The sequence below is a fragment of the Danio rerio genome, chromosome 7 (genome assembly GCF_052040795.2).
Source record: "Danio rerio strain M-AB ecotype USA chromosome 7, GRCz13ab, whole genome shotgun sequence".
Taxonomy (NCBI): Eukaryota; Metazoa; Chordata; class Actinopteri; order Cypriniformes; family Danionidae; genus Danio; species Danio rerio.
The window spans coordinates 55,351,562-55,423,650 of record NC_141027.1 but is presented as its reverse complement, the minus strand read 5'-3'; the positions used below and the strand labels follow the sequence as shown (position 1 = coordinate 55,423,650).

General features: G+C 44.6%; 1 protein-coding gene and 1 long non-coding RNA gene across 3 annotated transcripts; both read right to left on the bottom strand.

Moving 5' to 3' along the window:
• Positions 1-25,007: 25,007 nt before the first annotated feature.
• On the bottom strand, positions 25,008-32,182 carry snai3 (snail family zinc finger 3). Of its 2 annotated transcripts, XM_087259763.1 has the most exons (4): positions 31,943-32,182; positions 31,518-31,579; positions 28,067-28,657; positions 25,008-25,592 (listed from the first exon to the last, which is right to left on the bottom strand). In XM_087259763.1, exons 3-4 carry the CDS (start codon positions 28,653-28,655, stop codon positions 25,411-25,413), a joined length of 771 nt encoding a protein of 256 aa, XP_087115889.1. In that variant the 5' UTR covers positions 28,656-28,657; positions 31,518-31,579; positions 31,943-32,182; the 3' UTR covers positions 25,008-25,410.
• A 16,829-nt stretch (positions 32,183-49,011) lies between these two features.
• LOC147843200 (uncharacterized) lies at positions 49,012-53,389 on the bottom strand. Its single transcript, XR_015496673.1, has 3 exons — positions 53,167-53,389; positions 52,905-53,074; positions 49,012-52,815 (listed from the first exon to the last, which is right to left on the bottom strand). It is a non-coding gene; the product is annotated as an uncharacterized LOC147843200 (long non-coding RNA).
• Between the last annotated feature and the right edge of the window lie 18,700 nt (positions 53,390-72,089).

Here is a 72,089-nt window from a genome sequence, read left to right as displayed (position 1 = left end):
ATGATGCTGATTTGGATTAGTCAATTAACTTAGGTTGCATGATTTTTGATGGTGGGAGAAAACCGAAGAACCCGGGGGAAACCCACGTGAACACAGGGAGAATGTGTAAACTCCGCACAGAAACGTCGGCTGGCTTGGTAAGGACTAGAACCACCCATATAGGAAAGGAGGAGAAGTAGGGGCGGAAGGGGGGATTCTTCAAAACGAAAATGGCTGTTAAATGGATCTTGGGGTACTTATTGTGGCTTAGGAATCGTCTGATTGGTGAATCATAATTTAAATAATGTGGGGCTGGCTGCAAGCAATCATAATGATCCTCTCGAAAGTAGTTTATAAATAAACTTCACTTAATAAAGAGACTAAGCTGAAAAGAAAATGAATGAATGCATTGGTATACAGTAGTTCACGGTGGCTCAGGGGTTAGCATTCTCACCTCACGGCAAGAAGGTAAGTGATTGTAGTCCCGGCTAAGCCAGTTGATGTTTCTGTGTGGAGTTTGCATGTTCTCCCAGTGTTTGCGGGGGTTTCCTCCAAGTGCTCCAGCTTACCCCAAAATCCAAAGCCATGCACTTAGGTGAATTGGATGAACTAAAAATTGCCCATGTATGAGTGTGTGTGTAAATGAGAGATTGTATGGGTGTTTCCCAGCACAGTGCTAGTTTGCGTCAGGGAGGGCATCTGCTGTGTAGTTGACATATGCCAGAGTAGTTGGTGATTTATAAAATAAATCAGGAACTAAGTCAAAGAAAAAATAATCATTCATTTTCTTTTTGCTTATGTGATAGGGTGCAGGAGGTAAGTGAAGGTGATTGACATCTGCATGTGCGTGTGCGTGTGTGCTGGCAATGGCTTCCAGGTAAGGTGCAGTTAGCGGTTTGCTAATTGTTTAGTGGCTGGGGTTATTGGTGACCTTGTGTTGCATTCCAGCCTGCCTGGTGTATGTGTGTTTCCATCAGTGTTTGGACTGATTGGACGACTGACTGCCCCACTGTCAGTTTGTGTGGTTGAAGACTTTTTATATCTATCGGCGAATTTGGTATAAGAGCACCTCATTCATGGTTGGTAAGTGTTTGCATGTGATTGTAAGAGTGTTATCCAATGCAATTATTTGTAACCGTGTGTGGGTGTGTTTGTTTGTTATAGGATTCTCCTTCTCGTTCGGATCGTAAATGTGCCCACATTTGTCGCTGCTGTTGAAGAACATTCATGCTACAATCCAGAAGCATTTAATGCTATCTTCTGGGTGATGCTACTGTCTGAGTATTGACGGAGCTCTGTCAAGACCTCTTTTTATTGTATTTTAAAGAAAATAGAAGGTTCAGTTGCGTTGACAGACCTGGGGCCGTCAACGTTGAACAAACTGTCATTAATGCGATGAAATTGTGTCCGTGTTCAATTGCACCAAAGTGTATTCTGTGAATCTTCCTTTCCTGTGACCTGTCTAGTTCATTAATCCATTTCAAGAGGCCCTCATTATTACTGTGTTTTGAGTTCTGAGTGACTGATTTGTGTCTGTGTTTTGTGTAAAATTAACCTGTTTGAGAGAAGCCATTTTCCCATTAGTGGCTCTTGGTATTTTCTTTCTGTTTCTTGCAGGAGCTGGGGGCCCACGGGTGAAGGAACCTTTTTGGTGGTGGTGCTGCTGTGCCAGTGTGTGCTGTGGGACACTTCTGATGCACCAGGGTGTGAGGCTGGAGTGTGCTGTGGTGTAAAAGTGTATGGTGTATTTCACGGGTGATAACTCCTGTGGGTAGCCCCAGTCCTGTGAGTAAATAGCTCTATTTGAGATCATTGATTTGGAGAGGATAATATTGAGTATTTTCTGTGTGCAGGTTGAATGATAATCACTTTCAGTGCCTTTTGTGAGTAAGCCCTCCAGAGCGGACTGGTCATCAGGACCTATTTTAGTGTTGGCCTTTTTAAAGAATTGTGAATAAAGTTTTTGTATTTTTGTATTTACTCATGTCTACTGTTTGCTCCTTAAACTAAAAAAAGAGACGAATCTGTGTGACCCTTTTAATATTTGTCCTGGGTTTGAATCCCAGGTGGCGTAGTCGGTATAAAATTTTAAATTGAGATAAGGCGTTGGGTTTGGTGGTTCAAAGGGAGCTAACCCTTTAGCAACCTTAACCATCATATTGGCTGTTTCTCAATATGCGTTCTTCAGCGGTCTTGCGTCCTCGTGTTCTCGTGCATCGTCATCATCAGCTTCCTAAGTTCAGTTCCAATACTCAAGACCGCAAGTACGGAGGATTTGTGAAACTTCCCGGATGTGTTCTTGATATCGAGGACGCACTGATGCAGACTTGAGCACCGAACTCGCTCTGGAAGTCCCAGAAGTCATTACGACTGGAGATGGGAAGCGCAGCATTTTACTTAGATTTATTATTAAAGTTCAAAGATATAATTAATTTACCTCAGGACTTTCCCTAAATGAAACGGTGAAAGTGAACATTAACATGAACATCTTAATAAAGGAATAAACACATTAAGGGTGTTTGTTTGCTGAAATTTGTATTAAAATTTGTTTTATTTATATTGTGCAGGGTATATTTATAATGCTTTTATGCAAAGTATATATTTTGAAGAGGGGAAAAACAATAAATCGTTGTATGAATGCTGTAATGTTTAAATAATTTCCATTTAAAACGCGTGAAGGTCACGTGACCATCAGGAAGAACGCAGCATCTCATTTCTCAAAGGACATGTTCTCTGCCCTCGCGGTCTCCTGAGTTTGTTCTTCCAAGGACACCTGGCAAGACCGGTCTCCACAAGAACGCAAGTCCATTCTCTGCGTTCTTGGAATTGAGAAACAGCCTTAGTCTCAGCACCCCAACTGTAGCTTCGTTGCGCGCTCCGCTACACTTAGTATCTTTATTAATCTGGGGTCACCGCAGCAGAATAAACCGCCAACTTATCCAGCACATGTTTTATGCAGCAGATGCCCTTCCAGCTGCAACCCATCTCTGGGAAACACCCATACACTCTCATTAACATACATACACTATGGACAATTTAGCTTACCCAATTTCCCTATAGCGCATGATCTTTGGACTGGGAAAAACCGGAGCACCCAGAGGAAACCCATGCGAACACTGGGAGAACATGCAAACTCCACACAAATGCTGACACAACTGAGGCTCGAACCAGTGACCTTCTTGTTAGAAGGTAAAAGTGCTACCCACTGCGCCATCGTAACGCCAGAAAAAAATTATCAGTTTTTAATTTAATTCTTTAAAAAATTTTTTTTTTAAATCTGTTACTTTTTATTAAGATTTTTTTGTATATGTTGTTAATTATAGTTCTATGAAAATGTACATTTTTATGTTATACAATAGTAATTATACTTACTTAGAAAATCTAAACAGCATAAATTGATATCATTTGTTCGTACAAAAAAAATCTGAATCAACAAAGAAAATTACAATTGTTGCTGTCACAATTACCAGCAACCGTATTTCATAAGATCGCTGGATTCACTAACAATAACTTATGGACTACAAATCCGCCATTTCTGGACTACATATTCATACATGCACTCCGGTCACACTCACACATGCTTCCTCATCTAGACTGATTACTCGCACCACCTGAGGATTGTCAGAGACTGATTGCACACACTATTTAAGCAGCACACTCACTCACTCCCAGGGCAGAGTCTTGTTTATCTGTAGATGACATTACAACGCATTATTCCTTGTCTTGTTTACCCGTGTTTTGACCTAGCCTTGTATTCTTTCCCTGCCTGCCGCCTGCCTTTTGACCTCTCCCCTTTTACTGATTACGATTCTGGACTGCCTATATATACCTGTTTGAACCTGTGTTGACCATTGCTAGCCTGACGTTGAATAAACCTGCTTTTTGATCCAAACTCCAGTTGTATGTATCTAATGAAAACATACTAAACTGCTAGCCAATAGTTGACAATGCCACTTTGTACAGAGACACAATGGACCTATGTTCACACCTGTAGTTCACCAGTGTGGTTTTGGCTTTGAAGTATTTGCACATGCCTAGACCAAGCACAAAATTCACTCTTAGAAATAAAGGTACAGGAGCTGTCACCTTTAAAAAAAATACATATTTGTACCCAAATAGTCCACAATGGTACCTAAAAGGTGCATATTAGTACCCCAATGGACCAAAAAAAGGTCCTTTGAGGTACCATTTTGGACCCTTCATGTACAAACATGTGCCTTTTAAAAGGTACTGCCCCAGTGACAGCTCCTGTAGGTTTTTCTAAAAGTGTAAACATGCATAATGTCACAAATGTATAATTTTCAGAAACTTGTTTATTGAAAAACATTTTCAAAAATTAAATTTTTTAGGTCCTCAAAACTGTTGTTGCACAAAAGAATGTTTAAAACACATAAAAAGTGTTTTGTGTAAGTTGAAGTAGGCAAGCAGCGCCCAGAGATTCTCAACTGTTGAGATTCACTTTCTTGCAGTTTAGATCTCATTAAGTCTAGATCATAATGATCAAGTTCAGAGCTCAAATGCTGGTGATCACTTGTGTAAACAGTGCAAATAATGGTAAAGTATATACTGTTCAAAGAGTAAATACATTACTTGTGCCAAGGTTTAGTTATCTGAGCAATGATGTGCAACTCTGGAGGACCAGGAGTGCCAGCTAGAAATAAAACATAGAATCATACCATCAATTTAATATCTAAAGCATAAAAGTGCATATAATAAATCACTTTATTATAAATCAACAAATCAATTTAAATGAATAACTAATGGACAAATTAAAAGACATATTTAAAAAAAAATTAAATTGTGTTTTTTAAATGTCATTTAATAAAGCAATAAAACAACGGCTTTAATTTTTTTTATGTATAAATAAATAGACAATTTTATGACTGTTTATTTAATGAATGTTTTAAGCAGTTGTTAAATTGATCAATTCATTTATTTTTAACCAGCACTCCTGGTCCTCCATAGATTTATTGTGTGCAAATAAAAGATTACCCAAGTTCAAAGCCTGAAGCAGGATGACTGGCAGCTTACTGTACACTCTCAGAAATAAATGTACGCGAGTTGTTACTGAGGTGGTACCTTTTCAAAAGGTACACATTTGTACTTAAATGGTACACATTGGTACCTCAAAAGTATATATTAGTACCTAAAATTTTAAAGAGGAACACTTTTGTACTTTTTAGGTACTAATATGTACCCTTGAGATATTAAAATGGACCTTTTAGGTACAAATGTGTACCCACCAAAGTAACAGCTCGCGTACCTTTATTTCTAAGAGTGTAGTTTACTTTAAAACCTGATCTTCGAAATACATACTTAGAGCAGTGGGTAATTGCTATGCAAGTTAGTTTGTAAATAACAAAGATACAGTCAGCAAAAGTGACACACCAATAAAGAAAGCTTCTGTAGGCACACTGTTTGCGTATTAGAGCTGTTTGAACCTTTTTTATGTAATTTATTTTTTTTAATTTTGATTTTAACACAATTCTAATGATTTCAAAGATTAAACGTATTTACTTTCCTACAAAAATAAAGCACAACACTTTTACTCATTCATGGCACATGATCAAAAGTAATTAAAGCATCATTTGCATAAAAGAGTTTGTGAAACTTTTTCTATCTGAGAAGATGAGGCATGCATTTTTCAGATTTACAACTTATCCACTTGAATCTTTAAAAAACTAACTTCAAGCATTAAAGTCAGTCAGGTTTTTGATCGACTTGTGGTTTTATAAAATCCCTCAAAAAATGTTAATATATTAAGTTATAGGTTGTAGATTAATGTATTACACTTGTAGACATGTAACATGGCTCTTTAAAAACAAAGCTTTGGTTTGGCCATAGGCTACACTGCCTAAATGACTGAAATAATCACTGCAATAAAAAAGAAAATATCAATAAAAACCATGAGTCATTTTAAACATCTCAAACTAAAGTGTAAAAAAATTACCAAATGAGGCCTTGTTAGTCTAATACTCTTCTTAAAAGTGAAACTTTTTGCAATATTTTTGATATTTTAAACAGTCTCGGGTATTGGTGTCAGTTTGATAATTTAAGTGTCATTAAAGAGCCCTATTATGAGTTTTTGAAAATGGCCATGTAGCACAGCCCTAAGTGAAGTGAAATATCCAGCAAAGGCATAAATCTGAAAGTGCACAGTGTTTAAAACTATAGATTCATCTATAAAAGAGTCGACTCATAGTGGTTCGGATGAATCGTCTCGATAACGAGACTTTAGCCTTTTCCGCATGACGTGGGTACGAAATATAAGCCCAGCCCAATTGTTGAGACTTTGTAAGAGCTCAACAGGAACTTTATCAGTACACAGATCATGGATTAGTTTCTTCCCCCATTTCACAAGTGCAAGTAAATGGCTGCCTCCTTGTTTTCTCTACCTTGCAAATTATATTTAAATGTGTTTTGCTACTTATAACCGTGTGTACTGTATCTGGTTAACTCTATATATTCTCATATTGTGTCTAATGCCACGTTGAAAAGTGACGCGTTCTGCTTTGTTTATGGATTTAAATGCGTTTGTGAGCAAATGATTTACTGCCGTTTGTAGTTGCTATGGCCGCCGTCAGCTGATCCTACACACGTGCAGCATTCAAGTTTTAGAATAGTTTATCTTTTGCCGCTGTGTGGATTAATACTGAATGTTTGTCATGGTTAAGAATAGAGCAATATGCTGGTGTTTAACTGCACTGCTTTAATGCACTCCTGCACACACAAAAAATCCAGGAGACTGGGAGGGTTCGATTCCTAACGCACGACGACAACAACAACAACACCCCCCCTTCCCCCCGCTCTTCAAAAATTTGTCCTGTACATGCCCTTTGGAGAGTCTCTGCACGGGCCTGGTCAAAAATATGTCGGGAAAAACAGGAGTGTTGCCAGATATGCTCACACATACACTGTGCACTCTGGACACTTCAATATTGTTAATAATTGTTGAGCGCTAAACGCTGTCAACCAATCTCAGCAGGCTGTCATTGGTCCAATCAGTGCAGTTTAGCTTCGAACTGAGAAGGGGTTTGGGAACAAATGAAAAGCTGAACGATTCATATGGGAGAAGCTGGGATAATTAGGTAAAAATAAATGCTTATTATAAGACAATGAAAGTGTTTTTTGATCTTGCATGCATATGAGTATGTTGTTGGAGACCCATAAAACCAAAATATGACCCTTTTTAATGTATAATAAGGGCTCTTTAAAGATGTTCTGTACATCAGAACCCGAGTTGAAGCTGCAGCACACAGCAAACCATTATATGGGTAAATTAACCTGATGACTATACAATTTAATATGCCCCGATTATCTTATAACCTATTCATAAAACACAAAACAAACTCTACAATTTATAAATAAATATATTATAAAGACTTCTTATTAATTGGTACAGTATTGCATGGTTTAGATGATATTTAATATTTTATAATTTGTATAAATATTTCCAATCAGTAATTAAAGAGTAGCTTTCATTGCATGCTTGTCCTGTGTATTTAATTGCATAAAGTTCTAACCAACATGTGTCAACATTTGTGTGCATGCATTTACATCAGTTTGTTTTTTTTCTAGGTCTTGTGCAAATATGGTAGGGTTGTCTGTAGACCATTGTAATGCAATATAAACAAAAACATTGTCCCAACGCATTTGGATAATTTTTCAGCTACGGGCACTTATATGTCTTTTGATCATATTTCCAAAAATATATATAATTTTGTTCAAATTCCTCTTTCTTTGTCAAACTAACAATAAAACCTACTTTTAAAAAAATACTACCTTTCTATTATATATTTTTTCATTTCATTCAACGTCCTTTTAGGTGTCAAAAACACTGTTTTCGCCTTGTCACACACCCAGAGTTTTAAACTTTCACAATGAAAATAACATTTAAAAATATTATTTATGTGGTATTTATTAATGTATTCTAATTAAGCACTAGTGTAATAATTTAAATATTTTATAGTTATTAATGTGAGACTTATCAATATTATTTTTTATACAAAATATAGCTGTCATTTCCACCACAACACTGTAATGTCGCTTTAAAAGGTTTGTGTGAAATATTATTTAGGTGGTTTCTATGAAAATAAATAGTGCCATCTGAGAACATGTTCAAGATGGAGGGAATTAAAATTTTTATCAACAACACTTGAAGAAAATTCAAAATAAATATTGCTTGATAAGGAAATACATTTATTCTACGTCATTTCCAAACATGTCAAAGATGTTTTTAAAAACCAAACAAAACTAAGGTAAATAAGAGTGTTTTGTGTACATGAAAGGCTAGTGTCAATTCAAAGCTAATTTTTCATTTTTTAAACAATAAACTGTTTAAAAATTTCATTTCCATCACCACACACATTTAAAATATATATATATTTAAAAAGTTCTCATCACACATTAAAAGTGTATTTACAATGTATAAATTCATGCTCTATTTAATATTCAAATTCCGTTGATTTATTTTCTAATAAACTCTTAACCAAATAAATATTCAATTTTGGAGTGTGACAGGTGTACAATCTCTCTTATTTCGTTAAACTTATTTCATTGACAAATGTATAATTATTATATATATTGTGGAAAGGATGGTTAGACTAGTAGATACAAAAATGATCTTAGACAATTGTTTGACTGCCATAATTTATTTCATTTTGAAATAAGCTGTATATTGAACAATGGCCCATTTCCTGTATAACATTTTTAATTTCTTTAGCTTCAGAGAATACAAAAAGAGCCACATATTGATAAATAATGACATGATAGCTGTTTTAACATTATGTTATCATTATATTCCCTCTTGTTACATCTATGAAGTAGTTTGATAACAAGCAGGAAATGTTCACGTGCCAATGAATGACACATTGAAATGGTCCATGAAATGTACAGGTCTTCAGAGCTTTTAAAGACGTTAACAATTGCCTGAAAACTAATCCTGCACTTGTTCAGACAATGTTTATAACCAAGCACAGACAAGCGGTGTGGTGGGATAACATAAATAAATGCTTACTTCTTCCAGAAATTTATGAGATATTAAAGTAGACAATATGGGATGATATTTTTGATTAAAATGTGCCTTGTTACTTTCCTACATTTCACCTTTGAGGCAGAGAAGCAGCCTTTGACTTCAGTCACTGAATATAGCAACTTCCTTTGTAGAGAGCTAAAGCGGGATCTTGAGTTATTCTTTGCTTCAGCCAGGGGGCGCCCAACTCTAATAAATGAAGGTTCTTTATTGGTGTGGATGGAACCTGAAGAAATCCACAAACGTTTTTAAGGTGGCTAATAAAAGGTTAGTTATAAAAATTCGTCATCATACCAAAAAATAAATAAATAAAATAATCTTCAACAAACAAAAAATAAATAAATAAATAATCCTAAATGTATTGCTCTTATAGTGTAGATTTGAGTAAACATTTACCAAACCTCATTGTGTAGCCAGCAAATGCAGTAATGAAATTCAGACAAGAATAAAACACATGCATTTACATGATCGAAGTTTCCAACCACAATACAGTAAATGTCTCAGCTGTACCCACACTGGTCAGCTTGAATGAAGTTAAAAACAAATAAATAAATAGATTTTTTATCCATGGCGACACGATGGTTCAGTGGTTAGCACTGTCGCCTCACAGCAAGAAGTTCGCGGCTGGGTCAGTTCTGTGTGGTGTTTGCATGTTCTCCCGGTGTTGGCGTGGATTTCTTCTGCGTTTCCCCCACATTCCAAAGACATGCTCTTTAGGTGAATTGAATAAACTAAATTGTCCGTGGTGAATGAGTGTTTGGACGTTTCCCAGTACTACTAGGTTGTAGCTGGAAGGACATCCGCTGTGTAAAACATATGCTGGATAAGTTGGCAGTTCATTGATTGTGCTGTGGTGACCCCCTGATTAATAAAAGGGGAACTAAGCCAAAGGAAAAATATTTTTTATCCACTTGAAAAGGAATCAGCAATTACAGGCATCACTTCATGATCAAACAGAAATAATAAACTATTTACACACACACACATACACGGTTTACACATAGGTTTGCCACCTATGTAGAAGCTTTAAAATAGTGAAGGGCGAGAAGGCTAAACAATTGTATGATTTGTTGCTAGAATATGGTTTTATTAATCCCCTTACAGAGTTTCTGTTTAATGTCTGCACGGTATGTTGTTCTTTTTTTTAACGAACAAAAAGAAAGTTTTATACACTTTTTTTGTTTGTTTTTTGTTTGTTTATTTGTATGTTTGCTTGATTTTGTCAAAATGTATGGCTTTATATTTGATTCACTGTATTTCTGACATGTCTCAGTCAGTTTGTGCAAGATTGTGTTTGGATTGAGTTTGTTCTAAATTGTTAAGTTTTTGAAAGGCAAATAAAAAAAAATGTTTTGCTAAAAAAAAAAAACAAAGTTGTGTGTTATCTTGAAACATGTTTTTGAAAATAATACTACTACAGAGACATTTTTGATCTCTCTAGAGCTGAATTTGAACCATTACAATGGCTTCCAAACATCAAGATTCTTTGGATTCATTTTCAATGCATACCTGCCAACACTCCCGTTTTTCCCAGGAGTCCATATCGTATTCCAGACCCATCTATCATTTTGGTATTTCTCCCAGAAAACTTCCGTAATTTTAACAGCTTTTTGATACAGTTTATGAAAGCCCCGGATCACCAACCTTGGCATAATATCCGATCGCAGCGGCTATCCGAAATATAGTACATAGTACAGACCAAACAGCCCCTAAACTCCTCAAACTGCACAGAGACAACCTCACCACTCCAAAAACATCATTCAACACCACTCAGCCTTGATAATGAGGCTGAAATATAAGAAAGAGCGCTATCCTGCTGAAGAATTGGTTCTCTCCTGTGGTTTTGTAATGTAATGGGCAGCACAATTGTCTCACAGCAAGAAGGTCACTGGTTTGAGTCCTGGCTGGGCCAGTTAGCCTTTCTGTGTGGAGTTTGCAAGTGGTCCTCGTGTATGCGTGGATTTTCTCTAAGATTTTCCCCCACAGTCCAAAGACATGCGATTTAGGTGAATTGACTAAATTGGCAGTAGTGTATGTGTGGGGATGAGAGTGTATGGATGTTTCCCTGTATTGGATTGCAGCTGGAAGGGCATACGCTGTGTATATATGCTTGATAAGTTTGCGGTTCATTCCGCTGTGGCGGCCCCTGATTAATAAAGGGACTAAACCTAAAAGAAAATGAATAAATGAATGAATGAATGAATGAATGAATGAATGAATGAATGAATGAATGAATGAATGAATGAATGAATGAAGAAAACTGGTAACCTGCATCCATTGACTTGCATAGCATTTGTTTTTCCTACCAAGGACTTCAATGGTTACAGATTTCCAACTTTCTTCAAAATATCTTCTTTTTTTGTTGAACAGATAAACAACTTATAAAGGTTTAAAATTATGTATGGGTAAGTAAATGTTGAGTTAATTTTTATTTTGGGTAAACTATCCCTTGAAAAGCCTACATGACAATTCTTACATCTACTTCATTTAAGAAAATAACAGATGCACCCTTTTATCTTTTAATGTAAACAGCTGGGACATTTTTGAGAAATGAAGGTAAAATACTGAGTTATTTAACCCGAAGACGTTCAAAATGGACAGCCTGTCGGGTCACTGTCCCACTGTCTGAACATGTGGAGATAGGAGACGAATGAGAAACACATGACCAGGGGTTCATTCACAACTGAGAGCAGCTTAATTACCAGATTTGAATAGACTCCTGACAATCCCCTCTCACGGGGGGCTTCTTTTTCTTGCAGAATGGGGGACCCCAGCTTACTGTAGACCCAAGAATCCGCTGTACAATTGCCGGTTGCCAGGGCAATTCCAGGCTTTAGAGGTGCTGGAGTTTGGAAGGCAGTAGGACTGTCTGCAACAACATTGGGACTCCAGGGTGACGGCAGGCTGTTAGGAAGCACGCTGGCTCACTCAACCTGCAGTCAAGAACAGCACCTGCCAAAAGCCTGCCAGACCTCGACTCTCTGACAACTGCAGGTGGAGAGCGGCACCGACGTATTATAAATCACTGTGACTGACGTTTTTAGTAGCATTTTTGCTAGAAGAGCCACATTGTTTACAGAGCAGATTTTTATTGCTCGCTGCTGAAACGGTTTGAATCTGCGTATGGCTGCAGGGTTCAGGAGCAGGTGCTGAAATGCTCATTAAAGATAGGTCTTCTGGCTTCTCTGTGAGTCTGCTGCACCCTTTAAGTGTTTCCAACAAGCTTTTTGTTGTAAACTGTGAGGGGTGACCTGCTTTGACCCTGTGTGCTCCAATAAGAGCAGGACATGTTTTCTCAATATGGCTGTTCATAGAAAGTTTCTTCTAAATCTGCATACAAGCCTTTGTGCTCAAGCATCTCCTTCAGACCCAAGAAGACCTATTTATGTCTTAAAGGTATGGTTCACCAAAAAAAAAAAAAAAAATGTGTTTACTCACCAACGTGTGGTTTCAAACCTTTATAAGTTTCTTTATTTTGTTGCTTTAGACTAAAAAAGATATTTTTAAAAAAATTTCTGTAATAACTGAAAAGGAAAATTAAACACTATGGATGCAAATGGTTACAGGTTTAAAGCTTTCTTCAATACATCTTCCACACTTTCTGACAAAAGTCTTGTCGCCTATACATTTTAGGAGCAGCAAAAAATAACTTTATAGTTGATCATTTGGTATCAGAAGTGGCTTATATGAAAGGCAAAGGCGTCTAGATTAAACTTATTATAGCAAAATAAAATATGATCATGTGTTAATTTTTAATTATTTAATTAGGACAGTAAGGTCTGACTTTGCTTAAACAAAAGTCTTGTCACTTAACAGAAATAATGTCCAGTATAGAATATAAAGTCATGTTGCAGTGGAAAAAGAATTATGTGTATGACTCTCTTGAGCATGGAGGACTGCATCTGTACATCTCTGCAATTACTTAAATAACTTATTAATAAAGTCATCTGGATTGGCAAAGAAAGCGTTCATGCAGGACTCCCAGATAGTTCATCAAGATTCTTTGGATTCATCTTTAATGCCTCCTCCTTCATCTTACCTTAGACATGCTTAATAATGTTCATACCTGGTGACTGGGCTGGCCAGACCTGGAGCTATTCGACCTTCTTTGCTTTCAGGAACTTTGATGTGGAAGCTGAAGTATGAGAAGGAGCGCTATCTTGCTGAAGAATTTGCCCTCTCCTAAGGTTTGTAATGTAATGGGCAGCACAAATGTCTTGATACCTCAGAATGTTGATGTTGCCATCCACTCTGCAGATCTCTCGCATGCTCCCATACTAAACATAACCTCAAACCATGATTTTTCCTTAACCAAACTTGACAGATTTCTGTGAGAATCTTGGGTCCATGTGAGTTCCAATAGGTATTCTGCAGTATTTGTGATGATTAGGATGCAGTTTAACATATGAGTCATCAAACAAATCTTCTGTAATTTTTCTAAATAATCAACTAGAAGTCAAATAATTATTTGTTACTTTAACAACTGGGATTGATGACAAGACTTTTGTTAGGTAGTGTATAGTGTTAAACAGAAGAGAGAATGTCAACCAGGTCTGGAACTTTCACTTCAAATGTAATAACATGTTTTTTGTATGCTTTGTTCCCTGTCCCTTTAAATCTGCAAATGGTCATTCTGTGCTTCAAAGACAACATAAATATTAACGTTCATTTAATTTTCCATCAGTCTATGTTTAAAAAAAAAGTTTACAATAGAGATGCAGGTACAATAGTTTAGCTAATAGTTTTTTAACAATATACATTGTAAATATTAATGGTTTTAATTAATTATATAATTAACTTAGAAAGATATGGTTTAAAACGGTGATGCGGTGGCGCAGTAGGTAGTGCTATCACCTCACAGCAAGAAGGTTGCTGGTTCGAGTCTCGGCTGGGTCAGTTGACGTTTCTGTGTGGAGTTTGCATGTTCTCCCTGCGTTTGTGTAGGTTTCCTCCTCCGGGTGCATCGGTTTCCCCTAGAGTCCAAACATATACAGTACAGGTGAATTGGGTAAACTAAATTGTTCATAGTGTATGTGTGAATAAGTGTGTATGGATGTTTTCCAGAGATGGGTTGCGGCTGGAAGGGCATCCACTGCGTAAAACATATGCTGGATAAGTTGGTGGTTTATTCCACTGTGGCGACCCCAGATTAATAAAGGAACTAAGCAAAAAGAAAATGAATGAATGATTCATAACCAGGCGACCAATTTTCCTCACAATCCAAAGACATCCATACACATTCGTTCACATACATACACTATGGACAATTTAGCTTAACCAATTCACCTGTACCGCATGTGTTTGGACTGTGGGGGAAACCGGAGCACCCGGAGGAAACCCACGTCAACAGGGGGAGATCATGCAAACTCTATACAGAAATGCCAACTGATCTGGCTGAGGCTCGAACCAGTGACTTTCTTGCTGTGAGGCGATCGTGCTACCCACTGTGCCACCGAGAAGCCACAATTAGCTAGCAAATTGAGAAAACATCTTTATCAGTTTGATAAAACATGTACACACAAATTCTTGCAACACATGCAAATACAGAAAGGTGCTGCAAATATCGCAGACCACAATGGAAATGTGTCAGGGGACCCCAAAAAGTGATGGACCTGTCTGCTTCCTGTTTATAGTCAGTGATGTTGTTGGAGATCAGAGAAGTGAGTTAATTCATTAGAATATTAGTGCAAAAAATTTATAGACAACAAGGATTCTTTTGTTACGACATGACTTTTTTATGTACATACTGGAATTTATTTGGCAAGTAATAATTCCTAACATTTATGTAGAGCTTTACTGACCACTCAAAGCTCTTTACACATTTATTGAGGAAATCTCCTCATCCACCACCAATGTGCAGCATCCACCTGGATGACGTGATGGACCGCACACCACACACCGCCTGATTGGTGGAGAGGAGATAGACTAATGAAGCCAATTATGATATGGGAATGGTTAAAGGCCATGACACAAACCACAGGTTGAGCACCCCCTGCTGGTCTCACTAACACAACTTCAGGCAGCAACCTAGCTTTCCCATGTGGTCTCCCATCCAGGTACTGACCAGGCTCTGCCCTGCTCAGCTTCAGTGGACGACCATGTGAGAATTGCAGAGATATTATGTTTTATATTATATATTATATTTATGCACATTTCTTCTTATCAGATAAACAAATATTTGTGGATATAAGTTTTTATGCACATTTTTAAAATATATGTCTTTCATCAATAATTTTTTTTATGTAGTTTTATAAAATGCACATAAATATAGGTGGATGGAAACATGGCTATTCAGACTAGAGCTAATTTATGGCCAAGCTGAAGTGTCTGGAGAAAGTGCTCAATGTGCAGCAATGATGCAGTGCTTTGGAGCGGTGCCACAACTTGACCTCTAAGGTTAAAGGGCACAAAGCGGAGCTCAAATGCAGTGATCAACCTGTGGTCGAAAACAAGCCCAGATTGAGGGTGGAAAATAGGGTGGGACTGCTGGCTGGCAGGAGCAGGCCTCTAAATGTTACCGTGCTGCACCTGTTCTGGGGAACTTTTTTCCACAACAAGTGGACGGATATAACCAACTGTGGCCCCTCCTTGCCAGAGCAGAAGAGCAGAGCGGTGGTGCTGGGCTAACAAGTGCAACACATTACTGTCATGCACTGTGTGTCAACGGGTTGTAGGAGCTTGATATTTATATACACCCAACACTCAGTGTGGAAAATATTTTGTAAATCTCAGCGGCTGTAAGGCTGTTCTGAGATCCCCTGTAAAAATATCTGACTCAAGCTAGATAGTATCCGCTTAATAGGCTAAATATAGGCCAACTTCTTCTTAAAGGTGGCTAAAAGTAGCAGTTGGAATTGTAATAGCGTGTCACTGCAATGCAATATGGAATACATATCATAAACAGCACTTATTTATTTTATTTATTATAAATTATTTTATTCTCAGATTTAAAAACAAATAGTTTGCAGCATTTAACATAAATATGTTTAATCTCTTGATAAATAACAACAGAAGGTTAGAAATAATAAAAATATGCATTGTTATGAATTTTCTTTTTAATATCCAATATTCATTCATTTCCTTTTCAGCTTAGTCCCTTTATTAATCAGGGGTCGCCACAGCAGAATGAGCCGCCAACTTATCCAGCATATGTTTTATGAAGTGCATTCCCTTCCAGCTGCAACCCATCACTGATAACTCCCATACTCTCTCATTCACACACATACAGTACGAACAATCTTTGCACTTGTGGGGGAAACCGGAGCACCTGGAGGAAACCCAGGTGAACATGGGGAGAACCTGCAAACTCCACACAAAACTGCCAACTGACCCAGCAGAGGCTCGAACCAGCGATCTTCCACCGTATGAGTGTTCCAGTTAATGGGTTGCGGCTGGAAGGGCTTCTGCTGCATAAAACATATGCTGGATAAGTTGGCGGTTCATTCTGCTGTGGCGACCGCTGATTAACAGAGGGACTAAGCCGAAAATAAAATACATGAATGGATAAATGATGTTTAGAGAGCAAGGTAATTTTCACAGTATTTCCTATACTTTTTTTCTAGTAGAAAAAGTCTTACTTTGTTTGGTTGGGTTGGAATAAAAAAAGTTTATTTCATTTTTTAATGAGACATTGTTGTCCAATCCTAATTAACCTAGCTTGCCTAGTTAACCTAATTAACCTAATTTTTGAATTGCAATCTAAGCTAAATACTAGTATCTTCTGAAAAGATAATACTGACAAAATAAATTAGGTAGAAATTAATTATTAAAAGTGTTTAAAATGATTTCAATTTTTAAAAATGAACACAAATCAGAAAATATTTATGAAACAATTACAATTTCATAAGAGTATTTATAACTTTGGAAAGAGTATTTTTGACTTTAACTCTATGTGGATAAATTTTGTGAAATTGTAAATCCTTTCGTCTTCAAAACTTATTTGGATAAAAAAGACAAAAAGAAAAAGAAGATGAAGACACAGGTGTCCTCTGTGGAAATGGGAAGAGCTGACTCATTAGGGCAAGTGGAAACTCTCTAAATTCCACTACTTCTTGCCAGAGCCAAGCAGGAATAAAACCCTCCTGCTTGCCCTATTCTTCAGCTGATCAGAAATAGTCCTTCAGGATCTATTTTTGACCCATCTGAAGCTCTGAGGGGGCCAAAGCCTCCCTCACCCTGGCTACAACATATTTTTAGAGTTGGACACCTCTTTTGTGGAGTCACAGTGGTTATAGTTAGGACCACGGGCATCAGCTGACAAAAACGTCATGGAGCAAAGTGACAGCGGGTCAAGATCACGTCTGCCGTTAAGGTCTTAGTTTATCCAGCTCTTTCTCAGTCAGCAGCTACAACAGATTCAGTCAACAGTCACATATGGAGCACCTGCAGGGTAATTGTGAACTAGTCTTGCTGTAGCAGACAGGGGGATTGGAGGTCTGCAAGTACGGAATGAGACAGAGGTAAATTTAGTGTTTGGAGGTGAAGGTTTGGTCATGCTGGCTCCAGTCAGGATAAACGAAGAGATTCCAGTCTGTCTCTGCTGTGTCATGACTGCGGTAAAATACCAGAGAGACTTGCAGACGGAGCCGGACCTTCTGATCTCCGGAATTGTCCCTTAATATGGGAAGCAAAGCTGTCGCTGCTGAAATATTAGGAAAATTGACACATGTAGTATTTGATAGTCTGTGGCCACCTCGGAACAATAACATGACATACAATTATTGAAGCTCTTTTGTCATTTTTGCGCAAGATGTTAATAGTCTAATCCGATTCAATGATAATGCTAAGCTAAAAGTGTGGATTACCAAACCTGGAGAAAAACTGAACTGTTTAACTCTAGGACACTTGTAAAATGAGCCTTATTTATAAATATGCAACGTGTTCTTTTAAGACAGGGGTCACTAATATCAGTCCTGGAGGGCCGTTGTCCCTGCAGGGTTTAGCTCCAACTTGCCTCAACGCACCTGCCTGGATGTTTCAAGTATACCAAGTAAGACCTTGATTAGCTTGTTCAGGTGTGTCTGATTAGGGTTGAAGCAAAAATCTGCAGGACACCGGCCCTCCAGGAACAAGTTTGGTGACCACTGCTTTAAGACCTTGATCAGGAGTGTATATGGAAGAGCATACACAAAGCCTGAACTGGAAGCAACCTAATGGATGTTAAAGTGACATTCCAGCAAACATACAGGGCCTATGCTGGCTTTTTGTGTCTCTGTGTAAGAAGCTCACACTAGCACACTATCTTAATCCCATGAAGGCCTGATGTGGGCTGCCCGTTTGGGCTCTGTCCTGGTTGTAAGTACAGGACTCCTGAGAATTTGATTAATGGCTATACGTGGGTCCATTAGTGTTGGCCCTGCATGGGCTGCCCTCACCTAGCCCTTAGAAAGCCCTCACTTAATTAAAGATTGAAAATTTGAAATGGTCCCACTCCTGATTTCTGTGAATGAAAAATTTGTAAATGAGTGACACTGCCACACCATGCTGTCAGTCATTTTTTTTCTCCCTGTTTAAGTGTATTTATGTTTTTAAGAACAGTTTGGAGGTAGACTTGCGAACTGACAGAAAGCAGGAAATAATATACAATCTAGTTTCCATTTAGAAGGACTTATCCCTATGCCCTAATCCAGGGGTGTTCAAGCTTGGTCCCAGAGGGTCGGTATCCTGCTGAGTTTAGCTCCACCTTGCTTCAACACACCTGCCAGGAAGTTTCTAGTATATCAAGTAAGAACTTGATTGGCTGGTTCAGGTGTGTTTGATTAGGGTTAGAGCTAAACTCTCAAGGACACTGGCCCTCCGGGACTGAGTTTGGACACCCCTGCCCTAATCCTTTCAGAGGGTCTCTAAGTGCAGTGTGTGAGTTTTTAGCAATATGGTAATGGTCTAATCTGATTCAATGATAAGGTATGCTAAAAGTGCTCCTGTCAAACCTGGAGATCAGCTGAATGAGTTTTTAAAATTGTAAAACTCAAGTGTTAAGTGCTAGACTTGTAAAATTAGCCTATTTAAAAGAAAATATGAAGTGTTCCTTTAAGACTTTAATCAGGAGTGTATAAAGAAGCAAACACTCAAAGCCTGAACTGAAAGCAACTTGAAAGATGTTGAAGTGACATGAACATTCTCATGCAGGGCCTATATGCTGGCTTTTTGTGGGCACTGTGGTCTCTGGCGAGCCCAAACCAAATCAAAACAGGCCCAGTGCGGGCTAGCCCAGGAATGGCTCACAGGTTGCAAGCTCACTATGGGATCTTCTCTCAGCTCGCATACACCTATGTTTGCAGCAGATCGCCATCCAGAGCAACAGGCAGTTACAAAGGCGCTTGTAGTGTGAATGAGGCCCTAACCCCTTCGGAGGGTCCCTGAGTGCAGTTTGTGACACCAAACAACTTCCCTGCAGTTCATAATGGAGGATGATGACACTGTGTCCATCAGTTGTGTTTATCAAAATTGTTTATTCCAAAGGGCTTTTCGAAGTGGTTAGGTTTGAGTACTTTGATTTGGAACAGCCATGATTTTTTCACTCTGAAGTACTTTTCGGAGGCCGATGTATACTATTTGGAACGAACCCATGGAGAGCAGCATGGCCAACACCTGAGGGCTACTAACAGCTGCCTAACTTTTTCTTTTGTCTGCACCAACCTTTCCAGAATACTCTTGCAAGCTTGTTCATTAACACTGTTTTGGATTGTATATGGACTGGTGGACGATCACTTGGGGACTTTTAGAAGACACCTTTTGATTTTTTGGCTGTTTTTAGGGTATGGTGCATCAAACTATATACTTTCAACCTGAGATGGGTAGTAATGAAGTACTAATACTTTGTTATTGTACTTAAACAGATTTTTTTTTGGTATCAGTACTTTACTCCACTACTTATTTTTCTGACAACTTTTTACTTTTACAATTATCTGTACTTTCTGCTCCTTACACTTTTAAATCAGGCTTGTTACTTTCATTTTACTGTGTTTTGTTGCTCAATCTATAATATTTATTGTCATTGCGCAATTTAATTGCCTTTTTTATTCAATAATTTTTTCTGACGTTGTCTGCGTAGCTGTGATAAGTGTGGGTGGTGCTGAGAGCTGCAAGTCCGAGTGTTTACAAGTGTCGGGTCCTGTGAAGGAAACCCAGATGAAAACTTTTGTTTTGTGTTGACCTAATGGTTAAAGTTGTTGCACGTCTGCCGGTTCCCACCTCTGAATGAATGAGTTTTAGCTACTTGTACATTAAGGTTGCATTCAGAAAAAACAAAATACCCGCGAAGAAACTCAACATAGAGGAACATAAAAACCTACTGCCAGTAGCGTTTTGGAAGTGTTATTGCAGAGCAACACAAACAGCACACAGAAGTATAAATTCACAGCTACACTAGGTAGGATCCACGGGTCGCGGTGATCACTTGATGCAGATGTATAAACCAGCCTTAAGGGGGCAACATTTTGCCAGTGAGCAAACTCTCAATGTCTTTGTTCTTGCACCACAATGGGGGCTCTTATGCTAGCCTTAAGTGGGACCATTAGGACCAGCACAGACTTGTTTGCATATTTTCCAGAATACAGACGTTTGTTTGTTTGTTTGCAAAACTGTTGTTGTGCATCTGACCCTCAAGGTATCTTAATCATTTTGTTTATGGTCAGTGTTGTTGCTGGGTGCTTCACTTCATCGCTGCATACAGCTGTATTTATCTGTAAATACATCACACGTGTATAAAGAGCCACATCACACAAACCCATAAAGATGATGTGTGCAGGTTTGTGTGTGAGGTTTACAGTATGAGTTGAGTACTCATAATCATTAACAACTTGTAATTTCTAGCATCTGACTCTACTAACAAACTAACAAAAATAAAATAGGAAAGAATTTGTCAAATGTGACTCTGGACCTCAAAACCAGCAATAAACTGACCCTTCGTTAAGCCCCGCCCTTCTAAGTTACTGTTGCTATGCCTGTCAAGCTTTCTTGCCTGGCATGGCTTTTACAAACTGTATGCGCCGGTGTCAGACATTGCCAGGGATATAATGTCATTTTTGGTGAATAAGTGAGATATCCGAGAAAGCCAGACAAAAAAGGACTGCAGTATGCATTACAGGGGTATATTCATAACATAATTGGCAACCGATTAGAGAAATATTCAATCAAAATTGAAGCTAGCTTAGCCTAGCCGCCTCATACGCTGACCATTCAACAGCTTAGCTTAGCAGGAGAGGTGAAATTTAAAAATAATCTAATAATAACTAATTAAACTGTGATTTCTCTATTTTTAGCCAAACAGCCTAATAAATTAATTGCTGTGCAATGAAATATAGCATTGCTAACCGACTATGAAACATGCATGGACAGTGCTTCTACAGTCATTCATAGAAAAAACAGCCAGAAAAGGGAAACTGATGGATTTGTGTTGAGTAGTAGTATCATTGACCCATAACAATGTACAGTAAGTTACCTATTACTGTCAGTATGTTTGTGAACTCTTAATAAATTAATGAAAAAGAACTGCAGGTGAAGTAGATTGATCGCAAGAGCTCAGTTTGTGATCATATCTTCGTTTTGTTCTGTTGATTTGTAATTTAAAATATTTGTAGCTTGAAACGGATGTAAATATGAAGTTCAGTAAAGGTAGCAACAGATTCGCAGATTCGTATTTGCCAGATCAATAACTTTTAATTATAATCTATTCGCTATTAGTTTGACTAGGTTACTATGGCAAAGTCTCAAACAGAGCAGTGCTCATAATATCGAGCAAAAAAAAAGAGAGAAAAAGACAGCTGTAAAATATAACCTGCTTTGTTTTTTTGTGGGAGACACAGTTTAGATCTGTTTAGGGTAAGATGTGTGTAAGTTTTGCCATCGGTCTATCACTGAATGTCAGGAATATCAAAACAAAACCAACTTAACTTCGCTCCTTTAGCGCCCCTCACACAGCTTGATCCACACTGGCAATTTTCCTCTTGGGTTTTTGGTTTTGAAAAGGGAAAAAATCCCAACATCCAGTCCAAACTTTATGGATACCGGGTATCAGATTTGCAAAATTCATATGCAAAACGATTTGTTCTGTTTCCCTCGCTCGAAAGCTTGACAGAGCCCCTGCGCGTAGCTACGATTGCTAAGCCAGGATTGGATGCCGGTTTTTGGGTGTGGCTTAGCAAAGGGTCAATTGAGATTTATGCAATATCTGAAAGCTGTATAAATATGTTTCATTGATGTATGTCTTGTTAGGATTGGACAATATTTGGCGAGATACAGTTTAAGAGTTCACTCTTAGCTGATGATTGTTTATAAAGCTTGTTTGGCATGCTTTCCCGGGAAAGAGCCCTGAGCTCAAAAGATCCTCGAGCCCAGGGCTCCTTCCTGTTTGCAAGGCGAGAGGGGAGTTTGAGCTCAGGTAGATCTCGAGAACTCCCCTGCTGTAGTAGCTAATAAACAGATAGTGATTACTCTTTAGAGATAATTACTTACTAAGAGCATGTCCATGGTGCTGATTGGATTAGTCAATTAACTTAAGTGGGAGGAAACTGAAGAGCCCGGGGGAAACCCACGTGAGCATGAGGAGAATGTGTAAACTCAGAAACGTTGGCTGGCATGGTAAGGACTAAAACTAGTGACGTTCTTTCTGTGAGGCAACAGTCCTAATCACTGGACCACCATGCCACCCATCTAGGAAAGGAGGATGAGTAGGGGTGGAAGGGAGCATTCTTTAAAACAAAGATCGCTGTTATATTGAATTTAGGGTATTTATAGTGGCTTAGGAATCGTCTGACTGATGAATTATAAATTGGATAATGCGGGGCAGCTGCAAGCAATCATAAGCATGTGATCCTCTCACAATTAGTTGATAAATAAACTTCACTTATTTAAAAATCTGAGAGTTAAAAAAATCATGTATATGATATGCTATATATATATATATATATATATATATATATATATATATATATATATATATATATATATATATATATATATGCTAAATATTAGTCCCCTGTTTATTTTTTATTCCCCAATTTCTGTTTAATGGAGAGAAGATTTTTTTTCAACACATTTCTAAACCTAATAGTTTAAATAACTCATTTCTAATAATTTATTTATTTTATCTTTGCCATAATGACAGTAAATAATATTTTACTAGATTTTTTTCAAGACACTTCTATACAGCTTAAAGTGACATTTAAAGGCTTAACTAGGTTAATTAGGTTAACTTGGCAGGTTAGGGTAATTAGGCAAGTTATTGTATACTAATAGTTTGTTCTGTAGACTATCGAAAAATATATATAAAACAGGCTAATAATTTTGACCTTAAAATGGTTTTTAAAAATGAAAAACTGTTTTTATTCTAGCTGAAATAAAACAAATAAGATTTTCTCCAGATGAAAAAATATTATCAGACATACTGTGAAAATTTCATTTTAACTCTGAATTCAACTGTACTAGTATTCAGCTTAAATTGACATTTAAAGGCTTAACTAGGTTCATAAGGCAAGTTAGGGTAAAGATGCAAGTCACTGTCTTATGAGGGTTTGTTCTGTAGACAATCTAAAGAAAAAAATGGTTAAGGGGGCTAATAATATTGACATTAAAATGTTTTTTAAAAATTATACACTGCTTTTATTCTAGCCAAAATAAAACAAATAAAAAATTCTCCAGGAGAAAAAAATATTATCAGACATAATGAGCAAAATCCCTTGCTTTGTTAAACATAATTTGGCAAATCACAGAAGGGCTAATAATTTTAACTGTATACAGCAGGACATTCACAACATATTTTCATGGAAGATAATGTTTACTTAATATTCAAATTATTTTTGGCATAAAAGAAAAATCGATCATTTTTACCCATACAATGTATTTACAAAAATATACCTGTGCAACATTTAGTGCTCCAAGGTCACAAATATTAATTTATTCATTTATTTTCCTTTGGCTTAGTCTCCATTTTAGAGGTTGCCACAGCGGAATTAACCACCAACTATTCCAGCATATGCTTTACACAGCAGATGCCCTTCTAGCCACAACCCAGTACTGGGAAACACTAATACACAATCACAATATTAAGTTCACAATATTGCTCTGACCACTTACTTAAACAATTTCAGTGGTCCCATTTTACATGTTTTCCAGTTCAAATGTGTAATCAGTGTTTTTTTTAATGGTGATCAGACAAACGTAAGCTTACTGTGTCATTTATTCATTAATTCATTTTCTTTTCGATTAGTCTCTTAATTATTCAGGGGTTGCCACAGCGGAAAAAAACGCCAACTTGTCCAGCATATGTTTTATGTAGTGGATGCCCTTCCAGCAGCAACCCATCACTGGGAAACACCCATACACACATTCACACACATACACTACAGACAATTTAGCTTACCCAATTCACCTATAGCTCATGTCTTTGGACTTGTGGGGGAAACCGGAGCACCCGGAGGAAACCCACATGAACGTAGGGAGAACATGCAAACAGACCCCCACCGAGCCTCAAACCAGCGACCTTCTTGCTGTGAGGTGACAGTGCCACTGCTCCACCGCACTGCCTCAATGTCATTTAGATGAAAATAAAAAAACACTCCTGATGCACTTCTGGCATGGCACCATTATGACCTGCAGCTGGCCTTCATCCACCTGCCAATAAACAGATATTTATATCTGACATATTAATTGACATATTATACACAGACATATTAATTAATACAGTCTGAGCTAGGAAGTAGGATTGTTCTGGTTTCCCCCACAGTCCAAAGACAAGTTATAAGTGAATTGAATAAACTAAATTAGGTGTAGTTTGTGTGAATGAGTGTGAATAGATGTTTTCCAGTACTGGGTTGCAGCTGGAAGGGCATCTGCTGTGTAAAACATTTACTGGATAAGTTGGCAATTCAATCTGCTTTGAGGACCCCTGATGAATAAAGGCACTAAGCCGAAGATAATGAATGAATGAATGAATGATGAAATGTGAAAAATTCTGTCAAACCGCAGAAGCATCTGTTAATTTAAAGGACACTGCCCGTTATAAGAAAAATATTATTTTATTGTTTGTGAAATTCCTTCATTACAAAACCATAACAGCTACAACAATAACAAGTATCACACATGTAAAAAATGCTGGGTTTCACACACAATTGATTTGTGTTGGGACAACATGAAGGAATTATCTGTTACCACTTTAAATACATTAAACTTAAAATAATTAAGTTGTCCCAAATCAAACTCCAGAATTGTGCTGTTTAAGCTCATATTTTAAAGAAGTAGTCTGAACAAACAACAAACATCTACTTTTGAGTGTGTTCAGCTTACTCTGCTTCATAATTTGCCTTAAATTCAAGAGCATACAGTGAATCAGTCAGATGATTGAGTCATGAGGCACTTGCGAGACTGTGTTAACAAATTTTGGTACTGTTGCCCAAAGTATCCTAGGACATGGGACAGCACCCAGCCTCCTCATGCTTGGTCAGTAGTGATATCCTGGAGAAGGTTTTAAAGCAGTTTCTGCACTGATATTTCTTGATCTCAGAGTGGGTTTGTAGATGAGCCCGAAGATTTGAGCGGTCAGCAAACGCACGACTGCAGTGGGGGCACGTGAATGGTTTCTCACCTAAAACAATTCAAACACAATGTGTCACCTTCATACTTCTTTCAAAAATACGATACTCAAAATAAAAATGCTGTCTTTTACAACATTGTTTCTCAACCACATTCCTGGAGGACCACCAACGTTGCATGTTTTGGATGTCTGCTTTGTCTGAAGACCATTTCAGGTCTTTCAGTCTCTGCTTATGAGCTGGTGATCTGAATCAGGTGTGTTTGGTTAAACAGATATAGAAAAATGTGCAGAGCTGGTGGTCCTCCAGGAACGTAGTTGAGAAACCTGTTTTACAACATATCCTTCATATTACATCGGACCTTCAGATGCATGCTTTGATTCCAAAAAACAGAAATGCACAATATATTGGATTTTTCATACAAAAGAAAGTTGATGATGCTGTCAATTATCAGTTTAATATGGCACTCTATACAATATAGTTGAAGGCAACATTATTAGGGCTTCTGGGAAACTTTTATTCTTTTCAAAATATTCCCAAGTGAGAGATTTTTCAACAAATTTTTTAACAATATGTAATCCATAATGACAGTACACATTATTTAACTAGCTATTTTAAGGATACTAGTATTCAGCTTAAAGTGCATTTTAAAGGCTTAACTAGGTTAATTAGGTTAACTAGACAAGTTTTCACATTTCCAGGTTTCTCAGTAGCAGAAGGCATCATATTTGGGTAAACGTAGAGCGTAGTGAATGCATGGGAGAATAAAACATATGTCAATTTTACTCAGAGCCCCATAGATGCAGCATTAGAAACATCTCACATAACCGGTAATTAGTTTTTTTGTAATTTGACGCAAAAATTATATAAAACATACATAAATGCATATAAATGTTCATACAATTTTTTAAAATCAAGATATTAAAAACTAAAGGTCTTAACATTATGATGACCTTTAAACACGTCATAACAGTCTTTGTGAAAAAGGTCCATTGAAAAAAAGTGGTTTGTTCTGTAGGCAATCATAAATATAATCTCACAGAGGCTAAAATCATTGTTGTGGGTGATTTACTCCATGTGAGCCCTGTCTGAAGTTTATTTATAAACTAATTTCGAGAGGATCACGTGCTTATGATTGTTTGCAGCTGCCCTGCATTATCCAATTTATTGTTCACCAATTAGACAATTCCTAAGCACCTATAAGTCTCCTAGGTTTCATACTACAGACATCTTCGTTTTGAAGAATTCCCCCTTCCACACCTACTATGGATCCCACCATCCGAAAACATGCAACCTAACTTAATTGACTAATCCAAATCAGCACCATAGACATGCTCTTAGCAAGTAGCTATCTCTCAAGAGCAATCTCTATCTTTTCATTAGCTACTACAGCAGGGGAGTTCTTGAGATCTAACTGAGCTCAAACTCCCCTCTCGCATTGAAACGGGAGGGAGCCCCAGGCTTAAGGATCTTTTGAGCTCAGGGCTCTTTCCCGGGACAGCATGCCAAACAAGCTTCATAATCAATCATCAAATAAATGTGAACTCTTGAAATTCCATTAATTACATTCGTGGGGTTGCATTGAAAAATATTACTGTACAAAATATATATTGTAATAATATAAAAAAAAAAAGCTGTGATAGGATGTTGAAAAAGTATAAGCACACTTTTGCAAAGTGCAGCGGCTCTAGGTGCAACACCAAGCCAGCTTTGCTGCCAATCTTAAGGCAAGTTGTTTTTTATGATAACAGATTCTTTATAATTACAAATATAAAGTTATTTTCAAAGAAGAAAGTGTAAAATGTATGAAGCATGGGTGTCAAACTCGGTTCTTGGAGGGCCACAGCTATGCACAGTTTAGCTTTAACCCTAACTAAACACACCTGGTCAAACTAATTGAGTCCTACAGGCTTGTTTTACACCTCCAGTTATGCTGCAGGCACACTAGAGTTTGCGTGTGTGGAATTTTGTTGTATATGGCTGCGAAAAGGGGCGGGACTAAACAAGATGATTAGACATTAAAAAAATTAGTGATTGGTCCATATATAAAATTTCTTTCCAAAGGGGTCATGTTTTGATCCTCGATTGGTCCCAACGCAGCGAACTGTAAAACATACCTAATGACCTTGTGTTTCTGATCTGACGCATTCGTGTGCTTATGAATTAAGGTTATTGGGAAAAAAGTGCAGGGTGACTGTAGCTTAAATTGCATTGAAGTATAGTTAAAACTAAGCTGTGCAGGGCTGCAGCCCTCCAGGAATTGAATTTGACACCCCTGGTATAATGTGACATAAAATATAAAGTTATTGATTTAACATCGGTGCATTTTCATTTTATTTGGGCTAGTTTTAACTGTCCATTGGGCTTGATGTGAAAACCTGGAAACTCTTGATTTACTCACAGATTACAGAAGCAAAGTTGCAATGACATGAGGGTATAAGTAAACAATAAGAAATGTTTCATATACAAGTGAAGAACATACTGCAGACTTTGAAATGAGTTTTGGATCAACAGACTGTGAACATACCTGTGTGAGTGCGAATGTGTCCCTGAAGTAGCCAGGGCCTGGAGAAGGCCTTTCCACAAAGCTTGCACACACATGGAAGCGTGTGTGTGCGAATGTGCATCTTCAGTGCACCCAAACTCACATACTCCTTTTCACAATACTTGCAGGTAAAGTACTTGTGGCATGGCCACTGACAGTGGACCTGCCTCTGGTTGGCCAGATTAGAGAAGGACAGGTAAGCTTTCTGGCAGTCAAAACACTCATCGCTGTGTTCCTGACTGATGCCAGTGGTTGTCAGTCCTAAAGGGGACACAGGCACTTTTTCATGAAGGTCTCTGTGGGAAAGCTGAAGTGAGCTTGGATCTGTATGCTCCAGCATTGAGAGCGCAGGCCGCATGTCTCGAAGGGGACTGGATGGCGCAGGTAAGGGGTGAGTGAGACCCAGAATTGGGTCATCAATGGGCAGGCTTGGGTGCTGTGGAGGCATGTAAATGTCAGAACTGATAGGGTTCATCCACCCAGCGGAGTTCCCATAACACGGCACAGGAAACATATTCTGATGGGGGTGCAGCGTTTTGAGTTTGGAGTTTGAAGATTCATTATGAATCATCTCTGTGGAGATGAAATGCACATGATTAGGTCAAACTGTGCAACATCCTTATTCACCCCCCAATATTCAATATATATATATATATTTAGGACAGGGCTAAAAGAACATGTCTCGTTTCTGCTCTGCGTTTATCCTATCATCAATCTTCTTTCATTTTGGTAGCAATGCCAACCTTCCAATGCTCCAATAAAATCCAAATAGACAAATCATGGACCATTTTATTCAGGTTCATCAATGGTATTTACCAATAGTTTTAGTCTTAGCTTTAGTTTTTTGCTTACTACAATAGCCTTGGTAGCAAGTACACTCTTACAAAAATACTAGTAGTACGCTTGTGTGATATTTCAAATAGATTGATTGCCCAGCTAGATTATAGCAATTTACATTTGTATTGGAACTATGCAACATTTTAAAAACTACTTTTTAGCTTTACCTTGTTTTAGCAGAAGAAGTATAGCCAGTGAGCAAATACCTAATGAAATTGACCATTATAACTTAACTTTTGAACTTTACGTACAACCAGGTTCCTATTTAGGTATTGATAAACATGAAATATACTTTTAATTGTTCTTTAAGTTGATTTGAAGAAAGTGTCTATGTGAACAATGTATATATTTATATAAGCTTTTAAAATTATGCAAGAAATTAAACAGCCTAAAACTACATGAAAACAAAAAAGCACATATTTCTGTATGTCTGCAAGTTATCTGGCAGTGAGTTTCCCAAACAGCCAGTACAGCAATGGAAGAAAAATAAAACATATATACAATAAAGTCTGCTGTTTCTTATTTCCTCTAAGACATACAGCTGAATAAAAATGTGTATTAATAATAGGTTATCAGTGGGCCAAAAGTAAAGACAAACCACAGATCTGAAGGTGCTGCAGGGTAAAAGCATTGTAAGGGAACACTATATGCCTCTTCAGCTTTTCTAATAGGACTCTTCAAACCCCAAAGTAGCGGCTAACAATGAGCCCCTCTTTTGTGAGTGATTCTGCACCTGCTAAACTCTAGTCTTGTTGCCGATATCCATTCACATTATCTCCTCATCATGACTGTACAGAACATCTGTAGCTGATCATACAGGCCACTTTCTAAAGCAGTGACGTACTGTGCCTTCTGACAAGTTTTACAGCATTTAAAAAAAACTTATTTTTATATGTATGCTTTTTATATAACCAATAGTAATAATTTAAAGAGTACACAAAAGTGAATACTATTAAAATATATACTTGATGTTTGTTATAAGCGAGTCAGTGGCGCAGTAGGTAGTGCTGTCGCCTCACAGCAAGAAGGTCACTGGGTCGCTGGTTCAAACCTCGGTTCAGTTGGCGTTTCTGTGTGGAGTTTGCATGTTCTCCCTGCCTTTGCGTGGGTTTCCTCCGGGTGCTCAGGTTTCCCCCACAGTCCAAAGACATGCGGTACAGGTGAATTGGGTAGGCTAAATTGTCCATAGTGCGTGAGTGTGTGTGTGAATGAGTGTGTGTGTGAATGTGTGTGTGGATGTTTCCCAGAGATGGGTTGCGGCTGGAAGGGCATCCACTGCGTAAAAACTTGCTGGATAAGTTGGTGGTTCATTCTGCTGTGGCGACCCCGGATTAATAAAGGGACTAATTCGACAAGAAAATGAATGAATGAATGAATGAATGAATGAATGTTTGCTATATTGCCCACATTAACTTTTTTGTAACGCTTTAGATTTACACGATTTCCCCCCCTAATTTCTGTTTAAGGTAAAGACGATTTTTTTTTAAACATTTTTAAACATATTAGTTTTAATAACTCATTTTGATTAACTGATTTATTTTATCTTTGCCATGATGACAGTAAATAATATTTAACTAGATATTTTAAGACACTTCTATACAGCTTAAAGTGACATTTAAAAACTTAACTAGGTTAATTCTGTTAACTAGGCAGGTTAGGGTAATTAGGCAAGTTATTGTATAAGGATGGTTTGTTCTGTAGACTATCAAAAGATATATAGTTTAAAGGGGCTAATAATTTTTACCTTAAAATGTATTCTAGCCGAAAAAAAAAAAACACTTTCTCCAGAAGAAAAAAAAAAAAAAATCAGACATATTGTAAACATGTCCTTGCTCTGTTAAACATAATTTAGGAAATATTTAAAAAAGAAAAAAATTTAAAGGGGGGCTAATAATTCTGAGTTCATATACACATACATAAATTATGCTGTGGAGCCAATCCTATGAAATTTCGTTCTGTGTTCACGTACATGTAAATGACAATAAAGTACTCGACTACATGGTTAGGTCCATATGATAAACAAGAAAAATAAACACTTCAAAAGCAAAAAAAAAAAAAAAAAAAAAATACATTTTGGTTTTGAAATTAAATAAAATGAACATGCAATAAATGTCTCAATGAGAAGGCTAAACCACTCCCTAAGTTTAATTAAATTAAATAAATAAATCAATGTAAAATTTATTCTGCTTCATCATATCAACTTTGATCATATTAGAGATGACAATAATTTACTTACATAGGCCAATATTTACATGTTTTGTGTTATTACATTATTTATTTTTTAGACAAATCGCTAAACTGTCAAAACAGTATTATGTGGGAGTTTCAAGCATACGCTGAAATGAAAAAAAAAAAAACAAGATTTATTTAAATGGACTATTTTTCTTTCTTAGATTTTTTGTCTTGTTTCTAGTCCAAATATCTAAAAATTCTTAAATCAAGAAAAATTAGAGGCAATCCAAACATATTGTCTTGTTTTGAGAAATAATATGCCAAAACGAAGTGACTTTTTTTCTTAAAAAAAGCGGATTTATCTGCCAAAAGTGTAAGAAAAATAATCTAATGTTAAAAAGAAAAACAAGATTATTTTGCTTACCTTATTGGCAGATTATTTTGCTTGTTTTAGGGACCAACTCGCTTAATATTGCCATATTATTTCTGAAAACAAGACATTATGATTTGCTTACTTATAAAATTCTTCTTGATTTAAGAGTGTTTAAATATTTGGACAAGAAACAAGACAAAAAAATCCAAGTAAGAAAAGCATTTTTTGCAGTGTATAAATTGCTTAGTATGTAGTAAATTAATGTTTTTGTTTTCAATGTAGTTCGATAAATTTCCACAATTATAAATGAAAAGGAAAATCATAAAGTCATTAATACCCGACTAAAAAGGTGCCTATTTCAGTAAAGAAAGAAAGTAATCACTTAAAGGTAAACCAGATCTGAAACTTAAGTTCTGTCACTGAATATACTACTTTAAAAGTACTGCTTACTCTCCGTTGAGTTGAAAATCACTCACCGTGTTTTTTTGAGTCCAACACACCATAGTCAGGCTTCTTGTTGGTGAGGTGTTTCTTCACCAAGAAAGACCTTGGCATCGTACCTCTGGTCTTGGAAAGGAAACGAGCTTTGCCTTCTGCCTGGCGCTGGCGGGTCTGAGCGAGCAGGAGTTTTTAGTGGGATATGTGCTGTGTTGAATAAATAGCTGATGCTTGGAGGTTGTCTTTACGCCACATTCTCGAGTAGAGAAGAGAGAGTCAGGTGCAGGCTAGACGGAAATTACCATACACATCTTACTCGACCAATCAGAATGAAAGGACAAGTGTAAGAAGGCGGGACCATGACGGTCCAGACATTCCGCAGCTAACAGGTGCATACGTGGGATTATTAGTTTTATGAAACATTTGACGTGCTCCAGTGAGTATCTTTCTTTACATACTTGTCAGTCCTAATTCCAACAACTTCAACTCTTTGAGAAAAAAGGCAAAACGCGAAATATATTGCTAACAGATAGCTGAAGCCAGTGAAATAGTTGAATGTTTAAAATGTGGTGATTGTTTTAATCAGTGTATTAATACATACATTAAATTAATAGTTTATTCATTATTTATGTGTGTAAGTGTGCGCGCGTTTGATTATTCAAAGTAATTTAGCATAAACATAACTGGTTAACACTTTAACAACCTGATCTACCCAATGGCAATATTTTGACTATTTAAAAATAGTGTTTTAAATAATGGTTTAAACACACAGCACTGTTGGTCTACAACAACAAACAAACATAATCCTGTTCCTTTAGTACACTTGATTTTGGTTTTACTGTTAAAAAACATGTTAAATGAAAATCTGAAATATTTGATGGCATGCTTCGAAAAATAAAGATGATTTAGTATTCAAAAATGTTTTATTTTGATAATTTAAAAAAATAAATTGGTCTTTACGCTTCATATTTTTGGCGGTTCATTCAGACCTCAGATTAGCACTTAGCCGAAAAGAAAAAAACATATCATTCGGTAGAGACTGATATTTTAGAAATTATAGGATGTGTTTAAAAAACATGCATTGAGTGTGTTAACTAGCGTCATAACTAGGAGTTAAGAAATGCTCATTTTTTTCTTGGTGGGGCAGTTAAAGGGTTAAGGGCAGGTTTCCACCAAATAGGCTACAACTTTTTGTTGTTGTTGTTGTTGTTATATATATTGTTGTATATATATATATATATATATACAACAATATATATATATATATATATTTTTAATTTTCTTTTTATTTCATTTTTTTTTTAAATAGACATGTACTGTTAAAGTCAGAATTATTAACTCTCCTTATATATTACACCTCCTGTATATTTCGCCCCCTAATTTCTGTTTAACGGAAAAAAGATTTTCTCAACACATTTTCTAACATATTAGTTTTTATAACTCATTTCTAATAACTGAATTATTTTATCTGTCACTATGATAGTAAATCATATTTCACTAGATATTTTTTCAAGACACTGCAGTTTAAGGTGACATTTAAAGCTTTAAGTATGTTAATTAAGTTAACTGGGCAAGCTAGAGTAATTAGGCTAATCATTGTATAGCATTAAAAAACAAAAAAAAAAAAAAACTTTGACTCATTATCTTCTCAGCTTAGTCCCCTTATTAATCTGGGGTCGCCACAGTGGAATTAACCGCCAACTTATCCAGCACTTTTTTTACACAGCAGATGCCCTTCCAGCTGCAAGCCATCACTGCAAACTCCCGTACACACTCATTTACACACATACACTTCGGCCAATTTAGCTTACCCAATTCACGTATACCACGTATTTGGACTTGTTGGGGAAACCGGAGGAAACCCTTAGCGAACATGGGGAGAACATGCAAACTCCATACAGAAATGCCAACTGACCCTGCCGAGGCTGGAACCAGCGACATTCTTGCTGTGAAGTGACAGCGCTAGCACTTTTTTCACACATGTAAGACAAAAAACGTTTTGCTCTGTTAAACATAATTTGAAAATATTTGAAAAAGAAAAAAAAATCATTTGTTTAATAATTTTGACGTCATCTGTAGGTAGCGCTAATGTCTCAATGAGTAGGTTAGAGAAGTCTGAATAGAAGTTATTCAGAACTAAGCTAAATAAACTGGTGAATGCCAAATTTTGACTATATTAGAGATGGTATATATGGTGTTATATGTTTTTAGACAAATCTCAAAATTGTCAAAACTTGACTTTCGAAAACACAGTTTGATAAATTACAGCTCTTATAAATAAAAAAGAAGATTGTAAAACCATTAATAAATACCTGGCTAAATAAGTGCATATTATAAATTATTAGACATCATTTGAATGTTTCTTTTTTATATATATATTTCCCAAATTATGTTTAACAGAGCAAGGATATTTTCACAGTATGTCTGATAATAATTCTTCCTGAAAAATTCTTGTTTGTTTTATTTCAGCTAGTATAAAAGCAATTTTTAGTTTTAAAAAAAAAACATTTTAAGGTCAAAATCATTAGCCCCTTTAGGCAAAATTATTTTTGATAGCCTACAGAACAAACCATCATTATGCAATAGCTTGCTTTATTACCCTAACCTGTCTAGTTGGCCTTTAAATGTCACTTTAAGCTGTATAGAAGTGTCTTAAAAAATATCTAGTAAAATATTATTTACATATCGTCATCTTGGCAAAGATGAAATAAATCAGTTAATAGAAATGAGTTACTAAAACTATTGTTTAGAAATGTGTTGAAGAAATATTTCAATTAAACAGAAATTGAGGAAAAAAAATAAACAGGGGGGCTAATAATTCGGGAGGGCTGACTTCAACTGTATATTGCAACAAATATTTCAATTCAGAACATTTCAAAATGAAACTCCAAAAATAATTCTCAAAAATGAGAAACATTTGCTGATGTTATTTATAAATATTAAAAAAGAATGTGATTTAGATAATGCCACTTCAGACGTTTTGTCACAATCACCAGCGACCTCTAACCACCAGAGGTCGCTGAAAAACATTATCTCTCATTCTAACTACAAATCCGCCAGTTTATGGACTACAACTCCATACATGCACTTCACCCAGACACGCATGCTTCCCCATCTAGACTGATTACACTCGCACCACCTGAGGAAGAGACTGATTGCACACACTATTTAAGCAGCACACACACTCATTCACTTTGGGGAGTCTTGTTAACTGTAATAGTAACACTACAACGTGGTTTCCTTGTCTTGGTTCTCCATGTTTTGACCTTAGCCTAGCTTATCCATTTGTCCTTGTTTGCTGCCTGCCTTCTGACCTCCTTGCCGGTTTGACTATGATTCTGGATTGTCTGCATGTATCTGTTTGCATCTGTATTGACGTTTGCTTGCCTGATTACTGATTAAACCTGCATTTGGATCCAAACCTTAGTTGTTTGTCACTCAACTTACACGTTTAACATACCTTATCATTATGATAAATATTATTATCATGAAAACTATATATATATTTTTTTTTTTTACAAAGACACAAACAAGCTTCATATTTTGTAATTCACAAGGCTTTTTTACAACCCTGCAGTTTACCAAAGTAATTTTTACTAACATTTTAGTAGTTTGAAATAATATAATGTATAATATAAAGATAAATAAGTCTGTAAAATAACAGAAAATGTAATGCAGCTCATTACGAGTTTTTTTTTTTTTTTTACCATAATATACAACATGAAAATATATCACTTTAAACTACTTAAATGTTAATAAAAAATCTCTTATTCAAACTTCTCAAAGTTAAAAGTTATTGGAAGAAAGATCAAAGTCCCATAATGCAGTTCAAAAGCATAAATAAATGGGAAAAAACAAAACCATGAATCACAAAATATGGAAAACTGCTAATTTATGGATAATTTTAGACTGTAACCGTCTCAGTAAGATGTCACTCAGTTTATTAGTCAGAGCTGACACGTTTGGTCCCTTAATTTTACCACACTACTTACATATATATGGACTTGTTGTTTTTTTTAAACCTTATATGTTGATAGAATTGTATAAGTCATGTTTCATAATGATACTGCGTTTTTTAAACAGCTACAATGAAAATCCATGATAAACAAATGATAATGGAAAGAGATCCAGATACTGAAATACGTTACTATCTCGGTAAGTAGTTAAGTAGCTTATTTTTGTCATCTTATTTTTTATTTTTAAATAAGGTTATATGTTTTTTCTGCTCTTTTCATTTTAAATAAACTTTTTTTTTTTTACAACCTTAATTTAATGTACACATGTATCGCCCTCTAGTGAGTCTTTTGTGTACTTACACACATTCATCTTTTTTTCTGTGGTCGTTACATAGGTTTTACAGGGCTTTTTATAGTTTGTATATGATTACATACTATTATTTTTATTATTATTGATCCCCAAAGTGTAAAATAATCCCATGATTGACATTGTTTTTGTACTTAAAATACTTTATAGAGGGCGAAGCAGTGGCGCAGAAGGTAGTGCTGTCGCCTCACAGCAAGAAGGTCGCTGATTTGAGCCTCGGCTCAGTTGGCGTTTCTGTGTGGAGTTTGCATGTTCTCCCTGCGTTTGCGTGTGTTTTTTATTTAATAAAATGTGCAATGTAAAACTTACCTAAAGCATAATTATATAACAGAAACATAGCTATTCACATTGTTGCAGCTGGGGGAAAATGGATTACATTGTCTACACGCACAGGCCTGTAAGAGCAAGTAATAAAATATGTTTCGTTGCACTCAGCAGCTTTCCACTAATAAAGCTCTTCATGGATTTAAGAAAAAACATAGCCTAGCCTACAAAAAAAGTCGCCTTTCTGCTTTCACTCACCGAAAAAAATGCTCTGTTTGCATTATTTGATTAATATCATCGTATGCAAATACTTAATAAATAATATTTCAAACCTTCTCCAGTTTTTATTGTTTTAAGAAAATATCCAAAATCTTTTTTTCAGCTAGACCTTTGTAAAATGAAAGTTTAATATGGCTTTAAAACGGTTTGATTTATGTAGGCTATTGTATACAGGCCTACCTAAATTGGTATAGCTTTTGTTAGTTTTATGGTATGGTTGGTTTATTTATTTAATGCGATTTTATTATATCCGATATTTGTAATTATTTCAATTATTTCAATATAGCTTAGGCTATTTTATGAAGATATGACACTATTGTTTTGAGCTTACAAAAGTGGACACGAAATTTGTAAAGTTTCATGTCTTTCTGTTGTAATTATATTGTGTAGTATCTCCAAAATAAATAAAAAAAAAGAAAAAAGCCATGCGGCATCAACAGAGCTGTGAAGGGAGCGCACTTTCCCCCGGTCTACGTGCACAAGCACCTTTCAAACTTGACAAAAACTCTCGACAACCTTTACTGTCTGCTGTGTTTTTAATATGACCTAAAGATTATTATGCATTATTGAAACATCAAGTAGGAAGCAGCAAAGAAAAGTCACTTATAAATTAAAACTTCATTATTTTATGCAACAGCCTTACATTTAAAAGGGAAACATAAGGGTGATCATACACAAAATACCCCAGCCTATAAGGCTAGATGTTTTCTTTCACCTTTATCATTATTTGTTTGGCGCATGTACTCTGTGCAATCGGAAAACTGTGTCCTCACTCCACCTCTCCTTTCACTCTGCCCTGAAGCCCCAGTTGGCCTTCTTTGGTCTAAGGTATTCGGTGGACTGAAAAAGGCCGGCCGCTGGTTCCAAGAAAGCTCCGATTTGGCCCGATTAGGCCCTGGAAGTGACAGTGGAAACGCGACTGGCCTTGGCTCGCCCTGGCTCTCACGCTTTAGGCGCGATTGTGGAAACATTAATATTAATAACATTAGTATAACATTAATAACATTTGTATCAACGTTAATACTTTTACGGTCCATCTGCAACTTTATCGCGTTAGTAAAAATTATCATATGTGTACGTAATTCCGTCTCAAAGTGTCTGGTAAAAACAGGGCAGGAATAAGATCTCAGTGAGAGCTCATTATTACCGATTTATCTATGAAGAAATCGGAGTCTCCTCACCAGCTAAGAGTAGGACAGTATAAATGTCAAGTTCTGTCCCGTTCATATTTAACTGTTTTAAAGTGACCACCACTGCACTGTTCGGATAGTCACAGAAACACAGATGCTATCTTAGCATTTAAGCATGATTATTGAGCATAATATATTAGGAATAAAATAATGCAATGCAGATCCATTCACGACAGACAAATAGCACTGACATGAAACAGTGGACATGATAGATGCAGTGTAACAGTGTAGATGACATGCTTTCTATTTAAGCTATAACATTGTAAGTAAATGGGAGGGTGACCCAAAACAATAAGGCGTTATTAGGTAATTTCACTTCAACAATTTTCTTATTGCAATATTTATTAGTTTTTTTTTATGTTAACGAACACATGCCTATTCATTGTGCTTGTTAACTCACAATGTAATAGCTAATGTTAACAAGCATGACTTTGGATATTTATTTATTAGTAAATTGGTTTAACATTAGTTTAACTATGATTAAGTACTGTACAAGTATAGTTTATTATTAGTTCATGTGAGCAAATACATTAACTAATAAAACCTTATTTTAATGTGTGACTAATGGGAGGTGCTTTTAAATTATTTAAAGTAATGATTTACAGTGTAGTTGCAAGTTTCCAGCTTTCTACAGAATGACTTGTGTGTGTGTGTGTGTGTGTGTGTGTGTGTGTGTGTGTGTGTGTGTGTGTGTGTGTGTGTGTGTGTGTGTGTGTGTGTGTGTGTGTGTGTGTGTGTGTGTGTGTGTGTGTAACAGCAGAACGAAACTCAAACAGGTTTGGAGCAAGTGAAGGATGAGTAAATAGAATTTTCAGCTTTGGGGTGAACTGCCTTTAATGACTCTTTTTAACCCATTAATGTTCTTGTTTCTGTTTTTTATGTAACATCATGTGATTCAGAGCTAGAAAATTATACGCGTTATTCATCCTGGAGCGGACATCCATCAGAAAATCCATGCCATCATCTGCTAGTTAATAGCTCCTGCTCTTCTGTGGCTGAGAGTGGGATATGCAAACATTTGGTTGCCTTGCTTTTCCAGACAGCCCAATACTCTGAAATGTGTAATGTCTGTTGTCCCTCCTGCACCCAAATGGAACAGAAGTTGCATAGACCATGAACAATGGATTGGAATGGATAAATTATGTGTTAAGTTCCATAAAAACTGAGGGGTGATTTATTTATTTATTTGTTTGTTTATTTATTTATTTATTTAATACGTATCAGCCCAAATACCCCTCTATGCACAAGTTATAGAAAAAGCACCAAGCTGAGAAAACAACTGATTCAATGTTATTGTTTCTGTTCGTCTGAATATAATTTTTTTTAAAAATGTTCAAATGACAATTTAATTTCAAATTATATACAGTGAATAATGTTTAATATGTACAGTGAATAAAATAAAAGTCTTTAATCTGAATAAAAAATGCAATTAGAAAGTAGCTAAAGAATTGTTTATTTAATGTTATGTTTTTTACTTTAAAGGCAACGAAAATAAACTATTATTTGCCATACAAGCTCCTTTCTTTAAATGTCTGCATCCAGTTGGCACTCGAGCCTCGATCAGGTTGCTAGACTGAAAATGTCATCTACACTCTTGTCTTTTCTGTTTCTGTAAAATTCTCACGTTGAATATTAGCAACCCATCTCTTCTGCACAACTTTGTCTTTTGGAAACGTGTGGAAACTGAGGTAAGAGTTCAATTTCTGACGCTGTACGTTGCTGTACACAGCAGTGGTAGCTAGAAGTCCTGTTCTCACGTCTTTGAAATGACACTTTCAAACGTTTAGATGTCATATGTAGCTGACATAAACATCTATAAGTGGGCTATAATGGCATAAAACATTAAGACAACTCTCCACACTGCAAAAAATGCTTTTCTTGCTTAGATTTTTTGTCTTGTTTCTAGTCTAAATATCTAAAATTTCTTATATCAAGAGGCATTTTCTAGACAAGCAAAACATATTGTCTTGTTTTAAGAAATAAAATGCCAATATTAAGTGAGTTTTTCCTTAAAACAAGCAAAATAATCTGCCAATGGGGTAAGCAAATTAATCTTGTTTTTTCTTTTAACGTAAGATTATTTTGCTTACCCCATTGGCAGATTATTTTGCTTGTTTTAAAAAAAAACTCACCTAATTTTGGCATATTATTTCTGAAAACAAGACCATATGTTTTTCTTGTCTAGAAAATGCTTCTTGATTTAGGAATTTTAAGATATTTGGACTAGAAACAAGTCAAAAAATCGAAGTAAGAAAAGCATTTTTTGCAGTGCAAAAAGTTAGTTGTTTTGATCAGTAGCGCTCCGGTTGTAGCACTGTACTGTACGGTCGGCGGAAGTTGGCTCGGGGTCTTACATTTTACCGGAAATGCGTCACCCGCCACCTTGCATATAGCCCATTTATCCTCATTGGAACTCTGAGATCGCCATTTGACATAATGTTGTGTGCATTGCAATATTTTTAGCAAAACTGTGCTGTTACTGTTTGCAAATCAGACCTTCCCACTCTGCTCTTTCTGGTGGTACAGTATGTGAAATCAATAAATATTGGCCACCAGCTGCTCAAATTTAGGCATGAAACCTGTAACGCTAAATTGGGCAGTGTTTCAGTGTCATTGTTTAATCCCTGTACTTTTGCAATCCATATTAATTGTCATTTCCACCACATGCTGTCTTTTCCACCACAGTGGGCAGCGTGGTGTAAATGACTTTTTTGCAGTTTATTGTTAAAAAGTTAGAGATAGCTTTACTGATTAGCTTTGAATTGATACTAGCAATTCATGCATAAATACACGTATTTACCTTAGTTTTTTTTTTTTTTTTTTTCAAACGCCTTTAAAGGTACAACATGTTTGGAAATGATGTAGAATGAATGTATTTACCTATCAAGCAATATTTATCTTGATTTTTCTTTATGTGTTGTTGATGAAAATTAAAATTCCCTCAATCTTGGACATGTTCTCAGATGGCATTATTCATTTTCATAGAAACAACCTAAATAATCTTTCACTTTTTAAAGCAAAATTTAAGCATTGTGGTGGAAATGACACTGATAATGTGTGACAGCTATATTTTGTTTGAAAATAATATTGATAATAGTCTCACATTAATAATTATTAAATATTTAACTTATTTCACTAGTGCTTCATTAAGATACATTAATAGTTACCAGATAAATAATCTTTTAAAATGTTATTTTCATTGTTTAAGTGTAAAACTCGTGCGACAAGGTGAAAACAGTTATTTTGAAAGCTAAAAGGAGGTTGAATAATATGAAAAAACCGTAATAATAGAAAGCTGGTAATGTTTTTAAAAAAGAAGGTTTTATTGTTTGTTTGACAAAGAAAAAGGAATTTGATCAAAATGATATATATGTTTGGATATATGATCAAAGGACTTACCTATTGAACCATAATAAATATCAAATGTCTCTTTGCTTGGGAGTTTCATTTAAAGGGAATAGCTGCGTTTCCACTATCGCACCTAATGTGAGCTAGTAAGGGCGAGCAAAGGCCAGTTGCATTTCCACTGTCCCTTCCGTGGCCTAATCGGGCCACAGCAGGGCTTTCTTGGGGCCAGCGGCTGGCCTTTTAAGGCCCTCTGAATACCTTGGGACCAAAGAGGGCAAGTTCGGGCTTCGGAGAGGAGTGAAAGGAGAGGCAGACACTTGTTTTCTGATCACACACGATTACATGCACCAAACAAATAATCAAATAAATAAATGAAGGAAAAAAAACATCTAGCCTTATAGGCTGGGGTCTTTTTGCTAATAATCAAGCATTGTTTTGCTTTTAAATGTGACTGTTGCATACAATAATAAAGTTTTAATTTATAAGTGATATTCTTTGCTGCATCCTCCTTGATGTTTCAATAATGCATAATAATCGTTACACCATATTAAATACGCAGCAGACAGCAAAGCTTTTCAAAAGTTTTTGTCAAGTTTTTAAAGGTGTGTTTGTGCGTGTTTAGATCCATGTATGTGAATGTGAGACCGGGCAAAAAAGCGCTCCCTTCAAAGCTCTGTTGATGCCACGAGCGGCTTTTTAATTTTTATTTTTAAATTTTTTTTATTTTGGAGATAATACAAGATACGAATACAACAGAAAGACATAAAACTTAACACATTTCATTTCCACTTTTGTAGGCTCAAAACAATAGTGTCATATCTTGATAAAATAACCTAAGTTATTTTGAAATAATTTAAAGAATTACAAACATCGGATATAATATAATCACATTAAATAAATAAACCAATATAGAACAAACAAAAGCTAGCTTTAACATTGTAGGTATATACAACACATAAATCAAACCGTTTTAAAGCCATAATAAACTTATTTTACAAGACCTATCTGAAAAAAAAAAAAGATTTTTGATAATTTCTAAAAACAAACACCGGAGAAGGTTTGAAATATTATTTATAAAGTATTTGGATACAATGGTTTTAATCAAATCGTGCAAACAGAGCATTGTTTTTAGGTGAGTGAAAGCTAGGCTACCTTTTTTTCTGTCATCCAGTCCTGCGCAGCGCCCCTTACAAACGCATTGGGGAAAACTGCAAATACAAAATGTGTTCTGTGTCCTCAAACAAGTGTCTATGTTTTATATGATGTGGTAAAAAAAAAAAAAAAATTTAAATACATGAAGAGCTTTATTAGAGAAAAGCTGCTGAGCGCAATGAAATATATGTTTTATTACTTACTCTTATGTGCTCAAAATACTTAACACTTACCTTTACTTAAGATCACAGAATAATATGCAACATATAGCCTGTAGGGAAAAATCTATATGTTTCAGGTCTCTCCGGAGCATTAGGATGTTATAAAATACAGTTTCTACCTAGTTATTAACAGAGATTTTCTGTGGTTTTATATCATGGACGGGTGCGTTTACTGCGCTGGATCCCTCCGTTAGTGGCGAGACCACTCGATGCACAATGCCAACAGTCGGTCAGCAACGGCGAGTAAATGAATGTGATGAATGAGAATACACAAGCCTATGCGTATAGACATATAATGTGAAGATGTACTAAAACGTGTCATTTGTTTGTTTCAGTTGTCTTAATTTTAATAGTTTTGTGATGATGCAATGGTGTGCTTTATCTGCCTGATTCCCGATGAAGTGGGCGGGATGTGTGATGTTTGATTCGGGGGACGTTCTGGGGGTGGGTTTTATGTAACGCGCTGCGAGCTACTTGCTCGACAGTGAAAACGCGACATGATTTCAGCCTCACTGCTCAACCTTCCGGGCGATTGGCCCGGCCCGATAAAAGCCTTGACTAGCAGTGGCCCGACAATGCAAATGCGGCTATTGTGCATCTTGTGAAAACCAAACAATCTTAAACCTCTTCTCCTCCATATATGTCTGCCAGATTCTTGAAGCATGGGCCCCACTCATTGAGGAAGTCATAGTTTTGGTTGTTTCCTGAGCTGGAGCCGTTTAGGGAGCTGATTAAACCTGCATCTGAACCTCCTTCTTCATAGTCAAACACCAGCAGAGAGTCGTAGGGAGGAGCTGTTGGGGTCATTATCGGCAGTCTTCAGGCTCTACAGTTCAAACAACATATGCATTACATTATGAATTATTTATTAAAACAGAATTACAAGTTAATCATTGAGCTACATTAAATTAACATATCCCTTATATCAGGGGTGGCCAATCCTGTTCCTGGAGACCTACCTTCCTGCAAATTTCAGTTGCTACCCATATTAAACACACCTGAACCAATTAATTAGGACCTGAACACCACGTGATAATTATAGGCAGGTGTGTTGATTATGGGTTACAACTGAAATATGCTGGAAGGTATCTCTCCAGGAACAGGATCGGCCACCCCTGCCTTACATCATCAATGAATGTGCTGATCCCCTCAGGGTTGGCCGGTCAAGGTCTGTACTGAGGTGCAGGCATGAAAGTGGGTGCCACATCCATCATGAATACTTTTGGTCTGTTGTCCAGGCCTCCGTGCAGCACACTAAAATTAAAGTCCTGTGCAGAAAGTTTGTTTGTGTTGTAAGTGAGAATGCGACTATCCCTCTTGTGCACCACCTGAGGGAGCCATCATCTGAATTCTAATCAAACTCTTGGACTCAAATTCCCACAAGCCCTTCTGCCTGTCACTGATTGCGGCATGTGACTCTCATCAACTCAGTGTATTTAAACCACACTCGCACTCAGTGCGAAGTCTTGATTTGCCCAGCAGTCATTACGGAGCGGTTCCCATTCATTCCTGCCTGATCTGTGTACTGAATTCTAGCCTGTTTCATCGACTGTGATTGTTATCCACCTGCCCTGAACTCTAGCCTGTTTCATTAACTGTAATTTTTATCCGGTTGCCTTGAACTCTAGCCTGCTTCATCGACTGTGAATGTTCTCTGCCTGCCCTGAACTCTGCCTGTTCCACAATCTGATTCCTGGCTTGTCCCTCTGTTTGTTACATTTTGTGATTGTGCTAAAAAAAGCTTGCAAATGGATCCAATGGTTTTTGACTCATCACAACAGTCTGATATCAAAATAAATTTTGTGTTAAATAATTAAATTCTTTTTAAGGTCAATATTATTAGCCCCCTAAAGAATTTCTTCTTCTTTTTTCGATTGACTACAGAGCAAACATCCTGGTTACATTTGTAACCCATGTTCCCTGAAAGGAGGGAATGGAGATGTTTCTAGGAGAGACACTATGGGAGCAAGCTAGATGACTAATCACTCTGAAGAGTTAGAAAATCGGCCAATGTAAGCCTATGAGTCGGCAGAGCACAGCTCATGCAGCACATGCAGGAGAGTGCTTCAAACTTTAGCTACTAAAATAGCTGAACACTGCTGTAGCAGAGAAGACAAGCAGCATAAAAACAATTGACATTTTAAAACACTCTAATCTGTATATAGCATTTGGTTAATAATAATAATATAATTTGTAAAATAATAATTTGGTCAATAAAAATATATAATGCAGGTTAAATTTAGTTGCAACATACAATAAAGAATAGATTCATAATTCAAATAATTCAATCTTAATTGTTTCTTGGATTAAAATGAAGGCATTAAAAGATGCAAACAAGAAAATGGAAATGATTGTGTATTGAAAAATTTTTACTTGAAAAAAGTATTTTAAATGTAGGTCAAGATAGGCCAAACTTACGTGGCCCACAGATCAATTTTGAACATCTGGGCCAAATACATTTGAAATCTGGCTGCCGCCATCTTTTATGTCTTGTCTGCCGCCTTAAAGATAGTGCCACCTGTATGCCATACAGCATGTGGACCAAACCCGAGCCATGTTTAACCCACATGCTGTATGCCACAGTCGGATGAATGTCTGATGTGCAAGCTTTATGCCAAATCTGGGCCAGGATTCTTTGCTACCTGGGATTCGTTTCTGTTCCCTTCTTCAGGGAACATGAGTTCCAGACGCAACCAGGATGTTCCCTTTCAGGTCGAAAACCTCAACAAACCTCAATGTCTGTCTACTAGTGACAATATGGAAGAGTGATAGGAAAATGCCACAGCAACTGAGCCAGTCATGCATTTGGAGAGAATTTTGCCAAGCACAGTGTGAGCGCACAACGCCATTAAAAGCAGATAATAATAAAGATAATAATTTAGAATTTAGGGATTTTATGTTTTTTTTTTCACCTAGCAAACTGTAGTCTAATGATTTTAGAAATATGACAGTAGGTTGGGGAAGTGTGCTAGTCGCAAAGGGGAAGGATGCTGCGGAGGCCACCTGCTACCCAAATAGGTGACATGGTGACAATATAAGCATATGGGCTAGCCCAATCCAGGGGAAGCTCTACATATAATAAGCTGGTTAGTGAATAGGGAAGACATGGGTCCACCTGAAAGGGGGAACGCTTTGTGGCTGAATGACACATATGGGATCGCCAACAGGGATCAGGCATAGCTGGCGCTGATCCCCAGCAGGCAGATATACTGAATATTATTTAAATGTTGAAAAGGTGTTTTCTTGCTGGCAGTTAATGGAATAGACTGGACTACAACACAACCTGCTGAAGACTGTTGCCTTACGTTGGTTTGGGTTCAAGTGTTATAAATCAACTTTATCTGATTGCCATAGCCACATCACCCTGCAGCCCAAGACCGGTTACTTATTGAAACTAAGCAGGCCTGAGCCTGGTCAGTACCTGGATGAGAGAACACATGGGAAAATTAGATTGCTGTTGGAAGTGATGTTAGAGAGGCCAGCAGGGGGCGCTCAACCTGCGTTGTATGAGTCCTAATGCCCCAGTAAAAGTGAAGGGGACACTATAGTCAATGGGCACCGTCTTTCGGATGAGACATTAAACCGAGGTCCTGACTCTCTGTGGTCATTAAAAATCCCATGGCACTTCTTGTAAAGAGCAGGGGTATAACCCTGGTGGCCTGGCCAAAGTCCCTCAATCGGCCCTTACAATAATGGCCTCTCAATCATCCCTATCCTCTGAATTGGCTCGATCTCTGTCTCTCCACTCCTCCAAAAGCTGGTGTGAGGTGAGCACACTGACACAGTAGTTGCACACTGGTGGTGGTGTGGAGAGATCCCCCGTCATGATTGTGAAGCGCTTTGGGTGTTTGGCCATACACAATAAATGTGCTATTTAAAAACACATTTCATTTCATTACATTACATCTGATCTTAACCAGTTTGCATATGTTTAGTTTTCTCAGTCTGAAACTTACTCTACATCTCATTTTGTAAAACGGACCTCAGGATCATTCCAAATCAACAAAATCCAGCTAACTGAGTAATTACCTCCAGTATTAAAAAACAAGTAATAAACAAGGACTATTTATTTTTAATTTCAAAATTAAAACAAACCTGATCATCTTTTCCTCTGCCTTCCTGATCATAATAGTAGATGTTGTCCCATACATCCTCTTCTGAAAGGAGGGGTTCTTTTTTGGAGTTGCTTTTCCTCCTCATGAACATGAGCAGAAGAAGAGCAAGCACTGGGGAAGGAGAGACAACTTTAAAATGAGCAGTACACAGTGCACACATGAACTACACACACTTCTTTTTCTTTGGCCTTTGTCCCGTACGATTGCGGGGTCAGCTCTTTTTGGAACAAGTTCCATATGATAACGACTTTTTTTTACACCTTCTGGCCGGCCTGTCATATGGGCCCATCACACTCATACACTATGGACAATTTAGCTTACCCAATTCATCTGTAGCATGTCTTTGGACTGTGGGAGTAAACCAGAGCACCCAGAGGAAACCCACGCAAACACAGGGAGAACATGCAAACTCCTCAAAAATGCCAACTGAGCCAAGGTTCAAACCAGCAACCCAGCAACCTTCTTGCTGTGAGGCGAACGCGCTACCCACTCCGCCACTGCATCGCCCATATGAACTACACACAACCATTAACCCTAAAAAGAAGTAAGCTGCAAATAAAATCAGCAACAGATAACATTTTAAATTTTTGGAGTCTGACTGCACAAGATTTAAACATGAGATAGGAAAATTCATTAAAAAAAATTACATAAATGCCAGAAGCAAGATTCCTTCCATGACTTGTGGTTGTGAGCACTGTTAAGAGTGAAGGGTAGATTAAATAAATAATTAAATAAATATTATTAATTTAAATCTAAAGTAAAAAAAGAAAAAAAATCTAAGTAAAAAATAAGACTTTCTCTAGAAGAAAATGTTCAAATACATTTTATAGGAGAAACTGTAAACATTTCTTTGGTCAGTTAAACATCTATTGGGAAATAATTGAAAACTATTAAAATAAAAATAAAAATTCACAGGAGGGTGAATAGTTTGAACTGCAATCTTATCCAGCATATATTTTACACAACAGATGCCCTTCCTGATGCAACCCAGTGCTGGGAAACACCTATACACACTCAATTACACACACACACACACACTACAGCCAATTTAGTTTATTCAATTCCACTATAACACATGTCTTTGGACTGTGGGGGACCTTGCACTATAAAGTCCCTTCACACAGTTCACTTGACATCCAGCCTCATTGCTAGACAGAAAGGACAAACCCTTCAGTGTTGAAAGGCTTAGATATGTTAAATAATTTTTTTTGTCTCCTGTGATCTCCATTGTTTCCTTGTCTTTGTTTCTAGTGCTGTGTCTTTCTGCTTCCTCGTCTGGTTATTTTTTGTTTTCTTCATCAGTTCCTTTATCTATTATAATCCTGCAATAGGATTATAACCTATAGGACTATAACCTGGTTTCCGTCATCTACATTCATACTACCGGATTTGGCAAAATGTGAGTTTGCTCAGGCAACCATCATCTATCTTGGTATACAGGTTGGTCAAGGACAGGTCCGCCCTGTAGAAGCAAAAGTAACAGCCATAGCAGAATTTCCTACCCCAAACACTTATTGTCAATTGTGTAGGTTTTTAGGAATGGTGGGATATTGCTGTGGTTTCTGCAAGAAATTTTCAAGTGTGATGACACCTCTTACAAATTTACTGAGCCCTTCTAAGCAATTTAAGTGGTCATCTGAATGCCAGCATGCCTTTGAAAGTAATAAAGCACTTCTGTGTGAAGCTCCAGTGTTGGTGGCTCCAAATTTCGAAAAGCCTTTTAAAATGGAGGTAAATGCAAGTGCTGTAGGAGCTGGCGCTGTCTTGCTGCAGGAAGACATGGAAGGAATTGACCATTTAATTTGCTACTTCTCCCGTAAATTTAACAAACACCAGTTAAATTATTCAACGATTGAGAAGGAAGCTCTTGCTCTATTGTTGGCTCTACATTATTTTGAAGTGTATGTGGGTTCCAGCTCAACTCCAGTAGTGATTTACACAGACCATAACCCACTTGCCTTTCTGTCGTGCATGTATAATCAGAACCAGAGACTAATGAGCGCTGGTCATTGATTGTACAAAGCTATAACCTTGAGGTCCGACACAAGAAGGGAAAAGAGAATATAACTTAAAAAATTGAGGATTGAGTTATTGTGGATTTATTTATTTATGTTTGAATATTCATTGTTAAAAAAATATTTATTTTATAAACATTGTAGTTTTGTTCTTTAGTGGAGAGATGTTACGTGCCAGCACATATTATTTTTTTATGTTTGTATTATGTGTCTCATTATGTTTTTCCTTATCGCTCCAGTTCGCTTCCTTGTTTTTGTCTACTGCTGTTCCTGATTGGCTGGTTAACATCCACTTGATGCAACCAATCCTGACACTGCCTTGTGCGGATTGGTTCCTCTGTAACAACTTGGTCTTAGTCTCAGCCAATCAGATCACTGCAGCTCACTATATATTTTTTGTCTGCCAGCAGTTTGTCAGTTTTTGTTGATTGAACTTGTTGTTTGTTTGTTTGTTTGTTTGTTTGTTTGTTTGTTTGTTTGCTTGCTTGCTTGCTTGCTTGCTTGCTTGCTTGCTTGCTTGCTTGCTTGCTTGCTTGCATCTGTTTATATTCCTGTTTTGTTTTGTTGTAATATATTGTCCGTCTTATCCTTTATTTACACTGTGTTGACATTTTGGTTTAGTCACTGTCTGTTCTTACCGGTGTAATCATTCATTCCCTTTCCTTGTGTTTCCCGATAGAGGTTTGGAAGAAAGACTGGTAGGTAAGTAGGTCACGTGACGTATATTTCAACACAGGAGTTTAACTGTCTAAAGATACACTAAGGAAGGGGGTGAGCGCCAATCCGTGTATTTTTGGTAAAGTGGATAGTTGGTGTAGTTAAGACTAGATTAGAGGGGATTTGATATTAGTAAGACTGTCTGGTTTTGTTTCTTTGCTGTAGCACCATCCATAGCCAGTCTTTCTAATTTGTTTGTTTTGGTTGTGATTTGTAAATAGCTTACTCACTGCTTTTCACCATCTGTAATAAATCACTTTATTTGCACAGCAAATCTTGTATGTGGTCATTACTTGGAGTACAATTTTCTTTGAGTGTTTGCTTGAACAAGATCCTTGGTCCAGTGTGCAACTTCACTCCCCTAGACTTCTCAGTGGTTGTAACAATCATCATTAAATGCATGCTCTATTTACAGGCAACTATATACATCAACCTTTTGAATATTTTAAACTGATTTTATTTGAGTTTGTCAAATTTAAATTATTAAAGTTACTCTTCTTCAGTTCAAATATGTGCCTTTCAACGAATGCCTTTTATTATTCAACCTGAAGCCTGTCAAACCTTTTTTTTTTTTAAGTTATTTCAGGAGTTCACAATTAGATATTGAAGGATACTTAGCAGGTTTGGCATGCTGTCCCGGGAGAGAACCCTGAGCTTGGAGATAAATGAGCACAGGGCTCCTACCTGGTCAATTAGCATGTAAAGGAGTCTAAGGACAGGAAGGTTTTGAGAGCTCCCCAAGGGCCACTGACTCTCCTTAGGCTTGCAGTCTGGGCCACAGAGGGCCCCCTTGCTCTCCACCTAAAGGGTCCCTGATCCCAGCAAGCTGCCCAAGGGCAAGCCACTCACCTTGCACTTGCAGTCTTGACCCCAGCTGGCCCCCTTGTCCTCCCCCTCCATGCTCTCTGACCCCAGTGAGCTATCCAGGGTCCAGTCTGTTTTCCTGGGCTTGCAGTCTGGGTCCAAGAAGTCCCCCTTGCCCTCCATGCCCTGGATTCTGTAAGTCCAGGTTCCTGGACTTGCTGTCTGAGCTCCTGATGGCCCACTTGGCGTCCACCTCCTGGTCCATGACTCCTTCTCCATTCACCTCTTGGTCTCTGACTCCATCGAGCTATCCATTTGGCCAGCCACTCTACTTGGGCTTGCAGTCTGGGCTCCTTAGGACCCCTTTGACCTCCACCACAATGATCTCTGACCCCAGTGAGCCACCCAGAGGCCAGCCGCTGTCCCTGGTCTTGCAGTCTGGGCTGACCCCAACAAAATGCCCAGGGGCCAGCCACTCATCTTGGGCTTGCAGTCTTGGCCCCAGAGGGCCCCCTTGCCCTTCAACTTCCATGGTCCCTGATCCCAGTGAGCTGTCCAGGGTCCAGCTAGTCTCCCTGAGCTTGCAGTCTGGGCCTCAGTGTTCTCACTTGACCTCCACCTCCATATGCTCTGACCCCAGTGAGCTGCCCACGAGCCAGTTACTCTTAATAAGCTGACATATTGGGGCCCCAGACTGAACTCTTGCCTTCCATCTCTATGGTTTTTGACTAAAGCGAGCTGCGCAGGAGCCAGGCACACTACATGGGTTTGGTTTCCTGAGGGCCCCCTTGCCCTCCACCTAAAGGGTCCATGTCCCCAGCTTGCTGCCCTCAGGGGGCAGCCACTCTCCTCCCTACACTTGCAGTCTGGGCCCTAGTGGTCCCACTTGACCTCCAACTTCTGGGTCAGTGAGCTCATCAGGGGCCAGAAACTCTCCCTGGGCTTGCAGCCTGGTCCCCAGAGGGCCCCCTTCCCCTCCCAGTCCTAGGTCTCTGACACCAGCCAGCTGCCTGTTAGCCAGCAACTCTCCCTGGGCTTACTGTCTGGGCTCCTGATGGCCCCCCTTATCTCCAACCCAACTAGCTGCCCCAGTGGCCAGCCACTCTCACGAGCTTTCAGTTTGGACCCCCAGAGGGCCCACTTGCCTTCCACCTCCATGGTCTCTGAACCCAGCGAAATGCTCAGGGTCCAGCCACTCTCTCAGGGCTTACAGTGTGGGCTCCTGAGGGCCCCCTTGATCTCCATTGAAAGGGACCCCAGGCACCATCCTCTTTTCCTGGGCATGCAGTCTGAACCCCCGAATGACCTCTTGCCCTATACTTCCAGGGTCCCTGACCTTAACAAGCTGCCCAACGGCCACCACTCTCAGTTGGCTTGCAATCTGGGCCGCTGGGGGCCCCCTTGCCCTCCAACTTTATGGTTTCTGACCCCAGCGAGCAGCCCAGGGGTCAGCCACTATCCCTAGTCTTGCAGTCTGTTTTCCTGGGGGCCCCTGTGCCCTCCACTTAAAAGGTCCCTGACCACAGCAAGGTGCCCAGGGGCCAGAGAATCACTTTGGGCTTGTAGTCTGGAGGACCCACTTCAACTCCAAGGTCTCATACCCCAGCGAGCTGCCCAGGGGCTAGTTACTCTCTCTGGACTTGAAGTCTGGGTTCCTGAGGCCCCTCTTGCCCTCAAACTCTAGGGTCTCTGGCCCAGTGAGCTGCCCCTGGGGCCAGCTACTCTCTCAGGGGCGAACCTATCTCCTAGGGCTGGCAGTCTGGGCCACAAAGACCCCCTTTCCCTCTACCTCCAAGTTTTCTGACCCCAGCGAACTACCCTGGGGCCAGCCACTCTCTCTTGACATACAGTCTGGGCTCCTGAGGGCCCTCCACCTAAAGGCTCCCTGACCCAGCAAGCTACCCAGGGGCCCATCACTCTCCCTGGACTTGCAGTCTGAGCCCCTGAGGGGCCCGTTGCCCTCCAACTAGGGGTCTCTGACTCCAGCAAGCTACCCAGGGGTCCACCTCTTTCCCTGGATTTGTATTCTGGGCCCCAGAGGGCCTCTTGCCCTCCACCTAGGGGCCTCTGACCCCAGCAAGCTACGCAGGGGTCCACCACTCTTCCCTGGACTTGCAGTAAAGGCCCAAGGGTGCTCTATGGCCCTCCACCTAGGGTGGGTCTCTTACCCCAGCAAGCTACCCAGGAGTCCACCTCTCTCCCTGGACTTGCAGTATAGGCCCCAGGGTGCCCCTTGGCCCTCCACCTAGAGGCCTCTGACCCCAGCAAGCTACAGGGTTGTCCACCTCTGTCCCTTGACTTGCAATATAGGCCCCAGGGTGCTCTCTGGCCCTCCATCTGGGGGCCTCTGACCCAGCAAGCTACCCAGGGGTCCACCTCTTTCCCTGGACTTGCAGTATAGGCCCCATGGTTCCCCCTGGCCCTCCGCCTAGGAGCCTCTGACCCCAGCAAGCTACCCAGGGGTCCACCTCTCCCTGGACTTGCTGTATAGGCCCCAGGGTGCCCCCTTGCCTTCCACCTAGGGGCCTATGACCACGGCAAGCTACCCAGGGGTCCACCTCTCTCCCCGGACTTGCAGTTTAGGCCCAAGGATTCCCCCTGGCCCTCCACCTAGGGGTCTCTGACACAAGCAAGCTACCCAGTGTTCCAAATCTCTCCCTGGACTTGCAGTATAGGCCCCAAGGTGCGCCCTTGTCCTCCACCTAGGGGTCTCTGACCCCTGCAAGCTACCCAGGGGTCCACCTCTCTCCCTGGACATGCAGTGTTGGCCCCAGGGTGCCCCCTTGCCCTTCACCTACAGGTCTCTGACCCCAGCAAGCTACCCAGGGGTCCACCTCTCTCCCTGGATTTGCAGTATAGGCTCCTGGGTGCCTCTTTGCCCTCCACCTAAGAGCCTCTGACCCCAGCAAGCTACCCAGGGGTCCACCTCTCTCCCTTGACTTGCAGTATAGGTCCAAGGTTGCCCCCTTGCCCTCCACCTAGGGGTCATTGACCCCAGCAAGTGACCCAGTGGGTCCACCTCTCTCCCTGGACTTGCAGTAGAGGCCCCAGGGTGCCCCTTTTCCCTTCAATTAGGGGTCTCTGACCCCAGCAAGCTACCTTGGGGTTCACCTCTCTCCCTTGACTTGCAGTATAGGTCCCAGAGTGCCCCCTTGCCCTCCACCTACGGGCCTCTGACCTCAGAAAGCTACCCAGGGGTCCACCTCTCTTCCTGGACTTGTACTATAGGCCCCAGGGTGCCCCCTTGCCCTCCACCTAGGGGCATCTGACCCCAGCAAGCTACCCTGGGGTCCACCTCTCTCCCTGGTCTTACAGTATAGGCCCCAAGGTGCCCCCTTGCCTTCCACCTAGGGGCCTCTGAGCACAGCAAGCTACCCAGGGTTCCACATCTCTCCCTGGACTTGCAGTATAGGCCCCAGGGTGCGCCCTTGCCCTCCATCTAAGGGTCTCTGACCCCAGCAAGCTACCCAAGGCTCCACCTCACTTCCTGGACATGAAGTGTTGGCCCCAGGGAGCCCCCTTGCCCTCCACCTACAGGTCTCTGACCAAAGCAAGCTACCCAGGGGTCCACCTCTCTCCCTGGATTTGCAGTTTAGGCTCCAGGGTGCCCCCTGTCCCTCGACCTAGGGGCTTCTGACCCCAGCAAGCTACCCAGGGGTCCACCTCTCTCCCTGGACTTGCAGTATAGGCCCCAGGTGCCCCTTGCACTCCACCTAGGGGTCTCTGACCCCAGCAAGCTACCCAGAGGTCCACCTCTCTCCCTGGACTGACAGTATAGGCCCCAAGGTGCCCCCTGGCCCTCCACCTAGGAGCCACTGACCCCAGAAAGCTACTCAGCCATCCATCTCTCTCACTGGACTTGCAGTTTAGTCCCCAGGGTGCCCCCTTGTCCAGCACCTAGGGGCCTTTGACCCCTGCAAGCTACCCAGGGGTACACCTCTCTCCCCGGACTTGCAGTATAAGCCCCAGGGTGGCCTCTTGCCCTCCACCAAGGTTCCTCTTACCCCAGCAAGCTACCCAGGGGTCCCTCTCTCTCCCCAGACTTGCAGTACAGCCCCCAGGGTGCCCCCTTGCCCTCCACCTAGGGGTCATTGACCCCAGCAAGTGACCCAGTGGGTCCACCTCTCTCCCTGGACTTGCAGTAGAGGCCCGAGGGTACCCCTTGGCCCTTCACTTAGGGGTCTCTGACCCCAGCAAGCTACCCAGGGGTCCACCTCACTCCCTGGACATGAAGTGTTGGCCCCAGGGAGTCCCCTTGCCCTCCACCTACAGGTCTCTGACCAAAGCAAGCTACCCAGGGGACCATCTCTCCCTGGATTTGCAGAATAGGCTCCAGGGTGCCCCCTGTCCCTCGACCTAGGGGCTTCTGACCCCTGCAAGCTACCCAAGGGTGCACCTCTCTCCCCGGACTTTCTGTATAAGCCCGAGGGTGGCCTCTTGCCCTCCACCTAGGTTCCTCTTACCCCAGCAAGCTACCCAGGGGTCCACTTCTCTCCCCGGACTTGCAGTATAGGCCCCAGGTGCCCCTTAATCTCCACCCAGGGGTCTCTGATCCCAGCAAGCTACCCAGGGTTCCACCTCTCTCCCTGGACTGGCAGTATAGGCCCCAGGTAACCCCCTTGCCCACCACCTAGGGGCCTCTGATCCCAGCAAGCTATCCTGGGGTCCACCTCTCTCCCTGGACTTGCCGTATAGGTCCCAAGGTGCCCCCTGGCCCTCCACCTAAGGGCCTCTGACCCCAGCAAGCTACCCAGGGGTCCAGCTCTCTCTCTGGACTTGCAGTATAGGCCGCAGGATGCCCCTTTGGCGTCTACATAGGGGCCTCTGACCTCAGCAAGCTACCCAGGGGTACATCTCTCTCCCTGGACTTGCAGTAGAGGCCCCAGAGTGCCCGCTGGCCTTCCACCTAGGGGCCTCTGACCCCCGCAAGCTACCCTGGGGTCAACCTCTCTCCTTGGATTTGCAGTATAGGCCCTAGAGTGCCCCCTTGCCCTCAACCCAGGTGCTTCTGACTCCAGCAAGCAACCAGGGGTCTCTTCCTGGACTTGCAAGATAGGCCCCAGGGTGCCGGCTGGTCCTCCACCTAGGGCCCTCTGACCCCAGCAAACTACCCAGGGGTCAAACTCTCTCTTTGGACTTGCAGTATAGGCCCCAGGGTGACCCCTGGCCCTTCACTTAGGGGCCTCTGACCCCAGCAAGCTACCCAGGTGTCCACATCTCTCCCTGGACTTGCAGTAGAGGCCCAGGGGTGACCCTGGCGCTCCACCTAGGGGCCTCAGACCCCAGCAAGCTACCCAGGGGTCAAACTCTCTCTTTGGACTTGCAGTATAGGCCCCAGGGTGACCCCTGGCCCTTCACTTAGGGGCCTCTGACCCCAGCAAGCTACCCAGGTGTCCACATCTCTCCCTGGACTTGCAGTAGAGGCCCAGGGGTGACCCTGGCGCTCCACCTAGGGGTCTCTGACCCCAGCAAGCTACCCAGGGGTCGACATCTCTCCCTGGACTTGCAGTACAGGCCCCACGGTGCCCCCTGGCCCTCCACCCAGGGGCCCTTGACCCCATAAAGCTTTGGAGGGGTCCACCTCTCTCCCTGGACTTGCAGTAGAGGCACCAGAGTGTCCCCTGGCCCTCCACCTAGGGGCCTCTGACCCCAGCAAGCTACCCAGGGGTCCACCTCTCTCCCTGGACTTGCCGTTTAGGCCCCAAGGTGCCCCCTGACCCTATACTTAGGGGCCTCTGACCCCAGCAAGCTACCCAGGGGTACACCTCTCTCCCTGGACTTGCAGAATGGGCCCCAGAGTGCCCCCTTGCCCTCAACCCAGGTGCTTCTGACCCCAGCAAGCAACCAGGGGTCCACCTCTCTCCCTGGACTTGCAGTGGAGGCCACAGGGTGCCCCCTGGCCGTCCACCTAGGGTCTTCTGACCCCAGCAAGCTGCCTAGGGGTCCTGCTCTCTCCCTGGACTTGCAGTATAGGCCCCAGGGTGCCCCCTGGCCCTCCACCTAGAGTTCTCTGACCCCAGCAAGCTACCCAAGGGTCCACCTCTCTTCTTGGACTTGCTAGATAGGCCCCAGGGTGCCGGCTGGCCCTCCACCTAGGGCCCTCTGACCCCAGCAAGCTACTCAAGGGTCCACCTCTCTCCCTGGACATGCTGTATAGGCCACAGGGTGCCTCCTGGCCCTCGACCTAGGGGCCTCTGACCCCAGTAAGTCACCCAGGGGTCCACCTCTCTCCAAGTACTTGCAGTAGAGGCCACAAAGTGCCCCCTGGCCCTCCACCTAGGGGCCTCTGACCCCAGCAAGCTACCCAGGGGTCCACCTCTCTCCCTGGACTTGCAGTAGAGGCACCAGGGTGTCCCCTGGGCCTCCACCTAGGGGCCTCTGACCCCAGCAAGCTACCCCGGGGTCCACCTCTCTCCATGGACTTGCCGTATAGGCCCCAAGGTGCAACCTGACCCACCACCACCTAGGGGCCTCTAACAACAACAAGCTACCCAGGGGTCCACATCTCTCCCTGAACTTGCAGTAGAGGCCCAGGGGTACCCCCTGGCACTTCACCTAGGGGCTTCTGACAACACCAAGCTACCCAGGGGTCCACATCTCTCCCTGGACTAGCGGTATAGGCCCCAGGGTGCCCCCTGGCCCTCCACCTAGGGGCTTCTGACCCTAGTAAGTTACCCAGGGGTCTACCTCTCTCCCTGGACTTGCAGTATAGGCTCCAGGGTGCCCCCTTGCCCTCCATCCAGGGGCCTCTGATCCCCACAAGCCTCCCAGGGGTCAACCTCTCTCTCTGGACTTGCAGTAGAGGCCCCAGGGTGCCCGCTGGCCCTCCAGTCAGGGGCCTCTGACCCCAGCAAGCTACCCAGGGGTCCACCTCTCTCTGGACTTTCAGTATAGGCCCCAGGGTGCCCCCTTGCCTTCCACCTAGGGGCCTCTGACCCCAGCAAGCTACCCAGGGGTCCACCTCTCTCCCTGGACTTGCCGTATAGGCCCCAAGGTGCCCCCTGACCCTCCACCTAGGGGCCTCTGACCCCAGCAAGCTATCCAGGGGTCCACGTCTCTTCCTAGACTTGCAGGCTAGGCCTCAAGGTGCCCCCTGACACTCCACTTAGGGGCCTCTGACCCCAGCCAGCTATCCAGGGGTCCACGTCTCTTCCTGGACTTGCAGAATAGGCCCCAGGGTGCCCCCTGGCTGTCCGCCTAGGGGCTTCTGACCCCAGCAAGCTACCCAGGGGTCCAACTCTCTCCCTGGACTTGCGGTAGAGGCCCCAGGCTATCCAATAACCCTCCACCCAGGGGCTTCTGACCCCAGCAAGCTACCCAGGGGTACATATCTCTCCCTGGACTTGCAGTAGAGGCCCCAGAGTGTCCCCTGGCCCTCCACCCACGGGCCTCTGACCCCAGCAAGCTACCCAGGGGTCCACCTCTCTCCCTGGACTTGCAGTATAGGCCCCAGGGTGCCCCCTGGCCCTCCACCCAGGGGCCTCTGACCCCAGCAAGCTACCCAGGGGTCCACCTCTCTCCCTGGACTTGCAGTATAGGCCCCAGGGTGCCCCCTGGCCCTCCACCCAGGGGCCTCTGACCCCAGCAAGCTACCCAGGGGTCCATCTCTCTCCCTGGACTTGCAGTATTTGCCTCAGGGTGCCCCCTGGCCCTCCACCTAGGGGCCTCTGACCCCAGGAAGCTACTCAGGGGTCCACCTCTCTCCCTGGACTTGCAGTAGAGGCCCAGGGGTGCCCCCTGGCGCTTCACCTAGGGGCCTCTGACCCTTCATCTAGGGGCCTCTGACCCCAGCAAGCTACCCAAGAGTCCACCTCTCTCCCTAAACTGGCAGTATACGACCCAGGGTGCCCCCTATCCCTCCACCTCGGGGCCTCTGACCCCAGCAAGCTACCCAAGAGTCCACCTCTCTCCCTAAACTGGCAGTATACGACCCAGGGTGCCCCCTATCCCTCCACCTCGGGGCCTCTGAACCCAGCAAGCTACCCAGGGGTCCACCTCTCTCCCTGGACTTGCCATATAGGCCCCAACGTGCAACCTGACCCTACACCTAGGGGTGTCTGACCCCAGCAAGCTACCCAGGGGTCCACCTCTCTCCCTGGACTTGCAGTATAGGCCCCAGGGTGTCCCTTGGCCCTCCACCTAGGGGCCTTTGACCCCAGCAATCAAACCAGTGGACCACCTCTCTCCCTGGACTTGAAGTATTGGCCCCAGAGTGGCCCCTGACCCTCCACCTAGGGGCCTCTGACCCCAGCAAGCTTCCCAGGGGACAACCTCTCTCCTTGGATTTGCAGTATAGGCCCCAAGGTGCCCCTTTGCCCTTAACCCAGGGGCCTGTGACCCCAGCAAGCTACCCAGGGGTCCACCTTTCTCCCTGGACTTGCAGTGGAAGCCACAGGGTGCCCCCTAGCCCTCCACCTAGGGGCCTTTGACCCCGGCAAGCTACCCAGGGGTCCACCTCTCTCCCTGGACTTGCAGTAAATGCCCCAGGTTGCCTCCTGGCCTTCCACCTAGGGGCCTCTGACCCCAGCAAGCTGAACAGGGATCCGCCTCTCTCCCTGGACTTGCAGTAGAGACCCAGGGTGCCCCTTGGCCCTTCACCTAGGGGCCTCTGACCCCAGCAAGCTAAACAGGGGTCCGCCTCTCTCCCTGGACTTGCAGTAGAGACCCAGGGTGTCCCTTGGCCCTCCAGCTAGGGGCCTCTGACCCCAGCAAGCGCCCCAGGGGTCCACCTCTATTCCAGGACTTGCAGGATAGGCTCCATGGTTCCCCCTTGCCCTCCACCTAGAGGCCTTTGAGCCCAGCAAGCTACCCAGGGGACCACCTCTCTCCCTGGACTTGCAGTATAGGTCCCAGAGTGCCCCTTGGCCCTGCACCCAGGGGCCTCTGACCCCAGCAAGCTACCCAGGGGTGCACCTCTCTCCCTGGACTTGCAGTATAGGCCCCAGGGTGGCCCTTTGCCCTCCACCCAGGGGCCTCTGACCCCAGCAAGTTACCCAGGGGTCCATCTCTCTCCCTGGACCTTCAGTATAGGCCCCAGGGTGCCCCCTTGCCTTCCACCTAGGGGTCTCTGACCCCAGCAAGCTACCAGGGTCCACCTGTCTCCCTGGACTTGCCGTATAGGCCCCAAGGTGCCCCCTGACTGTCCACCCAGGGGCCTCTGACCCCAGGAAGCTACCCAGAGGTCCACCTCTCTCCCTGGACTTGCAGTATAGGCAACAGGGTGCCCCCTTGCCCTCCACCCAGGGGCCTCTGACCCCAGCAAGCTACCCAGGGGTTCACAACTCTCCCTGGACTTGCAGTAGAGCCCCCATGGTGCCCCCTGGCCCTCCACCCAGGGGCCTCTGACCCTAGCAAGCTATCCAGGGGTCCACCTCTCTCCCTTGACTAGCGGTAGAGGCCCCAGGCTATCCAATAACCCTCCACCCAGGGGCCTCTGACCCCAGCAAGCTACCCAGGGGTCCACCTCTCTCCCTGGACTTGCAGGATAGGCCCCAGGGTGCCCCTTGACCCTCTACCTAGTGGCCTCTGACCCCAGCAAGCTACACTGGGGTCCACCTCTTGCCCTAAACTGGCAGTATAGGCCCCAGGGTGCCCCATGACCCTCTACCTAGTGGCCTTTGTCCCCTGCAAGCTACCCAGGAGTTCACCTCTCTCCCTGGTCTTGCAGTATCGGCCCCTGGGTGCCCCTTGGCCCTTCACCTAGGGGCCTCTGTCCCCAGCAAGCTACCCAGGGGTCAACCTCTCTTCGTAAACTTGCAGGATAGGCTCCAGGGTGCCCCCTGGCCCTCCACCTAGGGGCCTCTGACCCCAGCAAGCTGGGTCAGAAGCCCCTTGGCCTATCCTGCAAGTCCAAGAAGAGAGGTGGACCCCTGGGTGGCTTGCTGGGGTCAGAATCCCCTAGTTGGAGGGCCAGGGGTCACCCTGGGGCCTATACATCCAGTTTAATGAGAGAGGTGGAATAATGGGTAGTTTGCTGGTGTCATAGCCCCCTAGGTGGAGGGCCAGGTGGCACCCTGGGGCCCATACTGCAAGTCCAGAGAGGGAGCGTTACCCATTGGTAGCTTGCTGCGGTCAAAGGCCCAAAGGTTTGAGGGCCAGGGGGCACCCTGGGGCCTATCTTGCAAGTCCAGGAAGAGAGGTGGACCCCTGGGTAGCTTGCTGGGGTCAGAGACCCCTAGGTGGAGGGCCAGGGGGCACCCTGGGGCATTTCCTGCAAGTCCAGACAGAGAGGTGGACCCCTGAGTAGCTTGCTGGGGTCAGAGGCCCCTAAGTGGAGGGCAACGGGGCACCCTGGGGCCTTTAGTGCAAGTCCAGGGAAAGAGGAGGACCCCTGGATAGCTTGCTGGGGTCAGAAGCATCTAGGTGGAGGGCCTGAGGGCACCTTGGGGCCTCTACTGCAACTTCAGGGAGAGAGGTGGAACCTTGGTAGCTTGCTGGGGTCAGAGGCCCCTAGGTGGAGGGACAAGGGGCATCTTGGGGCCTATACGGCAATTCCAGGGAGAGAGGTGGTCCCCTGGGTAGCTTGCTGGGGTCAGAGGCCCCTAGGTGGAAGGCAAGGGGGCACCCTGGGGCCTATACAGCAAAACCAGGAAGAGAGATGGACCCCCCAGTAGCTTGCTGGGGTCAGAAGCCCCTAGGTGGAGGGCCAGGGGGTACCCTGGGGCCTCTACTGCAAGTCCAGAGAAAGAACAGGACCCCTGGGTAGCTTGCTGGGGTCAGAAGCCCCTGGGTGAAAGGCAAGGGGGAACCCTGGGGCCTATACTGCAAGACCAGGGATTGAGGTGGACCCCTATGTAACTTGCTGAGGTCAGAGGCTCCTAGGTGGAGGGCAAGGGGGGCACACTGGGGCCTATCCTGCAAGTCCAGGGAGAGAGGAGGACCCCTGGGTAGCTTGCTGGGGTCAGATGCCCCTAGGTGGAGGGTCAGGGGGCCCTAGGTGGAGGGTCAGGAGGCACGTTGGGGCCTATACGGCAAGTCCAGGGAAAGAGGTGGACCCCAGGATAGCTTGCTGGGGACAGAAGCCCCTCGGAGGAGGGCAATGGGGGCACATTGGGGCCTATACTGCAAGTCCAGGGAGTGAGGTGGACCCCTGGGTTGCTTGTTGTGGTCAGAGGCCCCTGCGAGGAGGGCCAGGGACACCCTGGGGCCTATAGGGGGCACCCTGGGGCCTATAGGGGGCACCCTGGGGCCTATAGGGGGCACCCTGGGGCCTATACTGCCAGTTTAGGGAGAGAGGTGGACCCCTGGTTGGCTTGCTGGGGTCAGAGGCACCTAGGTGGAGGGCCAGATGGCAACCTGGGGCCTATACTGCCAGTTTAGGGGCGAGAGATGGACCCCTTGGAAGCTTGCCGGGGTCAGAGGCACCTAGGTGGAGGTCCAGGGGACACCCTGGGGCCTAAACTGCAAGTCCAGGGAGAGAGGTGGACCACTGGGTAGCTTGCTGGGGTCAGAGGACTTCAGGTTGAGGGCAAGGGGGCAACCTGGGGCCTATAATGCAAGTCCAGGTAGAGAGCTGGACCCCTGGGTAGCTTGCTGGGGTCAGAGGGCCAGCGGGCACTTTGGGGCCTATTCTGCCATTTTTTATTGAGAGAGGTGGACCCCTGGGCAGCTTGCTGGGGTCAGAGGCTCCTAGGTGGAGGGCAAGGGGGGCACCCTATGGCCTATCCTGCAAGTCCAGAGAGAGAGAGCTGGACCCCTGGGTAGCTTGCTGGGGTCAAAAGCCCTTAGGAGAAGGGCCAGGGGGGCACCCTGGGGCCTATACAGCCAGTTTAGGGAGAGAGGTGGACCCCTGGGTAGTTTGCTGGTGTCAGTGGCTCCTAGGTGGAGGGCAAGGGGGCACCCTGGGGCCTATCCTGCAAGTCCAGTAAGAGAGGTGGACCCCTGGGTACATTGCTGGGGTCAGAGACCCCTATTTGGAGGGCAAGGGGGGCACCCTGGGGCCTATTCTGCCAGTTTAGGGAGAGAGGTGGACCCCTGGGTAGCTTGCTGGGGTCAGAGGCCTCTAGGTGGAGGGCCAGGGGGCACCCTGGGGCCTTTACTGCAAAGCCAAGAAGAGAGGTGGACCATTGGGAATTTTGCTAACGTCATAGGCCCCTAGGGGGAGGGCCCAGGGCACCCTGGGGCATATCCTGCAAGTCCAGGCAGAGAGGTGGACCCCTGGGTAGCTTGCTGGGATCAGAGGCCCCTAAGTGGAGGGCAAGGGGGCACCTTGGGGCCTCTAGTGCAAGTCCAGGTAGAGAGGTGGACCCCTGGGTAGCTTGCTGGGGTCAAAGGCCCCTAGGTGGAGGGTCAGGTTGCACCTTGGGGCCTATACGTCAAGTCCAAGGAGAGAGGTGGACCCCTGGCTAGCTTTCTGGGGTCAGAGGAACCTAGGTTAAGGGCAAGGGGGGCACCCTGGGGCCTATATTGCAAGACCAGGTAGAGAGCTGGACCCCTGGGTAGCTTGCTGGGGTCAAAAGCCCCTAGGTGGAGGGCCAGGGGGGCAACCTGGGGCCTATACTGCCAGTCTAGGGAGAGAGGTGGACCCCTGGATAGCTTGCTGGGGTCAGAGGCCCCTAAGTTGAGGGCCAGGGGGTACCCGTGGGCCTCTACTGCAAGACCAGAGAGAGAGCTGGACCCCTGGGTAGCTTGCTGGGGTCAAAAGCCCCTAGGAGTTTCAGGGGGGCACCCTGGGGCCTATACAGCCAGTTTAGGGAGAGAGGTGGACCCCTGGGTAGTTTGCTGGTGTCAGTGGCCCCTAGGTGGAGGGCAAGGGGGCACCCTGGGGTCTATTCTGCCAGTTTAGGAAGAGAGGTGGACCCCTGGGTAGCTTGCTGGGGTCAGAGGCCCCTAGGTGGAGGGCCAGGGGGCACCCTGGGGCCTTTACTGCGAAGCCAAGAAGAGAGGTGGACCATTGGGAATTTTGCTAACGTCAGAGGCCCCTAGGGGGAGGGCCAGGGGCACCCTGGGGCATATCCTGCAAGTCCAGGCAGAGAGGTGGACCCCTGGGTAGCTTGCTGGGGTCAGTGACCCCTAGGTGGAGGGCAAGGGGGCAACCTGGGGTCTATCCTGCAAGTCCAGTAAGAGAGGTGGACCCCTGGGTAGCTTGCTGGGGTCCGAGGCCCCTAAGTGGAGGGCAAGGGGGCACCTTGGGGCCTCTAGTGCAAGTCCAGGTAGAGAGGTGGACCCCTGGGTAGCTTGCTGGGGTCAGAAACATCTACGTGGAGGGCCTGAGGGCACCTTGGGGCCTCTACTGCAACTCCAGGGAGAGAGGTTGACCCCTCGGTAGCTTGCTGGGGTCAGAGGCCCCTAGGTGGAGGGTCAAGTGGCACCTTGGGGCCTATACGGCAAGTCCAGGGAGAGCGGTGGACCCCTGGGTAGCTTGCTGGGGTCATAGGCCCCTTGGTGGAAGGCAAGGGGGCAACCTGGGGCCTATACTGCAAGACCAGGAAGAGAGATGGACCCCTGGGTATTTTGCTGGGGTCAGAAGCCCCTAGGTGGAGGGCCAGGGAGTACCCTGGGGCCTCTACTGCAAGTCCAGAGAGAGAGCTGGACCCCTGGGTAGCTTGCTGGAGTCAGAGGCTCCAGGGTGAAAGGCAAGGGGGCACCCTGGGGCCTATCCTGCAAGTCCAGGGAGAGAGGTGGACCCCTGGGTAGCTTGCTGGGTTCAGAGGCCCCTAGGTTGAGGGCCAGGGGGTACCCGTGGGCCTCTACTGCAAGTCCAGAGAGAGAGCTGGACCCCTGGGTAGCTTGCTGGGGTCAGAGGCCCCTAAGTGGAGGGTCAGGGGGCACCTTGGGGCCTATACGGCAAGTAAAGGGAGATAGGTGGACCCCAGGATAGCTTGCTGGGGTCAGAGGCCCCTAGGTGAAGGGCAAGGGGGCACCCTGGGGCCTATACTGCAAGTCCAGGGAGAGAGGAGGAACTCTGGGTAGCTTCCTGGGGTCTGAGGCCCCTAGATGGAGGTCCAGGGGGCACCCTGGGGCCTATACTGCAAGTCCAGGGAGAGAGGAGGAACTCTGGGTAGCTTCCTGGGGTCTGAGGCCCCTAGATGGAGGTCCAGGGGACACCCTGTGGCCTATACTGCTAGTCCAGGGAGGAAGGTGGACCCCTGGGTAGCTTGCTGGGAAGAGAGGCCCCTCGGTGGAGGGCCAGGGGACAGCCTGGGGCCTATACTGCCAGTTTAGGGAGAGACGTGGACCCCTGGGTAGCATGCCGGGGTCAAAGGATCCTAGGTGGAGGGCCAAGGAGCACACTGGGGACTATCCTGCAAGTCCAGAAAGAGAGGTGGACGCCTGGGTAGCTTGCTGGTGTCAGAGGCCCCTAGGTGGAGGGTCAGGGGGCACGTTGGGGCCTATACAGCAAGTAAAGGGAGATAGGTGGACCCCAGGATAGCTTGCTGGGGTCAGAGGCCCCTAGGTGGAGGGCAAAGGGGGCACATTGGGGCCTATACTGCAAGTCCAGGGAGAGAGGTGGACCCCTGGGTAGCTTGCTGGGGTCAGAGGCCCCTGGGTGGAGGGCCAAGGGGCACCCTGGAGCCTCTACTGCAAGTCCAGGGAGAGAGGTGGACCCCTGGGTAGCTTGCTGGGGTCAGAGGCCCCTAGGTTTAGGGCCAGGAGACAGCCTGGGGCCTTCACTGCAAGTCCAGAGAGACTGCTGGACCCCTGGGTAGCTTGCTGGGAACAGAGGCCCCTAGGTGGAGGGTCAGGGGGCACCTTGGGGCCTATACGGCAAGTCCAGGGAGAGAGGTGGACCCCAGGATAGCTTGCTTGGGTCCGAGGCCCCCAGGTGGAGGGCCAGGGGGGCACCCTGGAGCCTCTACTGCAAGTCCAAAGAGAGAGCTGGACCCCTGGGTAGCTTGCTGGGGACAGAGGCCCCTAGGTGGAGGATCAGGGGGCACCCTTAGGGCCTATACGGCAAGTCCAGGGAGAGATGTGGACCCCTGGGTAGCTGGCTGGGGACAGAGGCCCCTAGGTGGAGGATCAGGGGGCACCCTTTGGGCCTATATGGCAAGTCCAGGGAGAGAGTTGGAGCCCTGGGTAGCTTGCTGGTGTCAGAGGCTCCTAGGTGGAGGGCCAAGGGGCACCCTGGGGCCTATCCTGCAAGTCCAGGAAGAGAGGTGGATGCCTGGGTAGCTTGCTGAGGTCCTAGGCCCCTAGGTGGAGGGTCAGGGGGCACGTTGGGGCCTGTACGGCAAGTCCAAGGAGAGAGGTGGACCCCAGGATAGCTTGCTGGGGCCTATACTACAAGTCCAGAGAAAGAGCTGGACCCTTGGGTAGCTTGCTGGGGTCAGAAGCCCCAAGGTGGAGGGCCAGGGGACACCCTGGGGCTTATACTACAAGTCCAGAGAGAGAGCTGGACCCTTGGGTAGCTTGCTGGGGTCAGAGGCACATGGGTGGAGGGCCAGGGGGCACCCTGGGGCCACCACTGCAAAACCAGAGAGACAGCTGGACCCCTGGGTAGCTTGCTGGGAACAAAGGCCCCTAGCTGGAGGGCCAAGGGGCACCCTGGGGCCTATACTGCAAGTTCAGGGAGAGAGGTGGACCCCTAGTTAGCTTACTGGGGTCAGAGGCCACTAGGTGGAGGGTCAGGGGGCACCCTGCGGCCTATACTGCAAGTCCAAGGGGAGAGGTGGACCCCTGTGTAGCTTGCTGGGGTCAGAGGCCCCTAGGTAAAGGGCCAGGGGACACCCTGGGGCCTCTACTGCAAGTCCAGGGAGAGAGGTGGACCCCTGGGTAGCTTGCTGAGGTCAGAGGCCCCTAGGTGGAGGGCCAAGGGGCACCCTGGGGCCTATCCTGCAAGTCCAGGAAGAGAGGTGGAAGCCTGGGTAGCTTGCTGAGGTCAGAGGCCCCTAGGTGGAGGGCCATGGGGCACCCTGGGGCCTATACTGCAAGTCCAGGGAGAGAGGTGGACCCCTGGGTAGCTTGCTGGGGTCAGAGGCCCCTAGGTGAAGGGTCAGGGGGCACCTTGGGGCCTATACTGCAAGTCCAGGGAGAGAGGTGGACCCCTGTGTAGCTTGCTGGGGTCAGAGGCCCCTAGGTAAAGGGCCAGGGGACACCCTGGGGCCTCTACTGCAAGTCCAGGGAGAGAGGTGGACCCCTGTGTAGCTTGCTGGGGTCAGAGGCCCCTAGGTAAAGGGCCAGGGGACACCCTGGGGCCTCTACTGCAAGTCCAGGGAGAGAGGTGGACCCCTGGGTAGCTTGCTGAGGTCAGAGGCCCCTAGCTGGAGGGCCAAGGGGCACCCTGGGGCCTATACTGCAAGTCCAGGGAAAGAGGTAGACCCCTGTGTAGCTTGCTGGCGTCAGAGGCCCCTAGGTGGAGGGAAAGGGGGGCACCCTGGGGCCTATACTGCCAGTTTAGGGAGAGAGGTGGACCCCTGGGTAGCTTGCTGGGGTCAGAGGCCCCTAGGTGGAGGGCAAGGGGGCACCCTGGTTAGTATACTGCAAGTCCAGGAAGAGAGTTGGACCCCTAGGTAGCTTGCTGGGGTCAGAGGCCCCTAGGTGGAGGGTCAGGGGGCACCTTGGAGCCTATACGGCAAGTGAAAGGAGAGAGTTGGACCCCAGAGTAGCTTTCTTGGGTCAAAGGCCCCTAGGTGGAGGGCCAAAGGGCACCCTGGGGCCTATCCTGCAAGTCCAGGAAGAGAGGTGGACCCCTGGGTAGCTTTCTGGGGTCAGAGGCCCCTAGGTAGAGGGCCATGGGGCACCCTGGGGCCTATACTGCAAGTCCAGGGAGAGAGGTGGACCCCTGGGTAGCTTGCTGGGGTCAGAGGCCCCTAGGTGGAGGGTCAGGGGGCACCTTGGGGCCTATACGGCAAGTCCAAGGAGAGAGGTGGACCCCTGGGTAGCTTGCTGAAGTCAGAGGCCCCTAGCTGGAGGGCCAAGGGGCACCCTGGGGCCTATACTGCAAGTCCAGGGAGAGAGGTGGACCCCTGGGTAGCTTGCTGGGGTCAGAGGCCCCTAGGTGGAGGGCCAAGGGGCACCCTGGGGCCTATACTGCAAGTCCAAGGGGAGAGGTGGACCCCTGTGTAGCTTGCTGGGGTCAGAGGCCCCTAGGTAAAGGGCCAGGGGACACCCTGGGGCCTCTACTGCAAGTCCAGGGAGAGAGGTGGACCCCTGGGTTGCTAGCTGAGGTCAGAGGCCCCTGGGTGGAGGGCAAGGGGGCACCTTGGGGCCTATACTGCAAGTCCAGGGAGAGAGGTAGACCCCTGTGTAGCTTGCTGGCGTCAGAGGCCCCTAGGTGGAGGCATAGGGGGCCACCTTGGGGCCTATACTGCCAGTTTAGGTAGAGAGGTGGATCCCTGGGTAGCTTGCTGGGGTCAGAGGCCCTTAGCTGGAGGGCCAGGGAGCACCCTGGGGCCTCTATTGCAAGTCCAGAGAGAGAGAGAGTTACACCCCTGGGTAGCTTGCTGGGTTCATAGGCCCCTAGGTAGAGGGATAGGGGGCACATTGGGGCATATACCGCAAGGCCAAGGAGAGAGGTGGACCCCAGGGTAGCTTGCTGGGGTCAGAGGCCCCTAGGTGGAGGGCAAGGGGGGCACCCTGAGACCTATACTGCAAGTCCAAGGAGAGAGGAGGACCTCTGGGTAGCTTTCTGGAGTCTGAAGCCTTTAGGTGGAGGGCCATGGGGCACCATGGGGCCTATCCTGCAAGTCCAGGAAGAAAGCTGGACCCCTGGGTAGCTTTCTGGGGTCAGAGGCCCCTAGGTGGAGGGCCAAGGGGCACCCTGGGGCCTATACTGCAAGTCCAGCGAGAGAGGTGGACCCCTGGGTAGCTTGCTGCGGTCAGAGGCCCCTAGGCATTGGGGAAGGGGGCACCCTGGGGCCTATACTGCAAGACCAGGAATAGAGGTGGACCGCTGGGTAGCTTGCTGGGGTCAGAAACCCCTAGCTTGAGGGCCAGCGGGCACCCTGGGTACTTTACTGCCAGTTTTTATTGAGAGAGGTGGACCCCTGGGCAGCTTGCTGGGGTCAGAGGCCCCTAGGTTTAGGGCCAGGGGACACCCTGGGGCCTATACTGCCAGTTTAGAAAGAGAGGAGGACCCCTGGGTAGCTTGCCGGGGTCATAGGCCCCTAGGTGGAAGGCCAGGGGACACCCTGGGGCCTCTACTGCAAGTCCAGGGAGAGAGGTGGACCTCCCGGTAGCTTGCTGGGGTCAAAGGCCCCTAGGTGGAGGGCCAAGGGGCACCCTGGGGCCTATACTGCAAGTCCAGGGAGAGAGTTGGACCCTTGGTTAGCTTGCTAGTGTCAGAGGGCCCTAGGTGGAGGGCCAGGGGACACCCTGGGGCCTCTACTGCAAGTCCAGGAAGAGAGGAGGACCCCTGGGTAGCTTGCTGGGGTCAGAGGCCCCTAGGTGGAGGGCCAGGGGGCACCCTGGGGCCAATACTGTCAGTTTAGGGAGAGAGGTGGACCCCTGGGTAGCTTGCTGGGGTCAGAGGCACTTAGGTGGAGGGCCAGGGGGCACCCTGGGGTCTATACTGCCAGTTTAGAAAGAGAGGAGGACCCCTGGGTAGCTTGCTGAGGTCAGAAGCTCCTAGGTGGAGGGCCAAAGGGGCACCCTGGGGCTTATACTGCCAGTTTAGTGAAAAACGAGGATCCCTGGGTTGCCTGCTGGGGTCAGAGGCCCCTATGTGGATGGCCAGGGGACACCCTGGGGCCTATAATGCAAATCCAGGGAGAGAGGTGGACCACTGGGTAGCTTGCTGGGGTCAGAGTTCCCTAGGTTGAGGGCAAGGGGGTTCCCTGGGGCCTATATTGCAAGTCCAGGGAGAGAGGTGGACCCCTAGGTAGCTTGCTGGGGTCAGAAGCCCCTAGGTGGAGGGCCAGGGGGCACCATGGAGACTATACTGCCAGTTTAAGGGAGAGAGGTAGACCCCTGGGTAGCTTGCTGGGGTCAGAGGCCACTAGGTTTAGGGCCAGGGGGCACCATGGAGACTATAATGACAGTTTAGGGAGAGAGGTGGACCCCTGGGTAGCTTGCTGGGGCCAGAGGCCCCTTTGTGGAGGGCCAGGGGACACCTTGTGGCCTCTACTGCAAGTCCAGGGAGAGAATTGGACCCCTGGTTAATTTGCTGGGGTCAGAGCCCCCTAGGTGGAGGGCCAGGGGGGCACCCTGGTTCCTATCCTGCAAGTCCAGGGAGAGAGGTGGACCACTTTGTAGCTTGCTGGGGGCAGATGCCCCTAGGTGAAGGGCCAAGGGGCACCCTCGGGCCTATACTGCAAGTCCAGGAAGAGAGGTGGACCCCTGGTTAGCTTGCTGGGTTCAGATCCCCCTAGGTGAAGGGCCAAGGGGCACCCTCGGGCCTATACTGCAAGTCCAGGAAGAGAGGTGGACCCCTGGGTAGCTTGCTGGGGTCAGAGGCCCCTAGGTGGAGGGCCAGGGGACACCCTAGAGCCTATACTGCAAGTCCAGGGAGAGAGGTGGACCCCTGGGTAGCTTGCTGGGGTCAGAGGCCCCTAGGTGGAGGGCCAGGGGACACCCTGGGGCCTCTACTGCAAGTCCAGGGAGAGAGGTGGACCCCTGGGTAGCTTGCTGGGGTCAGAGGCCCCTAGGTGGAGGGCAAGGGGGCACTCTGGGGCCTATACGGCAAGTTCAGGAAGAGAGGTGGACCCCTGGGTAGCTTGAAGGGGCAGAGGCCCCTAGGTGGAAGATCAGGGGGCACCCTTAGGGCCTATACGGCAAGTCCAGGGAGAGAGGAGGACCCCTGGGTAGCTTGCTGGGGTCAGAGGCCCCTAGGTGGAGGGCCATGGGGGCACTCTGGAGCCTCTACTTCAAGTCCAGGGAGAGAGGTGGACCTCTGGGTAGCTTGCTGGGGTCAGAGGCCCCTAGTTGGAAGGCCAAGGGGCACCCTGGGGCCTATACTGCAAGACCAGGGAGAGAGGTGGACCCCTGGGTAGCTTACTGGGGTCAGAGGCCCCTAGGTGGAGGGCAAGGGGGCACTCTTGGGGCCTATACTTCAAGTCTTGGGGCCTTTACTACAAGTCCAGGGAGAGAGGTGGACCCCTGGGTAGCTTGCTAAGGTCAGATGCCACAAGGTGGAGGGCCACGGGGCACCCTGGGGCCCAGGGGCCCCTACTTCAAGTTAAAGGAGAGAGGTGGACCCCTGGAAAGCTTGCTGGGGTCAAGGGCCCCTAGTTGGAGGGTCAGGGGGCACCTTGGGGCCTATACGGCAAGTCAAGGGAGAGAGGTCAACCCCTGGGAAGCTTGCTGGGGTCAAAGGCCGCTTGGTGGAGGGCAAAGGGGAACCCTGGGGCCTATACTGCAAGTCCAGAGAGAGAGGTGGACCCCTGGGTAGCTTGCTGGGGTCAGAGGCCCCTAGGTGGAAGGCCAGGGGGCACCCTGGGGCCTATCCTGCAAGTCTAGGAAGAGAGGTGGACCCCTGGGTAGCTTGTTGGGGTCAGAGGTCAATAGGTGGAGGGCAAGGGGCACCCAGGGACCTACGCTGCAAGTCCAGGGAGAGAGGTGAACCCCTGGGTAGCTTGCTGGGTTCAGAGGCGCCTAGGTGGAGGGCCAAGGGGTACCCCGGGGCCTATACTGCAAGTCCAGGTAGAGAAGTTGACCCCTGGGTAGCTTGCTGGGGTCAGATGCCCCTAGGTGGAGGGCCAGGGGACACTCTGTGGCCTATACTGCAAGTCCAGGGAGAGAGGTGGACCCCTGGGTAGCTTGCTGGGGTCAGATGCCCCTAGGTGGAGGGCCAGGGGACACTCTGTGGCCTATACTGCAAGTCCAGGGAGAGAGGTGGCCCCTGGGTAACTTGTTAAGGTCAAAGGCCCCTATGTGGAGTGTAAAGGGGCATCCTGGGGCCGATACTGCAAGATCAGAGAGAGCTGGACGCCTGGGTAGCTTGCTGGGGTCAGAAGCCCCAAGGTGGAGGGCCAGGGCACACCCTGGGGCCTATACTACAAGTCCAGAGAGAGAGCTGAACCCTTGGGTAGCTTGCTGGGGTCAGAGGCACCTAGGTGGAGCGCCAGGGGGCACCCTGGGGCCTATACTGCAAGTCCAGGGAAAGAGGTGGACCCCTGGCTAGCTTGCTGGGGTCAAAGGCCCCTAGGTGGAGGGCCAGGGGGCTCCCTGGGGCCTCCACTGCAAGACCAGAGAGACAGCTGGACCCCTGGGTAGCTTGCTGGGAACAAAGGCCTCTAGGTGGAGGATCAAGTTGCACCTTGGGGCCTATACGGCAAGTCCAGGGAGAGAGGTGGACCCCTGGGCAGCTTGCTAGGGTCAGAAGCCAGTAGGTGAAGAGCCAGGGGGGCACCATGGAGCCTTTACTGCAAGTCCAGAGAGAGAGGTGGACCCCTGGGTAGCTTGCTGGTGTCAGAGACCCCTAGGTGGAGGGCTAGAGGACACCCTGTGGCCTCTACTGCAAGTCCAGGGAGAGAAGAGGACCCCTGGGTAGCTTGCTAAGGTCAGAGGCCCCTAGGTGGAGGGCAGGGGGGCACCCAGGGGCCTTTACTACAAGTCCATGGAGAGAGGTGGACCCCTGGGTTGCTTGCTGGGGTCTTACGCCCCTAGGTGGAGGGCCAGGGGGGCACCCTGAGACCTCTACTGCAAGTCCAAAGAGAGAGCTGGACCCCTGTGTAGCTTGTTGGGGACAGAGGCCCCTAGGTGGAGGGCCAATGGGCACCTTGGGTCCTAAACTGCAAGTCCAGGGAGAGAGTTGGACCCCTGGGTAGCTTGCTGGTGTCAGAGGCCCCTAGCTGGAGGTCCAGGGGACACCCTGTGGCCTCTACTGCAATTCCAGGGAGAGAGGTGGACCCCTGGATAGCTTGCTGGGGTCAGAGGCACC

Excerpts from the sequence above, each read along its gene's own strand:
- snai3 (XM_087259763.1), bottom strand. The coding sequence starts at position 28,655 with ATGATTCATAATGAATCTTCAAACTCCAAACTCAAAACGCTGCACCCC. Across the intron at positions 25,593-28,066 it reads ACACATTCGCACTCACACAG|GTGAGAAACCATTCACGTGC; the intron begins GTATGTTCACAG and ends GAATTGTTTTAG.